This window comes from Parambassis ranga, chromosome 2, assembly GCF_900634625.1.
Source record: "Parambassis ranga chromosome 2, fParRan2.1, whole genome shotgun sequence".
Lineage (NCBI taxonomy): Eukaryota > Metazoa > Chordata > Actinopteri > Ambassidae > Parambassis > Parambassis ranga.
In genome coordinates, this window is record NC_041023.1 from 4,748,472 (window position 1) to 4,820,560 (window position 72,089).

Here is a 72,089-nt window from a genome sequence, read left to right on the forward strand (position 1 = left end):
TGACAAAATCAAATGAGCTGGAAGAAGTTAAAGCCAGTGAATCCAAAATGTGTAACGGATTCGGATTAGTTGCGGTATTTTCTTATTCCGTATAGGTTGCGGCATTTAGGAGATCTCTGCGGTGTGTGTGTGGCACGAATGGAATGTTTGAAAATGTGTTTTCTGTAGGCATGTAGGGATAAAGACAGAATTCTGGGTAACTGCTTTTTTTTTCTGATAACATCAGTGCCATCTTTCTATCTCTTTTGCCTTTGTTTGTCTAATGCATACTGAACATTCTAAGTATTTTAAGTGTTTATCTGGAGATCAGGTGAGACCTCGCCTTGGTTTATGGTAAGCAAGCGATAACATCAACATAGTCAAATGTGTTGAAATAAAAACAGGATTCTGGGGTGTGATCTCACCTCAGTTGGGAATAAAGCATCCCCAGGCAAATAGAAGGTGTTAAAACCACACCACAGCACGCTCATTGTAAACTCACTCATTATTAGCAATGTGTAGGTGTTAGTGCAAGAGGAAATGTACAATAATGCAGCCCAGTGAGCCCACTTAATTCTCCTTTACTTTATGCAGGCACTTTAACCCTCCTGGACACTTTCCCCCCCTCCATCTCTTCATTCCACGCTTTCTTTCAGCCTTTTGTCCCTGACTCTAGTCTTCCTCTGGCCTTTTTAGGAGAGTGTGCTTGTTTCAGGTTCACTGACCAGCAATCATCTGACACAATAGTTTGAGTCTGAGAAATGGCTTTGACTTTCTTCCTGTGCAGAGAAAGCCAGTTCTTTCCAGTCTGACAAAAAAATAAAGCCAGTGTTTTCGTGACAGGGATTTATAATGCTGGTGACAATCCCATTAAGAAGGGAGACGTCTAATTCTATATTGTTTCCTCATAAATTGCATAAAAGACTCAGTCCCACTGTATTTTCAAACCTCTCCGAAAACAACGCCAGTCACTCAGGTGAGGTGAGCGGCTGCCATCCTGCTGCATTCCTTCCAGCAGTCACTTTTGACTGCTGTTTTGAAATTGGTCTTCTGTCTATAAAGGGACATTAGATGTTTCCTCCAATCCTCAGTGGCCCCTGAATGCCTTGTTAAGAATAACAAACAAGCTGCCAAGATAAGTCATGCCATGTTTTTCACTTCCAAGCCGCCATTTCATCATCATGCTGTCATCCTACAGTGCAGTTCCTGAGGCAGATAAAGGGTCAAGAGACTTAAGAGCACGTAGAACGCAACAGTCTGCAGCCTGTGGAATGAAATGTGGAAATTTACATCGATTTGTCCGGATGTCTGCATTGCAGCGGCCAGGACATTGATATGAGGTGTTTTACTAAGGAGATAAAATAGCTGGACCAGGCTGCACAACACAACAAAGGACTTAACACAGAGGATGCCCTCCCCTTAACAGATATGACCAGGGCAATGATAAAGGTATCACAGTTTATCGTTGGGACAGAGCGCACAGTTATTTCTCTGTTTACAATCTATAATGTTTTGTTTAGTCTTAAAGAATGTGCAATACTGCTGTATTCCCCGACACTTCAGAATTTTAGTTTTATTTTGCAGCATATTCTCAAGTTATTTGAAAGATTTACTCTGCTGTGTTGGCAGTAACACTGTCCAAGTCTGATTTTTAAAAAAATGCTAACACCATGTTTACTAGTTCAAATTCACCCTTTTTTTCCCCCACGTTACTCCACACTTTCACATTTACAGAGACAACCTTCATCTGCTAAAGAAGGCACAGCTGACCACTATAAACCCAAACATCTTTGCTGTTACCCTTACTGTAAACGTATTCAGTGCCCGCAAAGTAATAAGCATCCAGATTTGTGTGTGAAAAGCTACATCTTTGGGGACTGTTGTGTGTCACAGGTGGGCACAGTTTAGCTGAAGTTCTCCTTTTTTTCAGTTTGTGTAGACACAAACACAGAAAGGTTGTTCTCCAGGATGTTTGTCTTTTTTGTTTCGGAAGCCATCATCTGCTCATCATCTGCCTGAACAAACTTTTTGATGATAGAGTATCACATAAAAACTGAAACGGGCGATCAGATGTTTTCATCAGCCTCCATAAAAACCGATGTTACATGTCCCAATAAATGAAATGGTTGATGTGAAGCAAACGAACGAAGGTATAATTTACAGCCAGCTCAACAAGCTTGGTAACTTATTTATATGGTATGCATGAGCTTCAATTACCTCAATGATAGGTGAGGCATCTTCCTTCTGCACTAATTATTTAGTGTGTATGTAAAAGTGCTTCTACATAACTTATACAGCCAGTTTTTGTCTCTTGCTGTTGTTGAGTGTTCGGGTTCAGCATTGCTTTCTCATTGCCTTCAGTTTTACTTTCTATAATTTTACATGGCGTACCATGCGTGTGTGTGTACCTGTGAGTGTGTGTGAGAGAGTGTATGTGTGCATGAGACCGAGAGAAGGACACCTCCTCACGTGTGCCCGTGAGTGTGGCAGTTTGTTTTGTTAGTACAGTGCGGAGGAAAAGACAATAAAGCTGCAGCCCTGCAAGGAAGGAGACATGCTCTGATTGTCTCTCAACCTCTACTGTGTGTGACTCTGTTCTCCCTGACTACGGTCCCTCACGGGGTCGCTGTTAGAGCTTTAAAACTTTTCTTATTTAGACTGTGCTCTGCATATTGTACATGGTTTGAGGTGATAGCTGGTTTGACGTAGACAGTCTGTTTGCACTGCAACATACTAAAACTCAGTCACTTGTGTTGTAAAGTTTTAATCAGACAGCGCTGTATTTTGGTACAGTGTGAGTTTGTCAGATAATTACTACCACACAGTGTGATTTTTGTTTCAATACATAACTTTATTACAGCACCCAAACAAGAGTTGTATCTATCTTTCCTCTATTCCAGACCCAAACAGAAACATTCAGAGTGATACATTTCATATCTGTTCTCACTTTTATGTCAGAGTCACAGATAATGTGTCTTCAGGGGTCACATCTGCAGACTCTTACTGTAACCACCTGTGAGTGCACAGATGGTACAGTAGCAGCAGATGGTGATGCACCTGCAAGAGGCAGAGCAAGTTTATATGTGATATATGACGTATGTGTCGGTGTGTAGGTCAGGATTAGGTTGACCCCAGTGGTTTCACTGCCCCACCTTCTCTGCCCCGAGGCCATCTCACCGCAGGAAAGGGTCACCACAGCCTGAATAGTGTCCCAAATCATCTTCTTCTCCTTTTGGCTGCTCCTGTCAGGGGTCACCACAGTAAATTAACTCTTTTCACAGTGTCCCAAATAGCCCTCATAAAGGGCATAGTGGGTCCAGGATCCCTGTGGTGGGGATCAGGTAGTGCATCACATAGACGAGGCGTGAAGGGTTGGGAGGAGAGGAGAGTAACATCTGGCTTCATCAGAACTGACATTTGTGATGTGTCCAAAGTCCAATATACTTTGAATTTAGTGTCATTGACAGGTGGGGGGTATGCCCCACTCCCCAACCCCCCCCCCCCCCCAAACAGACACAAACAAACAAGAAAACCTCTTCTCTGTGTCCACATGTTGGGGTCAGGTCCTCGATAGTCCTACAATCAATGAAGAGAGCAGACAGGGAGCATACACAGCAATGATTTACTTCTTCTTCTTCTTCTTCTTGCTTATCATCGTCATTGTACGTTCTTTTGCATGGCTCACACAATCAAAAGCATCACTTTCAGTCAATACCAATCAATAGTAAGTTATCTCAGCTTCCCCAGATGAACTAGACCTGTTTTGGCTATGAAAAAAAAACATTTATATGTAAGCTATTATTCCAAATTTGAAAAATGTAATTACTGACCTTTCAAAGTCACAAGTTGTGCTTTTATTGCAGGTTATGTGTCAGAGTGTTCTTTGTCTGAATGCTGTGACGTTATTGGTTGTTGACGTGTCAAACAGTTCTTTTACTATATTACCATTGTGGTCAGATATAAGTGTCAATCAAAAGGACATTAGTATAGCCAGAAGATTACTTTGGCCTGTGATAAATCTTCTGTGTTGCTTGGGTTAGGAGCATCTGATGAGCTGACGTACACGCTGTTGACAGAGTTAGAGTTTTGTTTTGGAATGGCTTCCTCAACATGCTGCAGGTGCGCACAATCTTGTTTGTAGTTTTGGAGGAGATAATGCCGAACCAGTGTGTGAGAGGGTGTATTATTCACAGGGGCAAAGCGACATTATCAGAACTTCGCATAGACCGTAAGGATTCTGATTGTAGCGAGGAGTTAGGGGTGATGGAGCGATAGCAGGATATGTAAACACTTTCAGTTTGTTGCCCACTTTGTGTGTGTGTGTGTGTGTGTGTGTGTGTGTGTTGTAATAACAGGCCACAGTTTGCTTGGCAGCTTTCATCTCCAGACACACACAGATATGAACGACCACAGAAAATCTGCTGAATCCTTTAGCCCAGATTGAAGCAGCACAGACAGTCACAAAGTCAAATTAGCTGACCGTAATGGATGTTTACACAAATTTAGCTGAGCAGCTCTATGTAAATACTGACACTTTGTTTGGTCCAACGGTTTTGCCCGCTAAAATCTAGCCAAAACATTCAACATTTTTAGCAAGCTAAGTGGCAGCCGGTTGGTTTTGGATTCTTCCCATGATACACACACAGTGAAGGTAGTTTTCCTTCACAAAGTTGGATGGTTTATGATAAATAACTCTAAAATTGAACTCATCTGTTGACCGACCTTCCAGTGAAAGAAATGTAAGAATATTAATAAGACGGCTATCAACAAAATATAATATCAGTTATACCTCTTATCTCTCACTCTCTCACATGATGGGACCCACAGACCTCTGGTGCAGCTGCACTCTCTGCTCCGGCCACGTTTCCTGCCGGTGCTGTATTCAGTGTTGAGTGTGGGGACATGTGGGGCCTTGGTGAAGACTGACAGACGCTTAGGGAAATGGGACAACGTCTTGGAGAAATATGTCTGGAATGTTCTGGAGCGAGATAAACAAAAAGGAGAGAGACGTGAGATTCAGAACCAACTCAAATGAGGGTTACTGTAATCTTTTAGTCTATCGGTGATGTCAGTGTTTAACACCACAAGCCTGCAGATAATTTTCAAGGGAAATCTGTGGAAATCATTCACACCTACAGTACAGCATGTGCAGTCATTTAATTAAGGCAAAATTACTTAAGCTCGCTGGGGTCAAGTTTAACTTTTTAATATATGAGGTGGGTGCTTATAGCTGTGCATAATGGTTATTTAAGGGAAACATTTAGTACGTAATTATAGCTGTGAACTCCCTACTAAGGAAGCAGAGACGTTGGTGGCAGTAAGTGCCCTGACTCATTCCTGTAAATCCACTCCGCTCAGACCTGTTATCCTCCTCGCTTCTAAGAATTTGCATATTTACATCCTGGGCTGCAACCACCTTGTACCAGTGCACACATGTGTCTTCATTCCATTGAGATCCCGTATTCTGAAGCTCACCCCGTATTGTTGTTACTCCCTTATTTCCCACCTCAGGATTGGATTAAATCTCTGAACTTCAGATGAACTTCATTGATCCAGCATGTTGCAGCAGCCTGCTAATTTGTTCTGTTAAATAGTGGTTTAAACATTACTGCAAACCACATACCAGAGGTAACACACACAAGTGTTGTGACTTGAGAATGTGCGTTATGTAACGTGATAGGTTTACTCAAGGTTTACTGTGGAACAAAGATTTTATACATTTTGATTGGTTACTTTTGAAATGATTATTCCAGTGACAGTATCAATAAAATCATGTAAACAGAGCACTCAGAGCTCAAACATAATGGATAGTGGCGTTTGTTTTGGCTGAGGCCACTGTCAGATCCTGCCACAATTTTTTTGTTGACAATGGATGGGAATGCAGAATTCCAAGTCCCAACATGAACAATATTCTTGGCACGGCCATATGCAATGAAAGTCTAAGCTCAAGAGAATGATGATGGAGTATATAAAAAGACTTGAGACAATGAGTCGAACCCAGAAGTTTATCACTTGGCAGCCGTCCTGTCAAAACAACAGTCCAGACTCTTGGTGGTTGTTGTCCCAAATCAGGCTGGCTGGCTGGCAGTGATGGGCAGTGAGTGGCTCTGAGCACTATAGCTCAAGTCATTCACAAACTGGATTCGTTGTGTTTACGGTCAGTGGTGAGCCACATTAGCAGTGTTTTGTTGAAGGAGCTGGAGTCACAGCTTTTTTTTTTTCCCCTGAAAACAAAACCTTACAATTTTCAAAGTGTAAAAATTACACACAATTTAATGCCATGCTCTGCTGCAGGAAGCAACTTTGCTCACACTTTCTTGCCTAATGTGAGTAAAAAAAAATCTGTTTCATGGGTGAACACTGACATCAGGATGGTTTTAGCTTAGCTTAGCATTGTTGCAGGACATGTGCTCCCACTGGAGCTGTCTTAAGGTAGTAACTTTATATTATATAATTAGAAGTGTAAAAATAACGTTATGTGCCAGATTGTTTCTTGGCCAGAAGTAGTGACTAAGCTAAGCTAATGTTGTTTCAGCTCTAGCTTTGTGTACAGACATGAGTCTACCAATCATCATTATCATCTAGTTCTTGATAAGTGAGCAAATACGTGTTGAAATATAATACACAAAGGGAAAAAAAACATGGATATCTTGCTCCCGCTTATACATGTGGTTCTCATACTACTCATTTAGACGGGAGCGATGGCATTAAATACTGATTTTTAGCCTGTTAACGAGGAAGGAAGGAAAATAGTCCTTTCTTTTACAAAGCTACTGGATAATTTTAGCTTCAGAAGCCCAAAGTATTAATGTTAGTGTTTGCTCAGAATGTTTGCAGAGCGTTATAAAAGAAACGGCTGTTTTTAGCCTTCTTGTTCTAAAGCTTCGGGCAGGGCGTTAATATTTTACACGCATTAGGAACGGAAAAACTGAGATAATGCATTAATCGTTAATGAAATGTGTTTTTCTGTAAGTGACTCGCACACAAAAGAAAAAAGCCTTCGCCGCTTTGTCCACGTCCATCAACATTTACCTTATGCATGCTTCACAGGGATCAATTGCTGACAGAAACGGGAGAAGCAAAAAGAAAGAGACAGAATAAGAGCTTCATCACCACCTGCCTAGCAATGTAAACAAACACAGCAGAACAAACAGCAACACAGATGCCATTAATATCACGTGTTACCAGGTTACTGTGAGTGACTGACCCGGTTTTTCTTTCACTATTTTTCTTTGCAATTATCGGTGGAAACTAAAATCAAATCGATATCTGTCTGTTTGCTGAGCCAGCTTAGTGGAGTGTTTTCTCTGATACCGTAATGTTTATTCTAGAGCCAATGTCTCAGCACTTCTCTGTTGACATTCATAACAGTCAGAAATATGGGTCAAAATACTTAAGGCATGTTGTTATGATAACCCTGGGTGAGATTATTTTAATGCTAAAGAGACAGATAACCTCGAAATACTTTTTTTTTTCTGTGGCCTGCAGTGATATTTATCTTTTTTTGATTAAGATTGGACTTTTCTCGAATATAATGGAATTAAATGTCACACAGGATAAATCCAGCAAGGGTTCTCCTCACCTTTTCTCCTGGTGGATTGCCATTAATCCTTTTAAAGACATTCGTGATCCCCAGAGGGAAAACCTTTTTTTTTTTTTTTCTTTTATTCTTGATCTTTACTCCACCCTGAGGTACACCTCACGTACACCTATTAATAGTATCCAGATGATATTAATAGTATCGGGGTGATCCCCCGATTAGTTTATGGTGCTTTAAGAAAACAAATCTACTGGAATTGCATCTCTTTCCACAAACCAAGACCTGGCTACGTCTTGGAGAATTCACAGATCTTCTTATGATCCAACTGTTGTTCAGCAACAAGTCCGGAGCTTGAACCCTATCTCATGATCTCACATATCATGCAAGTATCCACCTGCCTGAAATAAAAGAGTCTGCAAGTGTTCAGTGTTCATTTACGTTTCACCACAATATTTCAGGTTTAACCCAAAAATGTCTGTCAGCTGGTGATACTGCATGAACGGTGGGGTTTGGCATGTCAACAAGGTGCATCGTCTGGGTACCTCATGCTGTAGTTAAAAAAAAAATATTAGCAGCAAACATTACCCTCTGGGGATCATTAATATCTCAGGGGATTAGTGGTAATACACCAGGAGAAAAGCGAGGAGATCCTTTGATGTATTCATCTGTTCCAAATTTCACGTCAATCAGTGAGAGGTTTTTTTTGTGATATTTATGTTTGGATTGGAGCAGTGTACTAACCGGCTGATGTTGTCATCATAAACCAACATAACTAAAAATGTGTGACCCTTTGAAGTGAACTTTAATTGAGGTTAAACTGTACTTCTCCAGCCTCGGGCTGTTTTCCGTCAGAGGTTGATGAATGTTCGGCTGGGTGAATTATTCTGTCTGGAATGCTCTGAGTATGAATAACACCTGTTAGCCACTTCAACACAAATGCAGTATCAAGTGACAAACATATGTATTTTTAACTGTATGCACTGAATAGTATGTGTGTGTTATATATTTAATATTTATGGAGGGTGTGTTTTTCATCATCCTTTGACTTGGAGTTAATTCTCTGCTTTCTGAAGCTCGGGTGTATAATTCCTTGCATTCTGAACATTCCCTCTAAATGTGTGTATGAGCAGTGTGTGACAGGAACAGTAAGAAGTTAAATGAAGCCAGAGAGGAGCACAAGTACGACCGCAGACACAACTCATCTGCACAATCTTGTCTGTCAGCAGAGAATTTTCTGAATTTCTGAGGGATGTTTCTGTTATGTTTTTCCGTAGATGTGGAGGGAGGGTCAGGTTGTAGGATTACAGGCAAGTAGAGTGCTGAGAGATACCTGCACAGATTCCCATAATCAGCTCTCTGACAAGTATCTTAGTCCCCCTTACCAAGATTTATCCCCGGCGCCCAGCTGACTCCTCATGACCTCTCCAGTCAACTTTGACTTAGGCCGATACGATAATTAATCCCCTCTGGTTGGGCTTTAGCAGGGTTTCGTGAGATGCTTTGGCGCACCTGGGCGTGTTGGTTGGAAACATAGGGCGTGTGGAGGTAGAGCCAGGCGTTGGTCAGACGTCAGAAGCTCACACAGTCCTATTGTTTAGCTTCTGAGCTCAAGAATTCCTGTCGAGTGGAGGAGATTCCTCACTGTGTAATGGGCTATTATGTTGGTGTTCGCTCTATTCAATAGACTAATGAGTAATGCCAAAAGCTAATGTCTCTGGGGAGTTCTTTCGCAGAGAGCTGCATAGCAGAGAGCGAGTGCCATTGTCTTGGGTCCTGGGACCTTCGGCATGCTGTTAACCTCTTTAGTGTGCAGCAGGTACACTGAGAAAAATCCTGAGAGCTGAGAGCTTATTAAAGCCACAGCTGACTCATGATGTAAAGCTGTAGAACTGTGAAGATAAGAGATGGAGAAGATAAGAGCAGACATGCAGTTAAAGGACAAAAGTATTTTGTTAATTAAAGTGTTATGTAATATTTAGACAGTTGCATTTTATGTCACAATGTTTTGCACCTCATTTATTTATGAAAAATAACAATGACTGCTGCATCCTGCTTCATCAAAAGTACTTATTTATTATTTTTTGATATAAAATTCAAATATGCAATTGCAGTTTTCCAGCTTTTTTGTGGACATTTACCTTTAAAATCTGCCTAAAAAACCAAGATAAGAGCAGTTCTACTTGGATTAGCATGAGGTTTGTTGGGCTGCATAGATCACCTGCTGTGTGTGTCTGTCTGTGTGTGTCTGTGTGTGTGTGGGTGTCATCCTAATCCTCCGTGCATTGTCTGTCTCCTCCACTGCTGCAGACATGCCTTCAAATTTCTCTGCAGACAGACACAGTCTTTTCTGTATGGAAAGGATGACATCAGTATTATTATGACTGGACTCTGCACGCAGGAGGACGCAGCGCTGTTCCTTAGCCTGACGCCCCGAGGCACAGAATGCGCCCGCGGATTTGTTTGCTAAATGGGCTGGATAGATAAGACTTTTCAGCCAATTTGCATTGGATTGTTTTCCGCTGCTAGTTGGAGCAGCGCTCCGATGAGTGATGGCGGTGAGATTCAGGCACGCCAGTGTTTGAACTGAGCCCAAGAACAACTTGTATGACAGGCATAATGAGGAGGAGTGGCAGGACTCACGCAGCAGATTCACTCTGCTGCACAAAATGTCATTTTTAGCTTAGTCTGGTGCATAGTTATCATTTCTGTAACACTGTGACACTGTGATTACAGGACGTACAGTGAAGTTCCAGACGTTTGGAGCGGTTGTTGGTAGAAGAACAAGCGAGGAGTGGTGGTGGGTGGTGGCGGTTAGGGGGACAGCAGCTGTCCTTTATCTGCTATAATCATCAGAGGAAAGTGGAGAGGCCTCGGCAGGTTAGGAGAAGAACATTAGTGACTCACTTTAAGTTGCTGAGTCAATTGTCAGCAAAACTTGGAGGGTGTTGGAAGCGTGTTTTGGAACAGAGATCATTACAGGGTTTAAAAAAAAAATTATATACGTTCTTGAAAGAAGCCTTAAATCCACCTCCAGCCCATCTAGAAATTGCAGCGTGTACACCGGGGTTGGCTGTGAGATGAAAGAGCAGGGACAGCAGGATTTATTCGCCGTTTGCCTTGTTGTCTTCCACATCAACACCTTATTCTTATCACATCTGAGCCCGTCTCCCTTTATCCTCTTTGCTCAGTAACAAAAAGCAAAAGTGAAAGTCTGTCTGTTTCTTTGACAGGGCTAGAAAATACAAACGTTAAATATTCGGGTCAAAATTTATTCATGTTTTGGCCACAATTTGGCCCCGTTTACTGACAAACCATTTCACAGAAATGACAAATGAGACGTACAACAGACCGACGAGGCCATCGCATTACAAAAACAGAATAAATAAATAATATGAGTTAAAAAAAACGTTCGGGAAAACATAAATTATGATGAATGTGAAGAGAACTCCCAGCAGCCGACACACAGGAGACGACCTGTTCTGTGCACAGCTTCAGTCAGTGACACAGTGATCCCTTTTACTTTCAAATGAAATACAAGCAGTACAACAGCTTTGTCCATGTGAGGCGGCGAGTTTTTGAAATGGTTTCTGGTGTCCATAGAGTCTGACCGTGACGTCTGACAGGATCAGTGAGTGTCCTCAGATCGGGGCCGAGTCCTCTTCTCAGCTTATCTCCTTTCACCTGAACTCCTTCTATTGTCACAGAGTTTGTTCAGAAGTGCAACCTGGTGGAGTTGTAAATGCTCTGCTTTGCTGGGCTCCCCACAGTGGCCCATCTTGAGGTCGTTGCCGGCTTTTCAGAGAACAGCCGGCGGCCATTGAAAAGCCTCCCACCTCTCTGAATGATGTGCAGAGGTAACAGGAGGTAACTTCTTTAGGAGGCCGCGCTCTCGCCCTCCCAGGCTCCCGCCCTGTGGCGCCGTCTCGCCCTCCACGTCTCCAGCAGTAGGCGCGTTTTCAGTGCCGCCCTGAGTGCCAGAGGTGACACCGTGTTGCTGTTCTTCATCCTGCAGACAAAGCGGCAGAGCAGTCAGACATCTGAGCTACTGGTGATCTCTCAGGTTATGTAAAAGCCCACAGCTGTCATTCAGAGTGGGAATGATACGGAACACTTTAGAGCAGAGAGGAATTTGTGTCCAATTATCAATATGTCAGAAAGTGCAGACGTGCGGCGCCACAAACATGATGCTACATGAAAGTGGCAGAGAAAAGCCCTGAGTTAACTTAAAGGTACATTCCGTACATCTCAGAGCTCCTATGGAATTTAAACTGGCATCACAGGGAATTCCTAGCTTGAGGGTTGATCTTGAAACTTGTGCCTGTAAAACGCACGCCGGCTCAGGATACATTCATGTGTGAATCTGTAGCGCAGGCTAAGGGTGGTTTTACCTCCTGATCCGGCCCGTGTCTGCTGCCAGCCTGTGTTCGCACTGCGCCCCGGTACAGCCGTCGCCCCCGGGCATGGAGCGGGTCGCCTTGCCCGTCGGTGTGTCATACCTGAGGAGAACAGAAACACGCCATCAGAGCAGGATCGCTTTACACTCCACTCAGGGCTGTTTCACAAACTGAAACCTGTCGCCACTTGTGATGGAAAGAAACCACAGAAATAACAGGCTCGACTGGGACACAGGCGGTGACGCTGCTTGTTGTTGTTGTTGTTGTTGTTGCCTGTTTACGTGATGTTTACGGGCAGACTACACACCTGGGCCGGCAGAAGTCTCCACACGTGCTGTCGTTTCCACGCACACACTGGCAGCGAGGTCCGCCGCTGGTTGCCATGGAGCCCAGCACCGCGCGCTTTGCTCGTGGCGCATTGCCCAGTCCGTAAGAGACCACGCGCCTGGATGAAACAGACACACCGTTCACAAACCCGGAAATAAAGATAAACAGTGCGCGTAAACTCTGTTGCACTTGTAAACGTGCGCGTAAAATGCGTAAAGATACACAGAAGGACATTTAAATGCATTGATTTATATTTATAGAGAAACAGAATGTACACAGTGTCACTTACTCAGGTGTGTTGACCCAAATGATGTCAAGGTGGCAGAAATACACGCACTCCTTGTCCAGGAACGTGGCGCAGGAGCAGCGTTTGGTCCTCACATGGCGCCCCTGGGTGACGGTGGAGGCGGCTGGTGTCTCTGCAGCAGGCGCCGATAAGGCTGTAATTAAATAATCGTTATCAAAACACCATCTACACGCAATTAAATTCACGTCAAAGGAGAAATGCGGGCTAATCTGCATAATTGCAGAGCCGAGTTTTTTTGCCTCGCACTCTGCAGAGGTAGTAATTTAAATTTAATGACGTGAACATTTCAGTCATTATTTATGTAATTGTAACAAAATTGTTGTTTATGCTGTGATTGAATTACTTAAATTGGTTGGAAAAGAAATTACGCGAAAAGTTACCTGAGCAGAAAATCCAGGAGTACATCACTGATAACACGGAAATCAAAATGTATAAATCCATTTCCAGGCTCCGCAGAAACAAAGCAAAGCAAAACAAAAAAATAGTGCTCAAGAAAAATGAATAATAATCCTTCAGACGTGGAACAAAAAAAAAATAATCACGTATCTCCGCTTGGCAGAATGTCCACAGTGAGATTCACGCAGTTTCTCTTGTCAGTGTGGCCCCACATGTGCAGCCCTTTGACTTTATACCTCAGCCTCCTCCTCCTCCTCCTCCACCTCCTCCACCCGCAGCGCCGCTCCGCTCCGTCCTCTGGCTTCTACCCAGACAGGGATGTTTGTTGGTGGCTGCGCTCTTGATAAGGCTCGCAGGCCAACCCCAGGACTTTGACATGCCTTAAAAGTTCTGAAGTTTACAGGGAGACGCCGGGTGTTGTTGCACTTCTTAGGCAGCAGATGGCAGCACAGCAGCAGCAACGTATATTTGGTCACAGAAGACTTGTGTGTTAAAACTGGCGCATACATTCTAAGGATTATTTCCTACATAAATCCACTCAAATAACACGAGATTGGTGGACTAATAGTTTGTATTTATTTATGTTGGAAAGCTTCAGAAAAAAAATCAGAACCAACAAATTCATTTTACCAATCTCCTCAGACTAGATGAGGACCTAAAGAAGAAGCCAATAGTTCTTTTTCTCTAGAATGCAAGCTGAAATGAAACATAACTATGATTAAACCTCAAAAATAAGCACGCGTTTTTGTGGGTGCACATTTTTAAAATCTACATAATTTGTATTATAAATAGTTTTATTGATATTCCAGGCTTTTTAGCATGCGTGTCACATCTTGGAATTTGAACCTCGTGTTGCTTCTCCACGTTGTGGGAATGAATGAGTGGTTTGTCTGGTAGGAGGGGATTTTGCCCTTTGCATGAACTGGACTGCAGATCTGAGCTGGAAAAGAAAAATCAATTTTTAAATGCAATTCGTTACTATAGGGATATACGCCCAACGTTACATAAGCAGTGCAAACATCTTTATCTGAAGGTTTCTGGTTCAGAGATTAAAGCTCTCTGCCTCAACAGCAGAGCTGGATGAAATCCACCTTTATATGTTTAAAGTACGCCATGATTTTGATCTTACTATCATTTAATGAATATAAAGTCCTGCTGCCCCCGTACCTTGTGCTTCACTGCATTAACGAATGAATGAAGTGGTGCTGATCACTGAAAGGCTCCAAAGTGGTTGTTAATCTAATGCGTTCCCCTGCACTAGCAGTTGCAATAAACTGTGGAAACTAAGTGGTGCACTAGTTTCCTTTAAATTGCATTTTCAGACACACTGCTGTAGGAACCAGTGGAAAACTGACTGTGTGTGTGTGTGTGTGCAGGCAGGCTTAAAGTGGAAAAATGTTAGGTGAGGGATCCTGACATGCTGCAGCTCTGAGGCCCCTAATCAGAAGCTGCTGTTCAGAGTTTCCATCGGCCTTAGGAATACATAGCTTGTCCAGCTCCAGAAGCAGATTTGTGATGTTTGTGATATATGACGATGCAGGTGCTGAGATGTTGAAGTCTGTTGTGTAAGTTGTATAGAAACAAACCTCTCTCGTCCTGATACTGTGCTTCACTTCACCATCCTGTATTTATTTTTCCCAGCATTGGCAGATATTGACCTCTAGAGGTCTCTGTTTGCGTTGCTAAAGCTTCAGCCACAGGTTTCAGTCAGACCTGAGGGAGGAGGGGATGATGGGTTTACTGTAGATGGATGAGTCACCTTCTGAATGAGGTGGAACAAGGAGGGTTACCACTGTAAAGCCTCTTTAAAGGGAATTTCCTTCATTGAGGCCAGATTGTGATGTTTGGAGAGCTCTTCATCACAGCTCCTCTTTGTGTACGTGTGAAACAGAAATAATTTAGTTTATAAATCAAGTGTGAGGATTAAATTGTGTAGTAGGATGGCATGTTGAAGACCTCCGAATTTGTAATTTGTTTCTCAATTTGGACTCTGCAGAGCACATCAGGCAGTGTTGGTTCAGATGTTGTGCAGCTGCTGTAGGTGATTAAATATTAATGCTGCATCTCTTACTTACTAAGAGTAAAATAGTTTTTAGGTTTAGATGGGTGTACTGTTCTTCTGTCACAAAGTCTTACAGGAAAATGGAGGGAGACTTACTACAAAAAATAAATCAAAAATGTAGTCTTGAAATGTTTTATTTAGAGAGTATTTAATGTATTTCGAGTAATGATTACACTCTCCTAAATGGCTGGTTTGTATATTTAACATAAAATGAAAATGTTGTGATACATAGCTTGGTATTTGGTATACAGTAAAGGCAATATGTGTGTGAGAAATCTATGTAATACTGATATTTCTGACCATTTCTTAAACACTTTATTAGGCTAACAGGTCTACACTATTTTTTATCCTTAATTGTTATTTTGATAAGAGCAGTTATTTCCCTACATTGGCACAAAAATCTATTTAGGGATGCAAAAAATAACCCGTTAATTTATAATTAATTTACCAAGTGTTTTTTAAATGCTTTGTATGTGAAATGCCAGAAAAATGGAAAAACTAAAGAGTTAATATTTAGTGAAAACTGGTTGACTAAAAAAAACACGATACATCTTAAAGGTTTATAAACAAATTTTTACTGATACAGTTAAGAATATTGATACAGCAATGTAAAGCTACCATAATGCACATAACTATGGACTTATAATTCATAATGGGCACTAGATGGATTATAATAAATAGTTGAACACAACATCTGTACACAGTAACATTGCCCTATAATCCATAGAAATGTACATATACCAGTACAACATTTATAATTCCATAAATTTACGAATGACAAATCCTCCAAAATAAAATCCATATCTTCCACTTATGCTTCTCTTTACTTCTATTTTTTTGAAATAAACACAAACAACTACTGAATTCATAAGGAAATATGTACAGGTTCCTAAACAAGAAACTCCATAAAGGCACAATTGTCTATACAACATGTACAAAAAAAAAACAAAAGAAATCATCTGGAGCTGACATAAAGTAAAAATAAAATGATTGGTCATCATCATAATTATCATGTGATTGCACATACAATATGAATGTCAGCATCTGTGCTTTGAAAGGTGATTTGCAAAGAAACAAACCCCTGAAAAGTGTTTTCAGTCTTACAAAGTGACAAGAATTACAAAAAGAGAACAAGAGCTTTCCACATGGCCTATTCAGGTGGCAATGACCAGTCTGTCTTCATCATCACTGGATGCCTCATTATAGTCATCAATTACCTTCTGCCAGCTGGTCACTGGCTGTGGTCTGAGAGGGGCAGCACTGACGCCCTCCACTGTGGACTGTTTAGGACTGTCTGCTTGGCTCTGTGAGGCTGGTGATGGTTGCTGCTGCGTTTTCTCTCGTTCTTCCCTTCCCACAGTCTGTGTGAGCTCTGCTCCACGGCTGTCTCCAGGGTTGGGCCTGCTGCATGAGGTCAGTGCTGGAGAGCTGCTGACCTTCAGTGGGGCAGGTGGTGAAGCAGGAATCCCGCTCTGTGAAGAAGGTCGCTGTGTTCCCAAAGCTTCAGGGCTCCCCTGCCTGTCAGAGGACCCTGGGAGTGGGCTGAGGGTAGACAGAGGACTCAGAGAAGGAATGATGGCCGGCAGGGCGATGTTAACTATTTGCAGGCCCGGGACATGTGTCTGGGGGCCTGTGCTGCTTTGCGAGGTGGGGTTGGTGGCTAAAACCTGCAGCCCAAGGGTGGCATTGAGCGTGAGGCCTTGCTGTGGCAGCAGCTGTGTGGGTGCCAGGCCTGTGTTGGTCAGGCCCATGAGGTTAAGTGTCTCCAGACCCATTGGCTGTATTGTTTGAGCCTGCAGACCAGCAACCTGCCCAAGAGGGAAGCAGGGTAGAACACTACTGATTGGCTCTTGCACCACAACCGGCTGCGTCTGCAAGCTCTCAGGTTGGGAAGGAGTGCTGGGAGCTGGTAACGGGCTTGTGTTTCGGTGAATGACGCTTACAGCTGGGATGGTGAGCTGGACGGGGCCAGCCTGTATTGGTACAAAGGTGGAGTAAGCTGCCAGGCCGGCAGGAACTAGCTGGATTCCCCCCACTGGGACCATGCTGTAAGAGGAGCGAGAGGGCTGCTGGGAGTGCAGAGGCAGGTGACTGAACAGATGGGTCTCTGTTCCTGGTGTTTGGGGTACACCCTGTGTGGGAAAGTGCGTAGGAACGTGGGGCACAAAGCAGGAAGTCTGAGTGCCACGGTCCACTGGTACACTCGATTCATTGGTTGCCACAGCAGGAGGGGCAGATAAGGTGTCCTGTGAAAAAGAAGAAAAAATGTTAGGTCAAAATTCTCTAAGGTTTGAGGAGGCTACTTGGATCAGTCCACCAAGCCGGTGAGACTATTCACCTTTTGTCAGAGAGTTCACAGGAGTTTTGTGGAAGTGCCTCACATGCAGGTCTGAATGTAAGGGTACCGATGGGAAAGAGGGGAGGGAGACAGGGAGGGGTGGAGAGAGACACAGAAAGAGGTGGGTCTCACCTGGCCCAGCCTGAAGCCCTTGCCTGGCACTGGGGGACTAGGGGGCACATCAAAGTCAGGGTAGTCGATAGACATCTGCCTGCAGGGTGACACTGGGCTCATCATGTGCACTGACTCTGTGTCTGAGGTGTAGGACTCTGAGGTGGTGGCAACAGGTGGAGGAGAATTAAGGAAGGACCCTGCGATGGACATCTGCTTGCTCAGGGACACAGGGCTCATCATGGGAACAGATTCTGAGTCTAATGTGTGGGATTCAGGAGCTGGAGGATGGGATGGAGGGAGGGACACTGAGCTGATGGACATCTGGGCAAGGAGTGCACTAGGAGGGATTTCAGTCTCTTTGGAAGGGATATGCTGGGGGCTGGCAGAAACAGACGGGTTGGTGGACAGTCCAGATTCTGCCTGGCTGTCCTCTTCCTCCTCCTCATTGTCATCATTCTCTTCATCATCAGGGCCATCAGAGTCATCGCCATCTGAATCTTGACGGTCAGCACTGCCCATGTGACTACGGTCTCCTGCAGAGGAATGCATATATGTAAGAAAATCTATTCTTGGACTATGGAGTCATCACAGCTAGTTCTTCTGTAGGATTTAACCACTTTATTTCATTAAAAATCTCCCTTTATCATCTAAATTTTCTTTCCAAATCCCTATTCCGAGATGGTTTATGCTGCTGCTGCTGCTGCAGTGTTTGACAAGCTAGACCACCACACTGCCCTGAGATCCATCACAGGGAGGAGGAGGAAAAACAAATATGCTCTCATAGAGACTTGGACCATAGAATGCTTTCAGGCAGCTTCTCTCTCTTGCTCATGCTCTTTTTTTCTAAAATTAGATGCAGCAATTTCCTCTTTCTAAACGCTGTGCATACCGCCCACATGCGCTTTGAGTTAACAGAGGAAGAAGCTGCATTTAGAATTTCTAATTAGACCATGGCAAAGCTATTGATCGAGATGGCAACAGAGCCCAAGCCGGGACAATCCATGTGTTATATCTCCTGCCATTAACAGGAGAACTATTTAAAGAGCTGTTTAAAGGCTGACTGTGTAAACAAATCTGTATTGAGTCACCTCTTCATATGTACTGTAACAATATACCAGAAATGTAAGCTACTGTACCAGAGTCCTCTGCATCCTGATCCTCAATGAGACCCGCAGGCACCCCCATCTCCATGCACTTTTTACTGTGGGCCTTGGATTTCATGTGCTTGGTCAGATTTCCTGTGGAAAAAAATAGAGTGGAGATGGGCAATGAGGTCTTCTGGGTGGGCAGATCCTGAACAATAGCACAGAAGGAGTTTATGTAAGACTATGCGGTCTTTGGGCAAACTGTACGTAAAGGGTGAGTAACTGATAAAGACATTTATAAATGAACGTGGGTTGCTGACACCAAGTACTGCAGTGTCGCGTGGGTAGGAAAGTTCGATAAAGGATGGTGAATCATACTGTCTTGGTGAAACATCTTTAATTTCGCAGCTTGTAAAAGGAAGAGGTAAACTCTTCTTTAACTGTATCTTCAGAGGACTGAATGTATTAACAGTACTCGGTGATTTACAGCAACGTGTTTTAAGTCTCACCTTTTGTCTTGAAGGAAAAGTTGCAGTGGACACAGTGGTATGGTCGGTCGTCAGAGTGGGTGCGGATGTGTTTGCGCAACATGCTCGGCTTCTTGCAGCGAATCCCACACTCCTCACAGATGTATTTACCTCGTCCACGCCCACGTACGTAAACGTACTCCTCATTAGATTTGTACCTGGGGGTTTGCACATAACGTCTAAAAGCAGTAATGGTAAAGCAAAGAGATTGATCATTCTGAATCCTACCCTCCATCAAATATTTTGACCCGCCGTGGTTCTGTTGTAGATGCCGGGTCCTTATCTGAATCGTTGCTGGTCTGAGCTTCCGGTTGCACTTTAGTTCTGGTTTCCACCGACACAGACTTCTGGGTTAGCGGCAGCTGCAAGAGTAGGGTAAGTGATGAATTTTTAGATCTGACTAGAGAAACAAGTTAATTCACTGACTTTTCATCTTACCCTGGCCATGACCTCTTTCAGCTTGCCTGAGTAAGACAAGATGTCAGATTTCCCACTAGTTCTTATGGCAGAGGTGTACTGCATTTTCTTGGAGCTCTGCTTGGAGTCAAACAGAGACATGACCACCTTAGTGGGCAACCCCAGTGGGTTAGGGTTGTTGGGATTGACAGTCCAGGCAGCATATGCTGAAGTCTTATGGTCAGTCTGAGGAACATGAAGCGGTTTCCTCTTCATTAAGAAACACCATGTGAAGGTGGTGGCAGTCTTCAGGCTGGGGAAGGACAGGCGGTGGCTGTCTTTTGTGTTAATCACAGACACACATGTGGTCAGTTTTACCTGACCACCATGGAAGCTGGAGGGTCTAATTGGGGATTTGGAAAGTGTCCATCTCTGTTCCTCTCCTTTTTCCTGGGACTTGGTGCTCTGAGTACTAAGTGTAGTATTCAGGACAGGGCCTGACTCCTCATGAACAACAGTTCTTGTGTCTTTTTCCAGACCCGCACCATCAGGTGACATAGGCTTAACATCATCAGTGGCCTCTGAGTCTTTCTCCCCATCAGCCTTGACCTGTGGCAGAGGTGGGGCTTCAGTTTCAATGGGACTGTCCGCTGGTTCAGTTGTGCAAACCTGCCTCACCAGCGTTAGCTTTCGTTGTCGTGTCACTTCTGACATCTTGGAGTTAAGATAATTGACTGATCTGCCATCAGTCAGACAGGCCACACCGTGCTCATCCTTTGCCCGTTTTTGATGCTTTTCCATGTAGATGTCCAGGCTGTTGGCAGGTGACAGCATCCGTTTACTCGATGCAGTGGGTTCCTGCTGGGGACATAGTGTTACTGAAGCCAGTTTCTGTGTGCAGTGTAAAGACCCCAGAGATGATGCTTGTTCTCCAGTATGATTATGAATGCCTGCTGTTTGAGTCCTGTCCTTCTTTACAGCATGACTGTCACTTTCCAGACTGTGAGAGGATGACAGATTATTTTTGTTGGACATTGATGGATGCATCTGCTCATGTGTGATCAGGATCTGTGGCAGTGGTATAGCACCTGGTTGCGTCTGATTAAATGGGTCTCGCTGCTGTTCACCGGACATAACGACAGTCTGCATCTTCATGTCTGAGGCATGCTGACTGGGTTGAGCAACATATATGTTTTGGATTACATCTGATGATTTTGGAATGCTCAAAATCGGGTTGGCAATAGGTATTGTTAAAACTGGCAAAGCTATCTGAGTTCCCTGTGTGTTGGAGAATGAAAATGTTTGGCTTGGTCTCAGAGCAGGACAATGTAGTTGGTATTTGGGCACAAAACACTTTTTGTCTTCATTGTCAGCTGGTTTGTGTTGGACACTCTCGCGACAAACTAAGATCTGGTTGAGCGGCTGCTGTGACTTTTGGCAAATTTGAACCCTCGAAGTTTGATACCAGGGGTGTGGAAGGCCATGGACTTGAGGCTGCTGGGTTGGGCTACCCAAATGAATGCTCTGCACTATCTGTTCATTCTTTTGCAGTGGCAGTTCTCCTGTGTGCAGGATAAAAGGCTGAGCTACGGCGGGCTTATTGGCAATGTGAATCTGCTGGGATCTACTCTGAGTGAAAGAGCTAACATTTGCAATCATAGGCTTCTCTAGAGGCGCAACAGCTTTCCGTACAGGTTGCTGACTCTCTGGGCCTATCTTTAAAGACATCTGCCGGACTAAAGGTCCCCGCCTTCTTTCAATTAGTGGCACCTGGGCAACCTGTCCACTTTTTGGCTGACCAACAGGTGACAGAGATCTACTGGGCGAGACATTGCCACAGTCAAAGGATTTGCTACGGTAGTCACATGAAATCTCCACTGAGGGCTGAGTACAGGTGATCTGTTCAGATGCTGCACGCCTCATCATTCCAGGCACGCCAAGGGTGTTGAAGGCTGTTGGCAAACATTGAGACTCTGGAACTTTACTGACGCACTCCCCTCTGGAAGGACTATCTGACCTTGAAGGCTCATCCCTGTCAAAAGAGGCAGAGATGCTGGAACACCGAGAAAGGCTACTGTCCCTGCTGAGGCTTCGTGACAAGCTGGACTCAAAGCTGGATTCTCCTGAGGAGTGATCCATCTGAGCCAGACGAATTCTTTTCTTTTTAGGAGGAAGTTTCTCTGCTGGTAACTTCGACAAACTCTCGCTCCTCTGAGGCCAGTTGAACTGATCTGCAGGCTTATCTGCTGACTCATTTGTCTGTGTTTCATGTTCTCTGTCAGGCTCCTCTGTGACCAGAATCTCAGGAACTTGGATATTGTTTTGCCGCACCAGACGGGACTGATGGACAGGAGTAGTGTTTTCACCAACTGCTGCCACTGTGCTGTCCTTGCTCTGTTCCGGCCTTTGGTTTCCATACTCGAGACTGTTGGGTTTGGATGGTTTTTCGTGGTAGCTGTCAGTTGAGTCACTTGGTGTTATATCAGTTTTTGGTTTGTTCAGGACATCCTTCTCCATATTGTCAACTGGAGAAACCCTGTCAATGGACTCTGTTTCAAAAGAATTGGGTCTGCTGAGAGAGTTGGTGTGTCTAATGACAGAAGTACCACTGCCTTGCCTTTGCATTTCTCCTTTTGTAGAGGTGCTGATTTGTGTCTCTCGTATAGGTGACAGTCTGGAATCTGAAGTGCTATTACCTCTTGCTACAAGCTGAATCTGAGGTAGCTTTGACTGGCTGTTTTTGGGCTGTATGTCTACTATTAGAGCAGGCTGGGAAAAAGTCCTGTTTGCCACTGCTGTCGGTAGCTCAAAACTAACAGAGCAAGGTGGAATGGTGTCAGTTGGAGACTGATCATCCTCATCGCCAACACTTTTCATTTTTCTTCTCTTCCGTATTGATGTCTGTTGATCAAGAATTCCTGGGCCACTAGTTGATCTTAAAGGTTGCTGTACATGAAAAACATCTTGATCAGTTTCTTTTACCACCATTGGCTTGTTTTTTGGACCATGAAGCTCAGAGCAATAGAATTTCTTGTGTGTTTCAAAATTCTCTAACTTTCTGTACCGGTTACGACAGGTTTCACACTCATACATCGTGCCTTTATTCTGCTGAGTCTTTCTGTTTCTGTCTTGACCGTGTTCAAATGATCTGCTTCTTTGCATTAGGTCTGCAGAGCTGCTTGAGCCGTGATAACCCTCGTCCATCGAGCGGACAGTAGGAAGCCCGTGCCCCTCGCTTGTGGAAAAGTCCTCGACGGCTGCTTGTCTGACCAAGGTACGAGAATGTATGGCAGAATTTGGGGTTGACGGCGCTGATGAAAATACATCATCATTAAATGAACTAATCTTTTCATCAAATGACTGACAAATTCGCAAAGGGTGAGGGAGAGGAGCAACATTTAGGGGAAGAGCAGAATGTCCAGGTGTAGTAGGCATAGAGTTACTTCTTGTTATTGGCAAACAATCCATTGGTGGATACTGAGTGGGTACAGAGAGAAGAAATACTGGCTTTGTTTTATCTGTGGGAGTGAATGGGGACTTGGGGATGTCGGAGCTGGAACTTGACCTTCTGCCCATTGGTTTAAGATCAAACTGAAAAGAGTCTTTAAATATGTATGACTTAGGGGAGTCTATGCTACCTCTCCTTGAGAGAGAGGTCCTTCTCGGCTTTACACTGTCCAGCTGCTTATTGTCAACCACAGCTTCATTATCAGATATCAACTTTGAAATACGTTCTTCCAAAGAGCGAGCACTGGCTTCTAATGGCGGACGCATCTGTCCTTCTGTGGCTCGTGGCCTATGGTCAGCTGCTACATGCATTACTGTGGCAACCACAGGAGGGACACTAGGAAGACTCTTGGCAATGTCAATGTCTACTGGTGGAGTTATTTTTACAAACGGACTGGGTGGGCTCATGGCCTGATCAGCACTTTCAGAGCGCGAGAAGTAGCCAGAGTCTGTACTTCCCAAACTGCGAGGACTCAACAAACACTTAGGCTGCTGCTGCTGGCAGCAGTCTGTTGCTTGTTGCCGCTGAAGCTGAGCATGTCCACCCAACAGTGGAGACTTGCACTGTTGGTCTTCGTCTTCGCTCACAGCGTCTAGTGAGGGATTTGTACCATCTACCTCTTTTAAAGATGACAGGACTGTGACGCTTGATCTCAGATTGGCAGTCTGGAACTCTCTTTGCCGTTGTGCGGCAGCTTGTTCAGGTGCTGCACCTGTAACCCTTGGACTGTCTGCCCTTAGCGGTGAGACATTAACTGGGTACACAACAACCTTTGGTAGTGCAGCAGTCACTTTAGGCTCATAGGCCCTCTGCCCTGGAGATGGTCTGATGGACTCAAACACACTTGATGTGTCTGTTTCCCCATGGCTTGCTTGTGTTGTACCTGCACTCTGTAAACTATTTTCAGACAAAGCTGCCACACTGCTCTGTGATGAGTCAGGGTCCAGGTCTGCAGTGCTACTTTCTTCATCACTGTCTCCGCTTTCTTCTGCTTCTGAATGCGTTCCAAGGGCTTTGTCGGATTCTTGAGACAGTGATCCACCTCCAGACTCAGAGCGTGCAATGAGACCCAGCTTTATAGCATGAGCGTGTGATTTCTTGTGCTTGTACAAGTTGCTCTTGGTTTTGAACGAGAAGCCACATGTAACGCAGGGGTAAGGCCTTTCTCCTGTGTGGGACCTGATGTGTTTTAGCAGCACGCTGGGTTTTGCGCAAGCCCGGTTGCAGTATTCGCAAACATACTTTCCTGGCTTTTTGGGCTTTTGGTCCTTGGAAGCCTGCTCAGCACCAAAGTTCATCATTGTAGTCATCTGGACTTGGTTGCTGCCAGGTGTGACTGGGACCTGAATGGTGCTGGGAACACTTGCTGAGAGGGACTGGCATGTGTGCACGACAGGTGGTTGGCTTTGTGGTAAAGCAGTGGAGCCAGAGGGAACAGGAGCATGGGTTATAGTGGATGGACCAGTATTAAAGTTCATGTGCAAACTTGGCTTTTCTGGATTTGAGGCAACGGGCATAAAATGTGGCGTAGCAAGCGGAGAAGTACCCTGTGTGGCTGTCTGCATGTTTCCCTGCAGTGGTGCTGCAATGCCAATGAAGTTGCCCTGTTTGTCAATGTAATAGGTCTGCATATGGGAGGGCTGGGTCTGAAGACCAACATTGACCGCTGGCATTGTTGTTAGCTCACCACTGGACTGAGTATGAAGGGTGGCAGTGGGTTTACCGATGGCTGTGACCTGCATAGAGTGTTTCCTCTCAGTCAGTGTGCTGAAGTCAGGCTCCATGGCCTTAAGTAAGACATCCAGTGGAGCACTGCTGGGGTAAGGATCTCCCTCAAAGCCGGGGTCCTGGCTTTTACTGTCTGTAGGCTGAGTCACTTTATCAGTAATCAAAGAGCTCTTCTCACAATCTGTGGTCTCCAGTGATGGTGGTCTAGAAGACGTATTTTCCTGCTTCAACCTTTCAGCATCAGTGGAGAATGACCCCTTTTTGGGGGATGCTGCGACTGGTTGGGCATACTGAGGCTCTCTTTTCCCACTGGGTGAAGTTGAGGGATTGTGGGAGGGACTGTTGGAGGAGGAGGAGGAGGAGGAGGAAGGTGTAGTTTTCTTGGATGGTCCGTGGAGAGGAGTTTCAGATGTTTTCAATTGCAGGGGCTTCTTGACTGGAGATTTTGGAATCTTCTTAAGCTGATTCTCAGCAACAACTTTTTTCCTCTTGAGGCCTTTTATGCTGTCTGCATTTCTTCGACTGCTTTCAGGGATCCCTGTGGAGAAAGAGACGACAAAGAAAAGTTGGCACAGTAACACCATCTTTTTACAAACTTTTCTCTACCAAAGAAGTAAGCATTAAAATCCCACCTGACACAAAAGTCTAGCTGTAATTCTGTCATTTCTGTTTTATAAAACTAATATTAATTTAAGCCTTATTGCACTTCAGATAGGATCAGAATGTTGAGACATTTGGTACATATTATTCTTCAAAACAAGGCCAGTTTTCTCCTTTTTTTATCAATTGTAATTATTACTAAATAACACAATATAGGTAACTGTCTATAAAATTGCATTTTAACATTACTATTATTCTACTCTGTACTTGTGTGTATATTGAGGTTTAACTTGAAGTCGTCTAGAAGACGCCATGGCAGTTTAAAAGGGTGCAGCCATACTGTGGTGCCCTGTAATGTGCCGCATTGAGCCTGCAGTCAAGTGTTTTTAAGGACATGTTGCATAACATTAGCAGTGCCCTGTCACAGTTTCCTGGCTTGTGAAGGTATTTCCCAAGATGAGGTCAGGGTTCCTCCAAAGCCTCTGGCATAATTAGAGGAACGCCTCGTCTTTACATAAGTTAATCCATTCTCCACGCAAACATGCAACCTGAGAGGCTTTAAAATGGATATAACATGGTCTCTGAGTAAAACTAAAAGACGCCTCACAACAAGCGTTTGTATGAAGTGCTGCTGAAAGACGTGGGAAAAGGATCAGTTCTTCCTCCATGCTACAAGTCTGCAGAGGAGATTCCATGACTTCGCCACAAGTTTTCCATCATAAAAAGGCTTTCACAAACAAACAACTAGTGTCTGTCTTCCATTTAGAAAAAAGCTGTTGAAGCTATTTTCAGCTGAGAAAAAAAAACACAATTATCTAATCAGCACATTTTGCGTTACATCTTGTCTCCACTCTCCCACAACTATAAGAACATAAAGGCTATCCCAGTGTGAACCTGCTATTGCCAGAATTAGCTGGTTGTCAAAGGGATTAACCTTTGACTAGCAGGCAGTGACATCAGAGACCAACCTATTGAGATATCCTTAGTTGTCCTCTCTGTTTCGCGTCACCACCCAATCTCATTTACAGTGGATGATTCAATCAAAGCTGACACGACCTGTGGATAAGCCGGCTGTTTCAAAAAGGACAACGCTGCAGTGAGCTCAGCAGGTTAATTTAAGATTAAGATTAAGAAACCTTTATTAGTCCCACAATGGGGAAATTGCATTACATGCAATTTTCATTTGCATTTTCAGGCTTAACTGGACCGGCTTTTTACTTTTACTTTGAGCAGAGTTACGTTTTTCTTTATATTTTTTCCTTTGGCTGACTACAGTTCCCTGGCAATAAAAACCAAAGTGAGCCAATTAATAGCTGATTTAAAGGTCTTATTACAAATATACTAAAATATATTCTCAGGCATTAAAAACAAACTTTGTTGAACAGCAAATATAAGGAGTTATATATAATGTAAACTTATGTTATTGCACCACTTAAATAAAAAAATACTTTTATTTTGTTCTTTAAGTGAAAATTGTATTTTAGGTAAATTATCCCATTTTAACTGTCTAATAAGAAAAAAAAGAGGATCACATTTCATCTTTAAAGTCGTATTAAAGTATCTCTTACCTTTCTGTGAGCCTTTGGGGTCTTTCAGCTCCTTCTGTGCCTCTTCTATTTTATCTGTAACACAAGAACAGACAACGTTTTCAGCTCGGAGAACTGTGCTCCACCGTGAAGGCACTGCAGAACGTAACTAATGATACTGGGGATGCTTCCCACACGGCTGCAGCAGGATGAAGGTCTGTCAAATGAAAAACAGACATTCTTCCATAGCAGAGAGAAAGAGTGAGGCAGAGCACTGTTCCACTATGGAAACTACTGTAATCATAAGGAGGGCGCACATAAAAACACAATCATACCGGCACACCCTCTTTATTCATGAGAACGTTTAATGCACAGGTCAATATTCTTATTACACAAAAAGAGTGAGTGCTAACCCACAGCTCAATGTTTATATTCAGAGACCATTTACACCCCTCACGGACGACAGATTCCTTCCACTCAGGACTCTTTATAAGGTCACAGTCCTCACTAAGCATCCAGCAGGTGAGGGACCTGTTTTATACAAAACATCTGGATGTGAGGGAGGTGACGCAGTGCTGACAGTGTGTTACTGTAATCAATAATAATTATATACACTTGCTCATTGTGGTGTGACATGGTTATTTCGCAGTAGAGTGGAAAAAAGGAAGTAGACTCGCTGTGGGTCAAACTTCACATTAAAACATAAAGTTTTTAGAAAACAAATTAGGAGAAAATGTGTTGCAGCAACTTTTCTCAAGATTTGGCCTAGATGCACATAAATATGGACATGGCTTCTTCTATCAATTACATGACAGGCTGAATTCCCTGACATGTCACTTGTGAGACAGAAAAGTGTGGTGTGCTTTCATTAGCATAGCTCTGCTTATCTTTGGTGCATATTTCTAGTTTAACAGTATTTTATTTTTACTTTGATGTGACATGACGTGCGGCTTTTTGCAGCTTGACTATCATATTATGCAAAACATATTCTGAGCTGTTTACAGTAAACTGCTTCTTTTTTTTGCAGCTTTCGATAAGTTCATATAAAAGCGTGCATGCAACACACACACACACACACACCTCACTGCACTGTAGCATGTTCCTGCCTCCCCCCGATCATGGAAATTGGATGGAAAAAGAAAGCCACAGAGGATTTTTTTGCCCTGCAAATGACATTAGTTTGTAGCTATTCTGCCCTAGATTGCATAAACGTTAATGGAGGGTGAAAGAGGATGTTCTTCCTCTGTGGTTCCCAAAATTCACAGAGCAATGCCGGGAAAACCTGGAGGAGGGGCAGCCACGAACAGGCCACAGAGGAGGTCAGTGGATTATGTCACTCTGTGTGTGTGTGTGTTACTATAGTCACACCCTTCTCCATCTCTCTCGCTCTCTCTCTCTCTCTTTATACCAGGCACACGCCACGGATTACATAATGCGTCCCCACCCCTGTGCTGCCGTGGAACAAAACAAAGGCACCCTGCCAGCAGAAACACAGCAACCGAGGCACATGAGGAGAGGGCAGAGTGTTTCTGTGTATTGACAGAAAAGTAGAGGAGGGAGAGGTATGTGCGTGTGATCTATTTACATATGACCACGTAAACACCCTCGGTTTCCAACAAAAGGAATCACAGTGTTTTCCTGCCAACGAAAGGCAGCACGGTATTCTCTCTGAGCAGAGAGGATCCCGAAGCTTCCTTCAGAGTCATGGCTACCACGGATCCACCTCACAGCTTCCTCAAGTAAATGCCTGCGTTACAGCAAACCAATTTCAGATAATACATGCTTATTTTAGTGGTTAGAAAATCTGGAGGTACATTTTCAGTTGCATATGCTACACTGTTTGCACAGCTTGTTGCATGTCTTGTATTAGACCGCTAGCAAAACCAAGATGTAAGTGATTACTACCCACCAAAAATCTTATTAGTGGTTGTGTAGGGTAGGAGGCCAGATTGTAACCTATTATAGATCAGATTCCTTTTCTTACATAACAAGCCACAAACAAGACCCCTCATGTTGAATGACACCCATGAAAGGGAGCTCTAAAGCATGGAAAAGAGCAAGACATCCCACCAAATGAGTGGAAAGGGACAAGGCAGCATTACCCACAAAAAGGACAAAAAAATATTCCATCCACAGCACAGGAATTATTAAGCCAGCAGGGAATGATTACAGGGTCGTTCATATTTCCTTCATTATGGCCAAGGTGGTCTGGGTGATGGATACATATTTCACCGTGGAGCATGCATTGTGAAATCTGTAATTGTCCTGTAACCACGAGGGAAAACAACAAAGGAATCCACACGACAAATGTTGTCTGTGATGAAAACCAGAGCACATCGTGGGACACAGCCACAAAACTTCAGGGCAAGTGAGAGAAAACACAGTCTAAGGAAGCTAAACTCAGAGTGCCCTACTTATAACCAAACTGTTTACAAGTGTGGTTTCAAACAAAACAGAGAAAACTATTTGTAGGCTTAAACTCCTACTTAAGATACTGAGCTGTACTTACTGCAGACAAGTCACATTGTAATTCTTCCTCCTGCCAGAGTTACAGCTCCTTCCAGCCAATAAATAAAACAAAGAAAATACACTTACTTGCCTTGTGGGCTTTACAGGCTTAAATAAGACTGTGCTGTAAGCAAGCAGCGACTAAGCATCTGACGGGCTTCAATAATTTAGTGGAACATGAATCAATACTCTAAAGTAAAGTAAATCACAGAGGAGAATGATCTGCACCTGATGGACAGTTTGTGGTGTTTAGTCATCTCTCCTGATACAATGCTGCCACACAACAGTCCTACACACATGCAGGACGAGGGTCGCCCTCAGACTTGAGGTGGCCGTCTCATGATCTTTGATCTATTGATAGATATACGAGGGCCTGCGGCTCAGGCAGGGAGGGGCCAGAGTCAGCAGGTGCATGTCAATTAGGCAGGAGTTTGTGGGCGAGGGAGTCAGTCTCTTCACTGGTCGCTGTCATGACAACCACAAATCTTTAATACAGCCCTCCTCCCCACGTCTTCCAGCCCACTCTCTCCTCTCTGTGCCATCTAGAATGTGAGTGGGAAATGTGATTATTTGTGCCCAGAGGGCAAACGTGACGTAAGCGCACAGGAAACGTGAACGCTTTCGAATCCCATCGCCCACCTCATGTGAGCTTACAACCTATCAGCTGCGACCATGGGGGTAACTCAGTGGGAGGGGAAGCCCATCCAAACTCCATTAAGGCATTTGACTGACAATAATCAGTGAAGACAGGGCCATCATGGCTGTACACACAAACACATGTTAATGAGCTGAAGCCCCAATTTAAAAAAAACAATCCAGTGTGAAACTCGACCCCTGCCTGTCTAATGAACAATATAACATTATAGCAAACATCTCACTGGCACCATCTTCCCGCTGAGAGTCCCCTCTGCCTGTTGGCCAACAAATAACCAGCAGGCTCCACACACCCTGTGCCCGTCACTGCCAGCTCATAACACATTCATACTTCACAAAACAGCCTGCCCTGCTGGGCCTCACCATGCCAAATGGTGGCCATCAACGCCATAGTGACAGCTTTTCATGGCGGCCATATGCACAACATTCATGCGCTTCAGATGGCCTCTGTTAGCATGGAGGATATGTGTTTGGGAGGGGTTGTTTTGCAAAAAACAGCATCTGTGAGGGAGTGAAGTGTCATCAGTATGCGTGACATTACTACACCAGCACCAGCAACAAGCCTGAACAAAGCCACTGGACCACAGAGTGGGAGAACCGACACTGTGAGGCGCCATAGATTTTATATTAGCAGAAAGTGTTAAAGGTTCAAGTCATTAGGCCTGGCAGTGAGGAGGAATCTCTGCTCAGACAAACACAGTGAAGCGAGGAGCCAGTCAGTTTGATTCAATTTGATGGTTAGACGATAGTAAAAAAGGAGAGAGGTCAGGAGGAGAGGAGAGGAAAAAAAAGAAAAGAGAAGACAGGGACGTGAAAATGATAAGAGGAGCAGAGGAGGTGAGAAGGAACAGGAGAGGAGAAAATGGAGGAGAGACGCTGGGGTGGGAAAGGGAGAGGACAGCAAGAGGCGACGAAAAGGAGAATGATGATAAAAAAAAATTGGGAAGGAGAAGAAGGAGAGGAAGAGGAGAGGTAGAGAAGAGATGCCTCAGCAGGCTGAAGATGACGAGATAGGAGTCGGCAGCTGCCCTCTTCTTCACTGTCACTGTGCGGGAGGGAGATGGAGATTATGTAACTTGAGCACCTCCACCAGCCTGCTGTACCCACCCGGCTGCACACACACACTAGCATCAAACGCACCCTCACACCGACTGATTCATTCAGTTACCAACGAGGACATTTCTCCAACTTCGTAAAAACAGATACGTCAATTTAGTCTAAGCTCATCAACAGACACTAGATAATAAACTCAAGTTTGTATTATTCTTCAAACAAGACAGCTTTCTGCAACTTTATAGACTAAATATTTGATTATTATTCAGTAGAATATTCATTATTTGCAGCCCTGCTGTACAAAGCCCCTCCTGGCAGCGTTTTAATTTTTTGTTATCTCATATCGGAGGATAAACACAGAGAAAGTGACGTGCTGCCAGTTGCACCAGCTGCAGGAAAGACGGCAGTTTGAAGCCAAACACTGTTCACTTTGATAAACACCCCGTTTGTTCCTTCATGTAATTACAGCTTTATATAACAGATGCAGTAGCAACAGCATTTCCCTTTCTTTGACAGTGAATCCAAATCGCTCACTGAAGCCTTTCTATGACAATGATGCTATTATTAAAGGAGATATCTCCTCCTGTAATAGTCATAACAACAGCTGGCAGATGTACGAGCACTGCAGAAGCCTCCGTCACCTCTGAAGGAGGTCTGTTGATCGTATCTCAGCTTACTTCCTGCAATCTGCAGCTCTCAGCAGCTGACCGAAGCAATAAGCGGCCATAAGGGTTACTGTCAGCGTCTGACACACGGACACACCCGTACAAAGAGCCTGCTGGCGGCCTCAAGGGAGGTGAACCGCACACTGAAAGCAGAGCTCGGACTGTAAGGAAGTGAGCTGTGATTGCGGACAGATGATGATGCAGAGCAAAGGAATCCCCCGCTATACTCAGAGTGTCCCATTAGCCCGCAGTCCATCATCATCAGTCAGCTCAGGGAGGCGCAGAGTGACTTCCTCCTCCTGGCTCTGCTCCTTCGCATTAGCTCTGTCTATCAGATCGAATCTACACGCAAGGTTGGAGATGGAAGGAATGACGGAAAGATGGAGCTGACTGACAGCTAAAGGGTGCAGAGACACACAAAAAAAAAAACTCCAAACAAGTTACAGCTTCTCCTGTGTGAGAAGGCGCTGCTTCTCTGTGCGCTACAACATTTTAAATGAAACGACTTGTCAGACAAATCATGTCATTTCAAGACGTTACTTTAAACTGCCAAAAGTTTAGGAAGTTTTGTGAGATCACACACCAGGGTTCAAGCCATGCACCGGTGTCTAAACAACTCCGGATCAACCTACGTCCTAGTAGCAGTTTGTGGCAGATGAAGCAATCCCATTGGCTGACGTTAGCACATGATAGATGCTCCATCCAATCATCTGAAAGTGCCTTCTGATACTGAGGAGACTTCACAAATCAACCCACAAGGGAACTGACATATAAAGGCAACATCTGACATTTAAGAGCTCTGGCTGATTGGCAAAGTAATGTGAGGCTAGTGTCCATGAATAATTATAATTATCCCATTATTATGTTTTATACGGTAAATTATACCTTTTTCATTTTGGCTTAATTTCAGCATTAATTGTGTTATTTAAGTGATAGAATCTGGTTTGTTTTTGATATCATTGAAATTCTGGTGAAAGTGAATTTAGGAACATATGACAGACAGTGAAGTGGGTGCCATTTTTCTAAAGCAAAGCACTGAAGCATGTCCTGCTCTCTCTGCAGCCAGGAAATCAGCTGCTGACTGCTAAACATCCCACGAGTCGGGGGCGACGCGCTAGAAGGAGAGCTGTGGATGGAGAGAAGCAGGAGCTGAGCTGTTTACCCTCCACAGGCAGCAACTGTTTGCATGAGCAGCGTGTTGAACGGGAGTGATGGCACCGAGTCAGATAAGATTTAAAACAACCAAAGCATCTTTCAATAATGTATCGTCATAAAGAGAGGAGGGAGACGCAGATCCACACACAGCAGCAAACACATGATAAACAAAGCAGGGATGAAGATTTACTGGTCTGAGTTACCATCAATAACAATAACAATAATGATAAGAGGTGAAGTTATTGCTCCATCCTCCCAATAATTCATGATGAAGCTGCAAACGCCCAGTCAACAAATGAAATATTGATCATCCCGCTCGCTCCTGCACACAGACAAAGACAGAGGTTTGGTGCTGTATCTGTACTGTACTGCTGCCCCCGCAGGAAACTGTAGGTGGAAGAAGCAGCAGACTGGAGGCCACTGATTATTGGGACTGCGTGGGCACCCTTGTGAAAAATTGATATAACGAGAAACCTACTGGGTGGGTAGAAGTGTGTGTGTGTGTGTGTGCTCATGTGTAGGGGTTTTAATAGTGCAGGCGGAGATGAACATGAATGTGAATATCATCTCTTCCATCTTTTTCAGACCGCACACACGTTTAACCAAAAAAACCCGCACCAAAACAGACGAGATTCCTAAACACACTCCAGAAGCACAGAGCCAAGACCCGATACATGAGTTCCTTCCGTCCCAGCTGCAGTTTGTGATTAGTAAAATAAATCAGAAGCTGCTCTAAGAAACTATCCCCAATAATAACAATAACTGCTACTTCAGTGCACCATGTTCCTCAAATGTCTCTAGTGTTACTTCTCAACTGCAGGCAAACATTTAAACTTTCCTTAAATGTATCATCCAAGTATAAAGTATCACAAAATGGAAATACCCATCTGTAAAGTCAATTAACATACTGTACTTTAATGAGTGTACTAAATATCTTAGACCTGAGAAAGTGGAACAGGAGTATGTATGACTTAAATGATTATTTCTATAAAGAGTTGTTCCAAAATAATTCATCATTTCAGGCCTAACAGAGCCACTGAAGTCTCAACTTAGAGCTACTTCACTTCTGATCTGTGTCTGGGTTTGAGCCTAACCGCTTCAGATAACACGTGAATCAGTCATTTAAATTCAGCAGCGACTTCTCGACTGTACACAAACACCCACTTCTTTCTCTACAGGCAAAAAAAAAAACAGTAAGGAAGTAAAAAAACAAGCTGCGTGTCAAAGTGCATCCAGTCAGCGGCTCGTGACGGCTGTGGCACAGCGGCGGTTCTACTTCACTGAGCTCAGCGACCGATAGCTGCATGTCGTCAAAAGATGTCTTGACGGGCCTCTTGGGACAGGAAGTACATTTCATCCAGTTCAAAGTGAAAACAAACGCTGCATACATACAGTACACACTGTGAAGGAGGCGGAGCCACGTGCAGGCCGGACTTTTAAACCCCTTAAATGTAATTTAACACGTGACAGTTTGCAATGTGGTTTGATATAATATTAAAACAACTGTCCCACTAAAAGCTCGGTTTATCAGCTGTTAATGGCCACCAACCTTCCCACAGAGCTCTGAGAAGTTCACACACTTAACTAGATTTCCATCTTGTCATTTATTATTACTGATTTTTCAAAGTGAGGTTAAAGAGATATTTGACTTTTTAGTCTTAGCTTAGCATAAACACTGGTCAAACAGCCACCCTGGGCCTGGCCTAAAACAACAACAACAACAACAAAACGCTAATTAAAGTTTTATTATATTTGCTCTGAAGAGTATCTTTTGGCTGGAACCAGTTGCCAGGCAACCACCATCAACTCCAAGAAGTAACTGGTCCAGATCAGAAAACACACTCGTGACCCAAAGCGCTGATCAGCCGTCATTTGTGTGAAAAACACAACAATAGATTCTATGTGCAGTCTTTATGCTCAGCTGTACCACACACACACACACACACACTGTAAACAAGACAGCAAAATGTGTCACTACTATGACTGTGCAGTTTTCATTATGTTATAAATATCACTTAAATAAAAATAAAATAGTTATCTGAGGAAACACTAAAAAAAGTGTTAAATTATTTTCAATTCTTTTTGCAAGAAGTTCTTCAGAAACAAAAGTCGAAGTCAGAATTCATCAGAAGTGTCTCCAGCAGGACTTACAGATTGATCTGTCATCAGGAGAACAGCCTGGAGTCCCACAGGTGTGTCAAAACAAACAAACAAAAACTGAACGGAGCTTTGCTTTCTGTCAAAATTGTTCCTAAGTAAAATTAAAAAAAAAAAAAACACATCTAAACCATGTGAATCCCTCAGGCTCAACTATCCACTGCCCACTTGTTGGTTACCGTGGCACCATGACTGAGTGACAGCAGGGTGACTGCTTCCTGCCTGTGTAATTCAGTCTCATTCAGCCTGACGAGTCGTTTCTGTTGACGCTGGCTCGTCAAATCATTACAGGAGACAAAGAAGCACTTTGTATCTGCGACTTCAGGGTGAAGCACGTTCAGCTTGGGGGCCGACGGAAAACAGCGCAAAGTTCAGTGTGTGCGAGTCGGTGAGTTTTTGTTGCACAGGACAAAATGTTCACTTCTTACTCTGCAGATATTTCATGGAACAAAACCGCAGCAGCTACTTTTGTTGGTGAACAAAAGACTTCTGGACAAAGGACAACAAGTGCATACATACTCTGTGTCAACACACGCAGTCACAGGTCTGAGTTTCTGTCCTATCAGCTGTGGCTCTGCAGCAGTTCAGGGCGTTGCCTGCGGTTTCCTCAGAATAATGTGACGAGGAGGGGAATTCCTGTAAGGCCCGGGGGGGGGGGCCAAACAGAGCAGGCCGGGTGACGTCACTAAAACCGGCTTTGGCACCCTCCAGGGGATCCTTCTCTCAGTCTCCCTCCCTCCCTCTGTTTGTGTGCAGGGGGAGGAATTTAACGTGTCCTGCCAACTGCTGGTTGCCTAACAGCTCACTCACCGAGCGAGGAGGATTCGGAGGTGTTTACCAGAGGAAGACCCTTTTTTTTTTTCTAATTCTACAGCTTCTCTTTCACTTCCTTTTTAACAATGAGGTTGCATGTTAGCAGTTGGACAGTTGGGGTTTGTGTTTTTGTGCCTTTGCCTAATTATTCTGTATGTAGATTGTTCCGAACTCAGATGAAACTTTAATTCTAGGAACGTGTAGGTGACATTTTACATTCATAGATCCTCTTTAGACACATTATACGATAGAAATATTGTCATTTTAGACACAAATGAGCTGGATCCACAAATTAAAAATGAGAAAAAGCTCAAATTAGGCCTTTTTACAGCTAAAACAACATAGTGCTTGAAATACAGCTCTTCATATTTTTACATTTTACTGGTATTAAAGGAGAAACAGGCTAAAAACAAATGTAAAAACAGCACAAAACATCCAACAGAAGCGACAATTATGGAGGAAAAAAGAAAAACTGGTCTAGTTACCTCGAAATCCAAAACGTAAACAGCGGACTGCTGCTGTTCTTTAACGGAAAAACACAGACACCAGCAGCAAAACTGTGTCTTTTCAACTCTGGAAAAAAAAGAGACTTGGCTGTGTGTGGGCGCAAAACCAAAAGTCTGGAAGTGGCTGAGAAAACTGCAGCATCCTGTGAGAAGCTGCATTAAACTGTGCCACTCAGCCAAATCCTAAAGCTGCAGGGTCTCCATCAGAGACCGCCTGCGGGACTTTTAAAAGGGACCAGGGTCGATATTTAAAGAAAGGGATTCACCCGCTCGGGGCCAGGCAGCCTGAAAACAACAAGCCCTGCTGCGCTACATAAACACACAATGAGGCAGGCACTAACCCATAAAAGCAAGCCTGCACGTTTCACCTCACTGTCCTGCAGCCTGGAAATGAGGAAGCTCCCTCAGCTTTATTTTTGGATTAGTCATTACGGGGAATTCTGAGGGTTTTTACAGTTTGGCCGGAAAAAAAAAGAGGTTCAGAAAATCAGATAAATATTTACCCAGGCCAGGAACAACAAACACACTGTGACCGGACACTTTTTGCAGTGTCACTGCTGGGTAAAGAAGACTCCAGCATCAACACGGAGCACTGTAATTAGGTCGGCCAAAGCTGCAGCATAAAGTTGGCGTTGGCAGGTTAGAAACAAAAAATAAGCAGTGACTCACTTTTTGCGGTTTTGCGCTCAATCTGCTCAGAAATGACCTAAAGAGATATCACTCTGCAAACACTGCCCGTTTAGAGTGTGTGTGTGTGTGTGTGTGTGTGTGTGTGTGTGTGTGTGTGGACACCAACGCCTTTTCTCTGTGGGAATATCTGAGTTAATGACAGCTGAGCTGGTGATAATGCAACACAGCCTGAATGAAGTAATCCAGCTAGTAACCTCTAAAACCCTCCTGTGTGTGTGTGAGTGTGTGTGTGTGTGTGTGTGTTGGGAGGTTAAACACAATCGGGGTTACACACACTCGCACATCCTCACTGTCAGTTAACAGAGCTGCTTTTGTTGCCAAAATATCCCGATCCCTGCTGGATACAAGCAGGCGCCCGCGCTGACCCCTTCATGCTCGGAATACCGAACTGAAACCGATCCAAACCACGTGAGGACGCAGAGGTTTTTTTGTTTTTCCCAGAGAGTTCCCATCGTAATGTTCTCCTGCTGGCTTCATCCCATACAGTCGCCAACAGAAAGAATTTCCCCTCTGGGATAAATAAAGGAATTCTGATTCTGAAATTCAGATTTCAGAGCACAAAGGATAAATCATACGGATCAGAAATGATCTCAAATGTTAGTCTAAATACTGTACTTCCATTTTACCATGCTTTATAATGCTGTTTTACTTTTATCTTGGATTTATGTTGTGGCTGTCTGGGATTCCTGGTGGAACGGAAACCTCGTAGAGCCGTTTCCAAACACCAACCAACCTCTCCTGCTGCTCTCAACGTGGCCAGACTTGTTGTAACTTTAATCTCTTTCCCAACAATCTGAACATTCATTCAGTGCGGGGAAACACCGATAAGTCCAGAGCGTCCAGAGCTGCACCACATGTACTTCAGACAGACCATAAATCCTCGAGTTCTTTGGCCTTTCCTTGTCGTATGGCGTGTTTACATTAAGAGTAGATCTGCGCCACTGTTGAGGGGTTTTGGTGAAATTCTTAAGAAGGCTGCACACAGCCACTCACCGCCAGAAACGCATTTATTACTCAGAGACTTTGACGCAATAGCAGCTCCAATCAGAGGAACATAGCACGATTCAGGCCAATAAGTTTCATCCAGCTGGCAGCTGTTGCTCTGTATCTCTGAATCTAATCACAGTGCCATTCTCGCTACAGGAGGAGAGACTATTACTGCCGCCAAGCCATCCTTCTAGGAAAAGAGACGAGTCTTAATTAGATCTGGAGCTTATGAGGCTGAGTACAGTGAGAGGCGGCGAGAGTAACAAAAGGCAGCGAGCAGGAAATACGGATCTGAAGGTGTGCTTCAAAAACAGCGGTGCGATCGTCAGCTTCCTCCTTGCTCAGATTTTTTCCTCCCTTCTGCTGTTTAGATGGAAAAACAAGGCCTGATTATTAAACCATCACACCGCTGCCTCCCACCGCCGCCCTCAGGGGAGGAGCGGAGATGTTAATGAGGGCTGCTGAGATGTGGAAACATGAGACATGTTAATGACATAAAAAGCCATAATGATCTAATTTACACAAATCTCATTCCTTCCTCTTCGTCGCTGCTGAATGAAGATTATTTGTGGTGGTCTGAAATGCATAATCAATTGGTCAGTCTGTAATCATTTAGGTCAAGTAGAAACTGTGTGTTCCACAGATTTTTATCACGGTCAAACAAAAAGCAACATTTATCTTGAACTCTGGGAACTTTTGATGGGACTTGATGTTGTTTTGTGACGGTTCACTGAAGTTTAAACATTTGTTGCTGAAAATATTTAGTGGATTTGAAAAATCAGAATTAAAAAACAACAAATATGTTGATTTAATTCTTTTTTTTTTCTTTTTCCTTTACAGATTTCTATTTTTTTTTTTACAAATATTATTTATAGAGTTATGTGTAGCTGTTTATACATGGACGTATTTAAAAGTTTACACTGAGGGGAGAAGGATTTTCTGTGTGATTATATAACATAAACACAATTTTGTTTTGTGATGCAGATTTTCTAATAATGACCCAAAGCCAACATAACACTGACAACACTATGACACCACGAAGTTACCTGTAGTTACCACCAACACAGTAAAACTGGAGCTTCAACCAGCAGAAACATCCATCAACAAAGCAAGAAGTAACGGACTCCACAGTTTTGAAAATGACAGACGAGCAGAGATAGCCATCAATAAACACACAAGAAGCAGACATGACAACACTGATGCTGGCTGGAGTTTTCTGGGAAAGTTACTCAGTGATAAAATCCAACATGGCTGCACCCTGTTCAAAGGGGTTTTTCATATACAGAGCCGGAGCGTTTGGGATGTTACAGAGCGCCATCGGCTCGCCCGGGGAGCCCGGTGGCCGGCTCCGCAGACTCCCACAGGGCTTTCCTGCAGCTGCTCTGAGGCTCTCTCTGCTGCCAGACAACCATCTGGTTTTATAGCTCATTTAGCACATACAGGTTCTCGCGTATACATGGCTGCTCCTGCATGTAAACACAGAGGGACGTGCCTCGACAGTGGCCAAACTGTGCACAACAGGCAGTAAAGCATCAGTGCCACAGATTAACCTCTTGACAGATTCAACCTGTGGAAAAAAATGAACCACAACAACCACTTATCCCAGAAGGAAGTCACAGATCTGAGGCGCTGTACGGTGGTCACCAAGGTCCAAATAGACTCAATAACACTCTAACTCTTGGTGACACTGAATTACAAGGTCAAAGCAGCTGTTGACCTTTTAGATGGATAACGCCACTGGTTCCTCCAATGTGATGTTGATGTAGCCACCCACCTCCACCTCCACCTCCACCTCATTCCCTGCCGCTGCTCCTCCCATGCTTTCCTCTGCCATCAGCAGTAGGCAGAAGGTAACGTTACATAACCGCACTGAGCGTGAGAGACATGCCGTTCCCTCAGTCTTTTTATCTTCCTCCTCCGTCTCCCAATCCTCGATTTCCCCAACTCATCCTCTCATCTTACCCCTCCTCCCTCCCTTGTTACCAACTCCTCTGTCTTCTGTTTGCTTATTAATTTCATCAAGTTTCAGCTTTGTATTCAGCACGAGATTCCTAACATCAACACCTCCAAAAAATAATGATCAAACCCGATGACACGTTCCCCTCCGCACTCTTTAATTCAAGACTAACAAAAGCAGAAATCTCTCACACAGCAGAGGACAATCAAGAATCATGCTGCAGGTTAGTTTATTGATATTTGAAATCAGACTATTGATTCATTTATTTTTTTATTTTCTGATCTATCTAAATGTGCATAAACAGGTGGATGGAAACAGTGAGGGATCCCTGCCATGCTGCAGGATTAACCATGGAGGACGCTCCCATCAAAGCTAATGAGATGATGCATTCAATAAAATTACAACAGAAGACAAAAAGAAAACAAATGATCAGTCAGCCAGTGCTCCCCAGTGAGCTCACTCTTTTCCTGCTCTGTAACAGGTACTTCTATTCTTGCATTATGTTGCCCAGCAGAGGAGGGAGACAGGGAGGCTCAGCGATGATCTCATGGTGTGTGGAAGAAGAAGCCAGAAGTGTCTAAGTTCAGCTCTGCTCTATCTCTGGACGAGCTGTTGCATAACGCCTCCAGCTCATCCCTGACTGCAGCACACAGGCTTATCCTGTCCTCTCGCTCATGTTAGTGCGTCAGCTGCTGCTGTCCGAGCGGGCGAGGACGAACGCACCGCCACAGGCATGCTCTGGACGAGCTGAGCCGGGTTAACGCTGAGTGACAGGGACGAGGTTAACCGCAGCCGATAACCCCTTGACCGACATTGTTGTTACTCAGAAGAAATAGGAAGGATGAGAATACTTTTTGGAACTTTCTTGACATGTCCAACACATTTCAGGGGTTTCAAATGTAACATTTGCTGTTGTCATTGATCTGCCTCAGAGCACTTGTTGAACCTCTGGACTGCTGTCAGACAAAAGAAAACCACACATCAGGCTTCATGGGGAGTCATAAAGAGAGTTCTTTCTGTTTTCTGGCATTATATTAAGAAAATAAGATTAATGGATAACAGCAGAAGATAAGATCAATTAGGAACTCTTCTGAATTTAAAATTAATTCTCCCAAAACAGCTGCACCAAACTCCCACAAAATATTAAACTTAAAAAAAAGATCAGGCGGGAAAATTCCAGTAAAATAAGAATCAATATGAGCAAAGGAAGAAGAATAAGAGAAAGAAATCAGACAATAAATCTGCCCACACTAACACAAAGCCTGCAGCGAGGAATAACAAACTGATCAGCACGAAGATGAAGACTGCACAGTACCTGATACGAGGGGAGAGGAGTACCACAAAGTCGGCACTTTCTCAGAGAGCAGCTGCAGCTGGTTTTCCCTCCCGGAGTCAGACACGCTTACGGGGAAACACCTGACATTCCCGACCCAGACAGACACTTTCCCAACCAATAACCGCTGACATTCCTGCGCCTCTTTCTGTCTCCGGGAGAGGAGAAGAAGAAAAAAAAAAAGGCTAAAGCTTCAGTGCAGAGCGGAAAGCCGAGCGCCTGGCTGCCGTCTGTCCTCACACACAGCTGTGTGTCTCTGTGCTTTCACTTCTCACTTCTGCCTGGTTCCTTCACTGTCAGCGTAGCAACCACACTTCTTTCTCCTCCCTGCCTGCCTTCGTGTTCCTCCCCCCCCCCCCTCCTCCTCCTATTTTTTTTTTCTAATCCCTACTCTAAATCTGGGAAAGCCCTCCCTGCCGGAGCGCTGACTTCCCCGGGCTGAGTAGCAGAGCTCCTTCCTCCTATTAAAAAAAAAAAAAAAAAAAAAGCAAAACAAAGCTGGATGGAAGCTCTACAAACAGCACCGGCCCCTAATTCCTCTGTGCTCACACACACACACACACACACACACTCACTGTCAACATCAGATTAGCCGCTAACCTACTTGTGGTGTACAACCTCCCACGCCCAGCGAAGGCTATAAATACTCATCTATCCGTTCTGTGCATTGATCCGATCTGTGCAGGGTGAGTGCGGAGACTAATGAAGACGCTAACAGGAGAAGCCACCGGAAGACAAATAAGCTGTAGGTGTGTGATGAACAGGGTTAACCTGGACCTGACGCAGCCTCCACAATAACAACAACAACAGCAACAACACACAGGGAAGCCAGTGGTGTGGATAAAACCGGGCGGAATGTTTATATCCTAAAAAAACCTTTTAACCAGATTAATTATGCAGTGGAAAGAATTACATAACTCAAAGCTTCAGCAACAGATTCGAACAAATAATGTTCAGACACAAAATGATCAGCCCACAACTCCAGACTGTTCTCAAACAAAAAGGATTCACAGCTAGGGCTGATCATTTAAATGTGTTATGTTTAGGTTCTGGGAAAATAATTATTATCAAACAAAAATAATATCAATCTCCACTAAATCTAGACCATTACAACTAGATAAATTAAAAATATTAACTACTAAAAATCCTGTTCCCTTGTTTCCAGTGTTTATGCTGAGAGACTAATACACAGAATGCTATGGACTTCAACCAACGTTGGACTCTATTGAGCAATAATCAAAGTTGTTGTGAATGTGTCTTTCATTGCTCACTTCCTGGACAAAACAGCAACACACACCTGAACCAGCTGCTGAGACTCACCCTTAGTCATGCTGTGCACATGGAAAACAATGCCTGGATTTCATTTTATGAGGCACACCTGAACCTGGGCACTGACGCCCTGCAGCCCTTACACACACACACACACACACACACGCACAACTTGACACTCTTCCTCACACAGTCTCTTACATGTCTCCGTCAGTATCTTCCTCATTTTTATTTTAAAACATTGTTTGGGAGTGGAAGCCGCGCTGCTTAAAGTACTTCCACTAAAATCATTTAGAATGCACGGTCTAAAAATAAAGCAACCAATCAGCCTTCTCCTCTTTACAGAGGAGGGAAGCTGGGAATTGTCACAGCTCAGAATTCCCTGGAGGACTCTCCCACCCGGGCGGAATTGGCAGCCCAGAAACGCCCCCCCCCTCCAACATCTCTCCCCATGGCAACAGCAGCTAAAGGAAGAGATGGCCCGTGTTACGCAAGAGGATGAAGCTTTGCCAGCAGGCAGCTCCTCCTCCTCCTCCTCCTCCTCCTCCTCCTCCTCCTCCTCCTCCTCCTCCTCCTCCTCCTCCTCCTCCTATTTTCACGGGCTCCTTATTAACCCTCTTTACATTTGTCCCTATCCTTCTCCCACTCCTTTACAAACTCTTTCAAACCCTGAACTCCAGCCACAGCTGCTGTTTTGTCCTCTTTTCATTTTTCTTTTTCACCCTCTTGTTTGAGATGTTTATCTTTGTCCAAGGCTGCAGAAACATTGCTGCTGCTGCTGCAGCATGGCTGAGCAGCTTCCATCCCAAAAAAAACAAAAAAAAACAAGCTACAGTCAACCGAGCTTGACACAATCGGTCGAGGTTCAGCAAGACCATGTAATATTTATATGGAGTTTCTGTCAAGACCTTTTGAAATTTAATTATTATAATCAAAGCTCTGTTTAAACCAGAAAAACCCACTAAGACCCACTAACACCTGGCAGGGTATACTCCATGTATATGACATACCTTCCAGAGTGAACCTTTCTGAAGGTCTAACTGTGTGTGTACTGTACATTACTGGCTGTACGTCTGCATGTATGTCTTTAAAATATTGACCTGACCTCGCCGACCCCACTCAGCCTTCTCCTCATGACTCACACACTGTGTTTGGGGGCTTTCAATCTTTCACCATCGACCCACTGGATTCCACTGGGTCTGGCCTGCCAAGGACAAACCCCCCTATCCCCTCTGCAGCCGCTCCCCTCTGACACTGACAGACCCTTCAGGGTACACAACACTTACTTCCTCCCCTCTCCTCCTCCTCCTCCTCCTCCTCCTCCTCGTCATCCTGGCTCTGTCGATACCTTACAAACAGAAAAAACCGCACAGACAAAACAACATACTTCCTGCTGATGGCAACTGGCCTACACAAGCAGAGCGATCAAAACAAAGAGCTGAGTTTATGAATGAGTAGGCAGTGCTTCGCGATATGAGGCTGGGCCCCTTGTTTTTTTAAGAGGCCCTACAGGGTTGCGGGGGGTCGGGGGCATGTCCCACTGATTCCTATAAAACGCCCACAGTCTAGTTATATAGCTTCCAGCTCCACTATTCATCATGCTGCTTTCTGCTGACGGACTTGCAAAACCTTGCACAACCTGTGACGAAGGCGTGCGTGGATGTAAGACTGGACTTACAGCAACATCCAAGACATGTGGTCCAGTTTATAACCTGGTTTACTCACTCTTTAATGATAGTTTAGTTCTGATGTTAAAGTCAAAAATGTTTGATAACCAATTAAAGGGGCTAATCCCTCTCTCTAAACCCTCCAAAACATACTACTGAAGACCATAATAGCAAAATGTCATTCCTCAAACTGTGACCTTAAGAAAATCAACAGGCCGAGAGTGAGAAACATCATGTGGGGAACCCACCCAGCACCTGCATCACTCTGTAGAAAGCAGCATCCACCCACAATGACAGTGTAAATATTAAGGAAAAAATATTAAAATTTGACTTTTGGTTGAACTGTCCCTTTAAGACATCATGCATAAATAGTCATACATTAAACAACATTCAGCTTCTGCTTTTCAAGTCCTGTTTGATCCTGTTGAGTAGTTTTGGACTTTTGAGTGTGTTTTTCTTTGTTTTGCAACAACTTACTAACAATTAACATTAAGAGAAGACCGTTTCTGCAACAGCGCCATGACCATCTATTGTCCCCGCAGCGCCGAATCAACAAACAGGCAGCAGAATATCTTTCACCGCTCTCCACAACAGCCCTGCTGCAATTTTCTTTAATCATTTTAAATTGCTGGTTGTGGTGCTAAATGCACAGCGTTCTTACAATTTCCCTCCTGAATTTCTTCACTCTCCTCCGATCACTAAGTGTTCGGGGAGCAAAAAGAAAAGAAAAGATGATGGCTGTAGGGCCACTGAGGCGGTGGGATGATCTCTAATGGAGCAGAGAACTGTTGTGTGGAGATCTTTAAAAGAGAAAATTGACACGTCGTCTGACGAGGTTTTAATGTGTACTGGTGGTGGTGGTGGTTGTTTGTCGCCTGTAAGCAAAGCAACAGCTTCTGCTCCCACGGGGTCTGATAGTTAGTCATTCCTCTGCCTGATGCATGTGACTCCTGAGAAGCAGAAGCGCACAGCTGCGCTCTGATTGGCCGGTGTGCAGCAGTGATGAAGGCAGCAGACGTCCCACGCAGCAGAGAAACAGCAAGTGTCAGTGTTGATAAATACAGCCCACGGCCTGACATTAAGGAAACCGCACAGTCAGTCACTACCTCCCTCTGCCTTCTCACCCATCTGCCCACCTGCCCTCTCCTCCACCTCAACATCTGGCTCGCACAGCAGCAGCAGCAGCAGCAGGGGGGCCTGTCACTCCCAGGCAAGGACGAGGCCTCCTCAACTTTAATAATAACGATGCTCTTAAATTCAGCATGAGAGTGTGACCACTGGAGGAAACGCACTCATGTCCCTGATGTATGCAGGGCTGACGTGACCGGTGTTAAGACACTGACATTAAACTCATTTAGTAGTGAGCTATTGTGTCGCTGCAGCAAACTGCTCCTATTAATACTAATAGCTGTGCTCATAAACATATACAAGGAGAAAAATCAGTGTCAGCAGCTCTCCCAGCAGCCTCATGAATCAATGCATGAGTGGACTGGAAAAAGCGATGACGAGGAGAGAGGAAGGGGATTCACAGAGGAGCTTGTTTTTGGACTTCAAGCCGACCTCCGGGCTTGTCACTCTCTGGGCAGCAGGGGAAACGGCGGCTTTCCCCACAGATTCAAATTGACATCCACTCACTCAGCCACATTGTTTTGTGAAGCTACCTCCACCCTTTTTCCCACTGCAAAAACCTCAGTGCCCCGCTCTCGGTCACATCATACTCCTGCCATTAGAGCCGCTTCTTTCTTTTTACCTCTAATGACCACTGACAGCGTGGGTGAGGCTTTGGTTACAGTCCCCCTGCTACGAGGCGGGCCTTGGTCCTCAACACAAGTCCTGTTCAGACACTAGATTCATCAACAGTTCACAAACACTGGTGTCTTTTATAATTCCAGTTTATTTTATTCTGTGTACTACTTTTAGCTTCATGCTAAATGGAACCTACAGCCTGACACATGTTAACAAGTCATCCCGGGTGAATGCAGCTAGCAGCAGCTGCTAATTTTGATGTAGGAATCTGTTGTCGTTCACAGTTTCCCTGAACTTCTAAAGTAAAGAGTGCACAGTTAGCACATCCCATAGACCAACTATAGAAACAGTTATAGGAAATGACCCTTTAAAGTCCTTTTTTTTAGACATAAACAAGCAGTGAGAGGCCTAAAGAAGCTCATGATATCATCGTTTATTAGACAGATGTCACTCAACGTACATGAATCCAATTATTTTTCCATATAAAACTGATTAAATCAACTTAAAATAGTCCAAATATGTACTGATACAGGAACGATCTCTTTAACTTTTTGTGCATTTGCTTTGACCTTTGCATCATTTAATTAAAAGCGTGTGTGTTTCAGCGGCTGCAGCTTTAGTGTGATGGCATTTCATTCAGACTTCACCGCCGTGACCTTTAAAGTTAAACAGTTAAATTGCCTATTCACTGATCAGATTAACATGACACCCGGAAGCCTCTTTAGAGTCCTAACTGCTTTTGCTGTCCGCAGTGTGTCCTTCTTTCAGCAGTTTTTTTTTTTTGTCCCCTCCTCTGCGTCTTTTTCGTCCCCCCTGACACACACCAACCCCTCCACCCTCCCTCTACATTCGTAGGAGGCTCCAGCAGTAGGACACAAGAACAGCACCTGCAGACCGAGACTCATGCTGCTCTGTTTCCCTGGCAACCCCTACATTGGGCTTTGCTTGTGTAAACCATTAAGCAATGCCAGCTCTGCATACACACACATGCAGCTGCACACACACACACACACAGCAAAGCGCCCCCACACAATCATCCTTTTAAGGGTTTCCGGCTGGCAGACATTTGCTTCTTTTTTTTTAATAAATATGAGCCGTTTTTTCTCCCAAAGCTTTATTTATTTATCTACTTATTTGTTAAATTATTTTTTTTTTTTAACTTCAACACCTGCAGCCGAACTTGCGTCACTTTTTGTCCACACCACAGTCATAAAAAAAGGACCCCACCAGGGGGCCACGTCTTTAACAGAGGCAGGTTTTGTTGGGGCACTTCTCTGCAGATGACATATATCCTCAGTGTGCGTACAGGAACCTCCTCCTCCTCCTCAATGTGTCTTGAACACATCTCCAAATAATTCCACTATATTCTAGTTCTCTGACGTGAGCAGAGGCAAATCCTGCCGGCCCCCACCCTGTTTTTTCCCCTCATCATTCCCGCTCCGATGCCAACGCTCACCTTTCTCAGTTGCCAACATCAATGCCGCTCAACCAAGTTTCCAGGAAGTGGCTCCACAGGCAGCAAAGAGCTCACCTGTGGAGGGGGGGAAAGAGCCTGTGTGTGCACACGCACACCTTAAAAAGTACCAGGAGGCCACTGTTCGTTAGCTCCAATTTAACACGGCCTGGCTGAGCCTTTCACTACCGCTTCGGTTTGAAGAGTTGAAGCCCAATAATTTGACTGATCAGGCAGCCGCTCCTGTTACAGACACAAGAAGAAGCTGAGGACACACACACACACACGCTGTAAACAGTCAGGTCACCTGGCTTCAGGAGGTTGTACGTAAGTGGCAGAGAGGGCTGCTGGCTTGAGGTGACACACACACACACAAACACACACACAGTCTTAACTGCGACAGGTAAGACAGGCTTTGGCAGCCTGCTAAAGAATAATGCCTTGATCATCTGTTAAACATTTCATCTCACTCTTAATACTCATGACAAGGTGCACAACAACACACATGCATGCGAGCAAGACCTTTGCTGCACAAGCATGCGGGCGGTGTTAGCTGCAGAATTAGTCACCACCATCTGATAAACAGGCAGAGTTTGACAGACATTCAAACTGAGAGTCTCCACAGGGTAAATGTTTTTTAGGTGAGGTGGGAGGGAGAAAAGCTAGGGTGGGACTGAGAGACGGAATTAAAAATTAGCATACAGACCACAACCACAACATTGTAACACCACCAACAACAGAGGAGAAGCAACAGAGTTTGACAAACAGCTAACAAAGAATTATCTTATCAAGCAGATCGAGCACGAGCCAAAACCAGCTTCTTAATCTGAGAATATGCACAAATAATAATCTGCAAAATAATTGATAACACAATAAAATAATACATATTTCTGTAATATCAGGTCTGGAGTTTTTATGCTTTTATTCACACACACCACAGAAACATGTGCAGCTGTATACACACTGATCATTGTAGTTACTGTTATTGATAAATCAAGTGATTATTTTCTCATTAACTGCTAAATTCAAGATAGGAGTAAATATGCACCTTCAACCCTGGTTTAAAAAAAAAAAAAAACTCCTCCCATTTGTAGTCTACATAAATTAACTGACTGACAAATTGGTTTTTCCAGACCAGATGTTGCCAGGTGTTGGGGAGGTTCAGCCTCTTTTCCACCACAGAGCTGTAGCCCTGAAGGCTGACATGTCAAACGAGAAACCACCATCCACTTAGCAAAGGCTCGGGTAATTAGAACCACTGCCATTTGTGAGATACACCTCACAATTACAGTTCACACTAAATGGAAAAAAGGGCGCAAGTTCCTGGTCACTGATATTATCATCATCATCATCATTTTCTATCATCAAAAATGCATTCTGCTCAGCGCCTGAACTCTGCGTGCCTGCCATTAAAGACCGCGCTGGCTTTTATTCCTCTGTTAAAAAACAAGGAATACACATTAACCCACATTTCAAGGCTGGCAAAGAGGCAGCAGCCGCTTTCCTCTTTTGGCCATATTCAATTTCATTCACACAAAATATGGCCATAAAAATTCCTCCCCTGCTCCGTCCCTCCCTGTCCCAGCTCTGTCAAAGTGAAAGCTTCTCTGAGGTTAGCGCCGAGTTAAACAGACATCCCTGATCTAGTTTCAGCCTGTCTGTTGTAGTTACTGTTGCTAAAACCCTGGTTTATTCCTGCCTCTGGGAGAGAAGTTCCCTTTGTGTGAATCTCGCTGCAGTCCCACACTGTAATTTGAAGGGACCGTACGGAAACACTGGTTTGGCTGCCTAAGCATGACACAACATGTAAAAATCCATTCGCTCAGCCCAGGATGTTAACCGTTTCATTACGCTAAGGTCAGACTCATTACTGTGCTGTACATTTAAAGCAGAGGAATTCTTAATTTAAACAATGCTTCCGTGTATTTATAATGAGATTTAAATAAGATATTTGAGGAAACTGCATCTCTGTGGTCATTTCTCGTGACTGACAAACCCACAAATGTTAAATCAAGAATGCTGCTTTGTCCACATACCAATAATAAATACAGTTAGACGCATTATTTTAACATTTAGCCCTGTTGTTAAGTATACGCTCCACTAAAGACCAGAGGAATGAACCTTTCCTGTTGTGTGAGGATGTGGAGTGTCTTGTGGTGATGAAAAATTTGTTTAAAATTATTGCAGAAGAACTTTTGAAACACTTCTGTTACTTCTGTCAGCTCTGAATTTATCAAGAGGGCCAGACATCAGCATGTCCACCCAGGTGTCATCATTATTTCACTGTCGATCGAATCTGCAGCTTTGACACCTCAAGAGTCATTTGACCTGAGAAACACCAGCCGATTTAGTTTTTTCTTTCTTTTTCTTTTTGGTAAAGGGGCTTTCCAGAGTCGTCTTGACAAAATAATAGCTGTTAAATTTCAGTTTTTCACCCTAACGGTGATTTAAAAAAGAGCCTGGGAAAGAAAACACAAGACCGAAGCTAAGGATGCAGCACAAAAAACGTCTGAGGGTTAAAACGAAGCTCTCAAAACAAAAGGCAGCCAAGGTCAGAGCAGCCCCAAACATGTGTTGCAGCTTTAATAGAACAGGCAGCTCTGTGTGTCCGGTGTCCACCATCTCCGGGTTAGAGTGTAACTGTGATTAGTGTGGGCTGCTGGCATGGCTGATTCTGGCCCTGGATATCTAACCACAGTCACTGTAAGGTCAGAACCACGGTTGATTATTAACAGGAAACCGATGTCAGTTTGTTGCAAATTACTGACACGGTGAAAAACAACATGAACCCGAGGACAAATCAAATCCAGAATTTGGCTTGTAAAGACAATTTTGCACCTGTTTAAAGAGCAATAAATCCCCGAACTAAATCCAAATCCACACATTAAACAAACATCAGGTTAATGTAACAAGACACACGAACTTTATTTCAGCGCATAAACATCTGTGTCAGCGCAGTGAGGGATGGAAAACTCCATCTGCGGCTCCTTCATTGCCTCTACAGCGTAAACATTTTCCACCTTATTAAACGCACCTCCCTTCAGCACAGTTGTTCACTATTCATCACGCTAAAGCCGGGTACCAGACCCGTTAAGCTCCAGTGCGAGCGGCCTTTTATAAGACAAGAAGAATGCAAGAGTCCGTTCAATAAATACCAGCGCCGCTAACAAGTCCGGGCACCTTCAGGGGCACACCGACAACAAAAAAAAAAGAAGTCATCACAGACAGATGACAAACACCACGCAGGCCCTGAAGGCATCGTGTGGAGGAGGAGCAGATGTACAGACTGTGAGCACAGCTCAGTGAAGGTTAATGAATTGCACTCATTTCTGAATCAGATGTTTTTAACTCAGGGTCGCTTTCCGCCCCCACACAGCCAACAAGGCCACACATCCTGCTTTTTAACTGCACCTTGGTGTGGAGCTGCAGCTGAGGTGAATGAAAACAAGAATCGGTCGGCAGCATGAGACAATATTATTGAAGAAACTCGGCATACCTAGAAGTATTAAAAATACATCATCTAATCTGTTAACAGTTGCTTATTAAATGCAGAATATTTTCATTTTCATTTTTCGTCCTACTTTAACCCCTCAGTGGTATCAGGTTAAATATCCAGCTAAACTAACCAAACAGAGTAACACACCTAGGACTAAAAGGCCATGACCAAATTAGTGGGAGTGAAAAACACCAGTCCTGACTGCAGCATTAAATATCATCAAACAAATAAAAGGTGGAATTTCACTGTTCAGTTTGAGGAGTAATATTTTAATTAAGGTTTTCTGGACTGTGCGTGTTTTTGCAGAAGTCCACAGAGATGAAGGGGAATCCACAGCAGCAGTGCTGCCTGGAGACCAGCTGTTTGACAAACGTAAACAGACGCTCAGGAGGGAGACTGGAGTTCCTGACTTCCTGCATAGCTGCTGCCCACAAAGTGCGTCATAGGTTCATCCCTCACACACACACACACACACTACACATAGGGTTAGAAAGTGTTTAGACTCTGCTGCCACTTAAACTTATCATTTAGCTTCATGAATGAATCCCACATGGATAATTGATTCATTGACCGCCAGAGACCGGGGTTTTCCTTCTTTATGTCTCACAGGAGAAGAAGCGAGTACGTATGGCCTGCAGCAGCAGCAGCAGCAGCTTCTGTGTTTACAGTCTGTGATGGTTTGTTATGATTGAGATAAAAATACAGGCAGGAATTTTCTCCCGGAGTAGCCCAAAGATTCATCACAAACAAAGCTTCCTCTCTTGTGTTTCTGTTCAGTGCTGCAGTCGAGTCAGGTGTTTCAGGAAGTCTTAATCAGACCGTGCAGAAAGTAATGAATATTTATCATTTTTTCCCTTTTGGTGGTAGTTACTGAAAATACTGAACCTTAAATTATCATATTGAAACTAATTTGTGCTTCCTTTATTATAATTATTATTTGCAGCTGTAAAATAATTAGAATATCTGTAATTCTTCTTTTTATATTTTCTGATAATTCATAGACAAAAATGTCAGACACATACTCATAGCAGCCGTCGGTGTGGATTTGTAGCTGATAAAAAGTCCATGTCTCCTCAAAATATCAGACAAAAACATGCACTCACTGTAAAACAAATATAGATATATATCTTTCAATGTAGGTTTTTGTTAAGCTGCACTGTGTTTCTGGACCATTTGATGGGATACATTCACAAAAGAGGAATAATGAAAAATATTCACTCATCAGAAATAACTCTTTCCTCCTCCTCTGACAAGACAAAGTGTGTCGAGACAGATTTCAGATGACTGCAGGGAAAATGTGTGTTTCTTTTTATATCAAAGTCAGAAGCTGCCAAACCTCGAAGGCAGGAATTAAATACCACCTTAGCATCTGATTAATTACAGCAGTGTTACTATGCACAGAAAATACTGTGTTTAAGGCTCATTTAACTGCAAGCTGAGTGTTTTCTGAAAGCATTAAAGTATCATCATGTGATGGCTCTGGGCCAGTGTGCGGAGGCTTCTTTAAGTTACAGAAGAGTTTCAGCATGTGACAGCACAGCACGCTATTAGCATTTCCTGTCAGATGAAGGAAACGCCTTTAAGAGCAGGCCCGGATAGAGAGAGAGGTGATGAACTGGGTCAAAGGGCACAACGAGGAGCCGAACTGAGGCGTCAGGTCTCAGCTTAAAAAGATGAGGAAGTGAAACTGGTTATCCCCGCGGCGTGTTGAGGATCTCCAGGAGGACATGTCGCATTGAGTCAGAGGTTCCACCCCTTCTAAATCAAAACTTTACACAGGCCGTCTTTAGATGATGATCTGCCTTTAGATGGAAGAATAACATTTTATTCCTTTTCTATATGTGAACAGACGTTTCTCTACACATCCTGGAAAAATAAACTGTCCATCCTAATCAAACTCCTGCCAATTATCATCTACAAAATCCTCATGTTTTACCCTGAAATGACAACATATATAAAATATAAATAAAAATCACTGCAGCAGCTGCGGCACCTTGAGGACCGAGGGACCAGCGTTTCATTAAAAACAGAATCGTTCTTCCTCTTTTGGGCAAATTAACATACTGTTCTAAACCTGAATTATTTATGTTGTTTGATCAAGTAAGCTCGGTAAAAAAAAAAACCTGCACACAGAGAGGATGTGTTTATATGGTAAATAAACAGACATGAGGAAATGTGCCGTGTGGATCGACTGCTGGGGAAATGGCAGTGATGCACATTTTCACACCCAGCATGTAACGCTGCAAATTCCAAAGATCTGTGAACTGCGAACGTCTGTTGACACGTAAATCTGTCAGTTCTCGACATAACACGGAATCCTTCAAGCCAATTGGTGCTCTGTGTTAGCTCCGACTTCAATATGCTCCGACGGGGCCTTTACGGACTTAAATATGCACTTGCTTACATTTATAATTAAATCTAAATGCTGTTTGCTTTCCACGTATAACACCATCAGATGTGAGACGACAACCACTGAGAGCGAGTGAGGAAGATCAAACACAACGCAGACACACACTCGCTGAATGTTAATACAAACAGACCAATAAAATGATTTGATTACAGCCTAAAAAGCCTCACGCTGAACTCAGATTTCCCCCTAATCACACCACAACAACACACCTGCATGCACACTTCATGACAACAGACTAAGAAAGGTGCAGGAATTCATTTTTTTTAAGGCTTACTGACGACATGGTTGGCTTATATAAAGCATGGATTGCTGGATGGGTCAACAGGGCCCTGACACAGAGAACCAGAAGCTCTGGAAGAACCCACAGCTACCGCTTAATTTTTAATAATTTCATGTACATCATGAACAGAGGAGATAAAAGTTTGAAGTCAATTAATTTTGCTGTATTTTTGTTCTGGTTATTTGAAAACTGCAAGTCAGCTCTGTGCAGTGAGTCCACGGTGGTGATGGCTGCCACCCAGGAATGTGGATTTGAATTGCTCCAACAGCTGATTTGTCACCCTCAGACTAAGGCCTCTATACCAAGATGAACAAGGAGCTATGTGATCGCCATTTTGAAGGCGGTGATGATGTCCTGACGTGCCGCAGCTTTCCAACTGCCAATAAGTACCAACATGTGTTCATTCACAACTGAAGCTCAGGCATCAGGGAGTCTAAATAAATGCAGCCTCTGTACAAACTACAATCATGGCTGCACACACGTGGGCATGTTTATCCCCACATGGACATAAGGAAACATCTTGTTCACGCACACTCTGTGGACAGCCTAAGATCACACATAGAGTCTTCGGACCGGCAACAAAACACAACACGACAACCGGAACAGCAAACAGAAGCAACAAAAAGCCAAACACGGGTAATATATTTCAACAATGAAGTCACTGCCATGTCTCAACCATTCTTCTTCTTTCCATGCAGATATTTGAGGGAAATAATGACGCAATTTAGAACTTAACTGCACCAAAATGACAACCGAACCAAAGGAAAGCTTCAGATGAAACCCTGCAGCCAAGCCTTTGAAAAATATTTCAGGAAACTCACCTTTTAAATTCTTCGGGTTGTTCTGCTTGGTGCGCGGCATCTTTCCGCCTCAGTTCACAGGTGCATCTTGGGGGAGTTGGTGAGGGGTGAGGGGAGGAGGGGGGGGGGGGGGTGGATTTTAACCTTGAGGAGAGTCAACTCCTGAACCGCAGCTTGGGTGCATCTACAGAAAAAACACACACACATACACTGTATATATTAAGTCTGAAGCGGCTAAACATGAGCTCCACAGATCAATGAGGCACTGTGCAGGAGTGGAGTCTCTCTGCTCCCACTTGGCAGCTCTCTGGGGGTCCAGGACAGAGCAGCTGATTGAGTTTATTCCTCAAACAGGTGCCCCAGCCGGACTCCTTTTTTTTTTTTTTTTAATTCCTCTGTAACAACGTGCAGCTCGGCCTGCTGTCTGCTGTCAGAGGATGTATGAACATGCTCTCCTCATAACAATATAACCTCTGCAGCAGCTCAAACTAAACACAGACATGCTGCTGTTTACGGAAAATGAATGATTGACATGTCAGCGGCTGATAGAGAGACTCCAACGGACGTCAGCGCAGATGACAAACAATGAGGTCCTCTGTGTGATGATGATGATGATGATGATGACCTGACAGGAATCTGTCCGCTTCATGATGCCCTTTCACTTCATACATGAATGTAGCATGTCATGTAAGTTCTCGTTAGATAAAGGTGGGTGTTCACGTTCAAACATCTACAGCTACCTGATATGCATAAACAACCGCAGAGCAAAAAAAAAGCTCACCTCTGCACAGACAGGAAGTCAGATCATCATGAATAAATATCTTCATCTTAATGACATTGTTCAGCTTTCTCGCCCTTGCATCATCTCCACCGTGTGTCTTACAAAAAAAAAAACGCCTCTGAGAGACACATGCATGTAGCAAGGGAGCAGCTCCGGGACTCAGCCTTTGTTTCCCCCTCTCTCTCTCTCTTCCTCACCAATATTACATAACACTTACTACAACTGGATGATGATTTGTCTCCATACAGTTGCTACATGTGGCGCTAGAGCAATGACATCATCTAACAGTGGGTCTCTGCACAGACTCTGTGCGCCAGGTCGCAGAAAAACACACACACACAAACACACATGCAGCTCACACGACAGACACATGAAGAGCTGCTCACCTGACTGCAGCCGCCACCACCACCGCTGATGATGCTGCTGCTGCTGCTTCAGTGCGGGCTGGACAGCGCGTACGAGAGAGCCGTGCACATCCCTGTCTGTCAGTCCGTCTGCAGGTCGGTGTGTTTGTGCGCGCACAGATATTTGAGGAAACACCCTGATACTGGTACGAGTACAGAGAGAGAGAGAGAGGAAACACACCGGTCTTCAGCAGGTGACTCATGAGTGATGGTTTCCGTTCCACACTTGAGGATCCACCACAGGCATTATGTAAAGACAGCCCTGCGCGCACAGTCACGCACTGACGGCTCCGTTAATGAGCCTGACAAACATCAGCGGATACAAGCAACGGAGCCGGTGCACAGCAGCGGGCTTTCCGTCCACGTTGCAGGGGAGCTGAGCTGAGCTCCGGGTTCAGCGGGTGCAGTATCATCACACACACACACACACACACGCCACAATTAAAGGACAGAATTGGGATTTAACTGCATGCAGTGAAGTCAGCAAAAAACAACGCGTGGGAATACCGTATTCTGTGCCTGTTGCAACACGTGAACGCCCTGTGAAGGAGGGAGGAGCCAGGGAAAACCCCTCACTGTCTCTGCAACTGCGCTCGAATGGGACACTTCCCCTATGTCCAACAAAACGCTCGAAAAGCCCGAGTCCTTTACACACATGCACATTTTCCACAACACACACACGCACACAGGGTGGCAGTTAGCAGGAGGTTGTTGGCTTACCTACCGTGCCAAAACAGAGCAACAAAGAGCAGCCGCGCAGAGGGGTTCAACTTGGCTCCTCGGAGCACGGTTTGCTGCAGGAGTCCAAAAAAAACAACACTGCGCCAAAAAAAAAAAAAAAAAACGCGCACGCCTCTCCCCGAAACCACGACAGCCACGGAGCTCTGAAAGTTCACGGCAGCCTCAAAACGCACCAAACACACACAGTGGTGGAAGCATGTCCGACTCACTCCGGCTGCAGCCCCCCAACCCAACCCCCTCCGAGGTCGACCTATATCACCGGGGCAGAGAGCCGCTCCTTCCGCCGCAAACACACACGCAGGAAACCAGAAGAAGCGGAGCGGGTGCGTTCATACTCACAGGTGCGGGTTTAGAGAGTGTCAGGGTAGTAAACACACCTTTCAGTGTGAGGAGGGGGTCCAGCTCTGTTTTCTCCCTTCACCTTCTCTCTCACTTTCTATTGCAGGAAACAGACAGGCCCACTGACGTCAGCGGGGGTCCCGTCTCCGCCTCCCAGCCACTGGGTGTCCTCCCCTGGCAGCGGGTTATCCCGACGGCCGCGCAGCCGCCGTAGCCTGGGCTGCCTCCGAGGTCCCGAACACCGGAGCCAAAATCTCACCCCGGTTGTTAAACCGCGTTCGTTCTGCTACTCCTCATCCTCAACGCTCTTCTTCCTCTCGCGGTAAAAACCCATACGAACGAGTCGCAGGTCGTGTCGTTTGTCGTAAACCTCCCCCCCCATATGCCGGAGCCCCAGCCAGCCTCTCTCCTGCACATAGTTTAGGACTGACGGTTTTCCCGGAGGTTCCTTGTTGTCAGGTCACGTTGTGCCCCTCCGCCACTACCGACCGGGCTTCCCCGTGCTCAGACCCGCAGCAGGGGCCTCACAGCGACTCTTCTGGATTCAGGACGCCGCCTGCGGCCTCCGTTAATAAAGAGACATACATAAAATGTGGCCTCTGACACTGCAGCTGAACTCCAGCAGAAGAATTATATAATGCACGGCTCCTTTCAACATGTCATAAAATATTAGGTTAATCAATAAAAGCAAAGCTAATAAAGGTCCTATGAGTCATAATCATAAAGACAAATGATTAACTGATGAACTAGGCAATAAAAAAAAATAAAATTGTTTTTTTCTATTTATATTTCTGTGTCTAGTTTGAGTTTTTACAGCCTGACAAAATAAAAGAAGCACAGTACACAGTTCAGCTTAGCCAGATTAACCCCTTGTGGGTCAAATAGGGCAGGAATATGTTGCTGGGCCCCTTTTCTTATACACAATGTCATTTCCTGGAGATTGTGAAGATTTATTTTCTGTTAATCTGTGTTGGTTTGCATGTGTGCCATCTGTTACCTGTAACGGTGTAATGGTTGCTAGGTGACAGCAGCCAGATGCTTGGTTTGACCCTCTGCTACGCCTTCTTAGACGACGTCTGTTGAAGAAGGCCACGCCACAAACATTTGTCTTCTTAAATCTTATCGTGAATAAAAGGCGCATTTTAAGGCTGTGACCTCCGACTCGTTTGATAAATATCAATCAAGTTGTTAAGCATATCAGGCTAACTAGCGGCACTGTAAACACATGAATTCATCAAACAATTTAGATGCAGGAGAATGCTAGACTCACTGTTAGCATGCTGCAAGTAGCATGGTGCTAATAAACGCCATGTTTACTTTTTGTCCATTAAGAGAGAAAGACAGAGCTTCAAAGCAGACGTTATAACTTTAATAACAACACACGCCCTCTAAACCACATTCACATCAGAAATAGATGAAAGGTTAAAGGTGGGTTGGGATTTAAATGACCTTTTCACATGAGTGTTTCCCCGGCTTTAACTCATATTTTCCACATCAGCTTTGCAACGTGTTTTACACTGCAGCCTTAAAAGAAAAGAAACCTGCAGACACAGAGGAAAGTTTTCATTCTTGCTCAGTTTCCTCTTACAACTGTGTGACAGTAGCACGAAACCCTGACGAGCCCACAGTTTGCTTTGGAACAGTTGAATTAAGATGATTAAATTTGCAGTTTATGCTGTAGGTGTCTCCATGTGATCTGAAGCAGGAGGCTCTGCAGCGGTTGCCTAGGTGCACCGGTTGTTGTTATTTTTATCCTGTGTCTGTATTCCTGGATCTATGGCCACGGTATGTGGTGTGTGTGTGTGTATAAATTAGTCCAGTTGAGCTATGACACATCACCGAACAAAAAAGGTCGAGCTATTTTTTACCCCGTAGTCAGAAATAGCTCTCCGATAAATAAATCGAATGATTTCCGCCAGCAACCTGCTGCCTGTAACGTGTCACAGCCAGTTTTCCTTAAAAGAAAGTGCAGCTAATTTGTATTTTCCTTTTATTTCTGTTGCAGGAGCAGATTTTCAAACTGCAGCATGTTTTTTTTTTTCATTCCAATTCAGTCACTGAAAAAAAAAAAAAGTGTCTGAGAGAACACGCTGTCACCCAAAGAAAGTTTGCTGCAGTGAGGCAAATCTACCCATTAATAAGTTATTGTGTGACAGCCGCCCACCACTGTATCACAGGCTTCCTGCAGACTGCAGAGTGGGACTCCAGGCTCAGTTGAGCTTTATGACTCACCTGTTTCAACTGCAACTACTTAAAATGGCACATTTGAATAGTGGAACTTTTTTCATTTTTACTGCAGGAACACTAAGGAGTTGTTGTCCCTTCACAGTCAGATGCTTTTCTATGAATGAATGAATGAGAGCTTCATACATATATATATATATATATATATATATATATATATATATATATATATATATATATATATATATATATATATATATATATATATATATATATATATATGAAGCCCATTCAGCTCCTTTTAAAATACAACAGCTTTTTGTCAATTAACATTACTTAAAGTGGCAGCTGTTGCCACTGAGGCTCCTCATTTTGCTGTCTGTACACCCACATGCAATCTGAGATGCTTCTAGTTTTTCAGTGCAAGAAGGAAAAAAAAAAGTGTGTGTGTGTGTGTGTGTGAGAAGACAGCGTGTTTGCTTTGAGCTAATGCGATGCCAAGAGTAGAACAATTGTTTATTAATTGAACCCTCAGCTGCCCCTCTCTTTGCCAAAGTCAATGCGAGCAGAGATCAAATCAAGAGTTTTTCGCGGCTGAAGCTGGACCTGCTCCATGTGTGTCTTTAAGGATCAGCAGAAATGTGGTATTGCTCTGGAAGGTTTTGTAGATTTATGGTTTTGCAGCCTGTGAGAGGAGAGAGTGGTGAACCCTTTCTCTCTAAATAATTCACCTCTAGGACACATTATTGAACTCATTTGTAGAGCTGGATTTATGATATTCACAGCAGATGATCACACCTGTGGAGGCTTGTGTTAGCTGCTGTGAAAAGTGGTCTCCTAATAGGCCAGGTCAGTTTCACACTCATTTAATGAACACAGATTAGATCTACACCATTTATCAGTTGTGGTTACGAATCTACAGAGGATCTGGGTGTAAGAGACACAAATAATTCACTGTTCTGTTCACCAAAGCAATACTGAACAAGAAGCTGACAGTGAAAGGGTTTATTTCATCCACGGTGAGACAGATCAGCTGCACTGTTCATCATTTAACATGTATTTACTCTATTAAACTATCCTCAAATATCCACCTGGCACTGGTGTTCAGCTACTGTTTAAGTCATATTTAGCCTTGACGATATCATTCATACCTTACTCTTGTGTTAATGTTGTTTTTACGAGAGATTTCCAACCACCTTGTTACCATGGTTACAAAAAGGAGGAACCAAAAAGCGTAAACGAGGCGTTCAGACAAACTTGGATGTGAAAATAAACATCCATTGAAGCACTAACTCTGAAAACAGACATAAAGAAATGCTTATACAATCTAAATATTATACAACCAGGATCCGCAGGGTGCCTCTGATAGCACGGACAAAGGATCCTCTGTGACCACAGAGAAGAAGGTCGCCAGCAGGTCACCTTCTGCATCATCATCATCATCATCTTGGTGTTTACAGTAAAGATATAAGCAGATTTAACGACAAAATTAAAAAAAAAAAAGGTCATCAGCAGCAACACATGGATTATAATTATATGGATGACAAACTTGTCGGCTAATCTAATCTAATTTAATCTGAGACCAGGTATGAAACAACACTTAAGGTTTCAACTGCAGGTAGTGGACACACGTGTACACATCTCACCTCGCCAGAACACAAGCAGTTTCTCTTCTTTCATATATATGCTGCTGAACTACACAAACTCCAGGAGTGAAGCCCGGGTATGTTCACCTCTAGAAGTACCTCATGGGACTGGTGACAGAGCCGCAAAGGTCCATGCAAAGATACAGACTGGAGATGGTCGGGGAACATACAATATGGCAGACTTTAAATAAAAACTACGGGTTAAGGTTAGGCTTTAAACACAGGGGTTAGGTACACATCATTTTCAGACCCTGTCCCCGTGCGCGCACACACACACACACACACACGCTCTGTGTTCAATCTCCGTTGGTGATAAGAGGCCGGACAAACTACAGATCTCTGTTATCATGCAGATAATAGATCTGGGACAGATATTCCCTCGTTCTCTGAAGATTTCTCTTTCAGTTTGAAGTCCCTGACATTCTGAAACTCTGCCAGGTCGATCACGACTTCATTAAAACAAGGGGACTTCCTCAACTGCCCTTACAGCAGTGTTAGTGAATGGCAGCAGGGCTATTAATATCCTGGAGTGGTTACAAAAAAAATAAGCACAGCTGCCCTGCAGAAATGTCCTCCTGAACAATAGAGCCTCTCATGTGAGGGGAAGGCGCTGCTGTTTGTGTCCCACTGTAACCCGACTTCACAGGGTTCCTTGTGCTGTTTATCTATTTTTGTTTCTCTTCAAATCAAAAATAGATATTTATCAAACGCGACCTTCCAAAGAAAGAGCGTATTCATAAGGGAATGCCTGAGTGTCCTATTTCTCTTGGCACACAGCGGGCCGTTTGGATAAAGATTGATGTTGCTGAAGTATTTATAGGATGCCGTCCTTTCATCCCCCTCCTCTGTTCACTTCCTACTGCAGCAGATATGCAACAAACTGGCCATAAACACCTTATATAAATACAGTACAACGGTTTTGGCATCCAAGCTGTCCTGTTGAGATAAGCTCTGCATTACACACATATCACACCGGACAGTTTTCCATTTCAACGCCATTACAGGATCCAGAGGCAAACAGCCGCCCGCCTGCCTAACAAACTGTATTTCAGGATTTTCAATTAGAGCTGCCATGCGTGGTTGTAAAAAAGGTAAATTATGAGGCTACAATGTCAGGAGCTCTCGGCCTAATTTGTATCCGTCCAAACAAACGCCGTGCGCTGGTTCAAGCAGAATGTCTGTTTCCGTACATTCTCTCCATAGCACTGATACTGAGGCGGGGTGCACACATTGCTGGATGCTTTGTTTACACCACACCATATGATGTTACATAACTGAGGCAGTTGCCCTGGTAACGCCAAGACTCCACCCCTCCCCACTACCAGCACAAAATCTCCCTTTTAGACACACACACACACATACATATATAAACACACAGACACACACACACACACTGCTGTTCAAGCAACAGGACATCCTCTGACCACATGACTCGACTGGTTGATTTAATGCCCCCTGATACACACAGTTAATGAGATGGCCTCTCAGAAATGTTGCTCCTAAGAGGCATTTTACAGTCACCAGGAGGGATAAGGCTCTGCAATGATGGCTCACCTTAGTATTGTTTGATAAACAAATTAAAACACTCAACGTATTTTACAACCTGCACAGGAACAATTGTTGTATTTGTAGCTTTCTACTAAAGGCTGGCCCACAAATATGTGATATAAGCACTCACCCAGCACAATGTACGTGTTGTCAGTGACTGAATGGCAGCCAGTGTGAGTCAGTTTTCATTACTTTGTGTGAGCAATCAGCTCCATGAGATGAATTCAAGGTCAGGGAGGCACTCCTGCCTTCACGAGCCATACAATAACACCAGGCGTTCCCCCCACCCCACACACACACTGTGTGAGAGCTGTCTCTTTGTGTTGAGAGGTACAGAGCTGAGTGCTCTCTAAGCTCTCGACGCCGTCTCAAAGCTCCATTCACACGCCACCTGACAGTCCATCCAACAAGGCCTCTAGACCTGGAGACAGAAATAGATGCTCCAGGTCACCAGACTGATCAATAACCTGATTATCTTTAAACTCTACCATTAACTCTAATGTCATGGCACAGGTTACAGTTTGTTTTTGTACTAATAACACTGTGTGGTGAGGTGAGGCCTTTAAAGAGTGTTTTTACAAAGTATAAAGAATGAAGTTGACCTTTGACCCTTTGTTTCTAAGCTGCACTTCACTTTTTATATATTTTATTTTCTTGTAAAAATGCAATTTCGTCATAATTAGCGCACAATTTCAAGCTAGTCCTCAGCTGGAAATGTAACACGAGGTCAGTTTTTTAGTGAAATAACTCCCTCCAAGCCTTCTAGAGAAATCCCGAGAATGGGACAGACAGACATATGAATCCACACCTGTCCAAACACAACACACAACACCACTGGCCACATCTGTATCCGAAGCATTTGACCAACTGTCACACTAGCTTATATACCAAGCTGCAACTTCCAAGCTTGAACGCTGGCATGCTAAACACTGCAGTGCAACTAGAGGCTGGCCCCAAAAGTGAATCAATCCCCACAGACCTCCAGCTTTGCAGCAGAAATAAACATGAAGCCTGCGTCGATAAATAAACTGGACAGCAGCAGCACCTTGTAAACTATATTAAGCTTTAATGGGATCTAAATATTGGTAAACGTCATGGCAATCCATTTTTGATTTATCGAGAATCCTTAGTTAAAGTCATAAAAATCCACCTGCTGCTGATCATTCTCCGGTATGTGCCATCAAACAAAGCAGTGGAGTGAGGGTACACATACAGAAATAATAATATTGTTACACTAAAACTACAGCCTAGTTAAAATTAAACTGCCCCAGAGCCTGGAGACCGCAGTGAAGGACAGTGTGTATTCTGTGTGTGTGTCTGTGAGCTGGTGTGATTGTTGGGCTTTTTACAGAGAACATTTGACGGCATCCTCATGTCATCCATCATGGCTGTGCAGAGCTGTGCACTGAATACATGATGTCAGCCCTTTGTTTCACCTCTACATGCAGCACAGAGTGTGTGCGCGCAGCGTGGCAGCAAATAAAGACGATTTTTAGGCGTTTTTTTTTTAAAGGTTTGTGTAAATCGTCGTGGTTAAATCTGGATTCCGCTTTAAAGGCCGACTTTTAAGTGTGTGTGGATTTGATGTTTAATCAGCGGAGAAGAAGTGGAAAGATGTTGCTGACTGAGCGGTAAGCACCACACTAATCCATGGTAAAAAGAAATCACTTTAAATGCAGCCCTTCCTGGAAAAACTGTAGCCGAGCTAAGTGTTGTATTTGTGCCCCGTTCAACCCTGGTGGCTCCATCTAACCCTCGGTGCCCTGCAACACGAGCCTGTAGGAAAAATAAATTCCCTTTTTTCACCGTTCCCTTGTGACCCACATACAATCCAAAGCAAAAAAAAAAAAAAAAACTAATGTTTTTAAAGCCTGTCGTTAAAGCACGGCCAGCATCCTTCCAGTGCATCAGTGCAGTCCTGCAGAGTTTCCATTCTGCTGCAGGACACCCGAGCCGAGGTTGTGACGACATCTTGACAGCATCTCAGAGTGGGAAGTGGAATGAAGGAGGCCAGACTGGAATCCTGGATCCTCAAGCAGGAGAAGCCTGGTGTTGTGTCAACGTTTCCAGTGACGTTACCACAGAGGGAAAATTCCCCCCTGTTGGAATGGGAGGCTGTGCTAATAAGGGAAAATGCTTTGAGCGTCTGCTTATATGACACTGTATGTGCAGTATTATGAAGAGAAAGTCAATAATTCCATTCAAATGGAAAAGAAAAGAAATATTAAAGAGAGCAGCTGCACTAAATTCAGCATCTGTGGCCTATTGTGGCAGCAATGGTTGTAAAGAAAACCACAGCAAACACTGAGGACAAACAGCTAAATTACAAAACAATATCTGACTTAAAGCTGCACAATAAAATGTGAAAACTTTAGCAAACAAGCTGAAGAATATTTTTTCCCACTGTTATTCTCTTTTGAGTTAGCCTAGCATTATTAGTGTGTGAGATCAACTCAAAATAAACATGTTATTAATATGACTGAATATCAGGTGTCAGGTGGTAGCAAGGTATCAGTCTTTAGTTAAAGGTAGGGTAGGAGATTTTGAAAACTCAGTGAGAGTCAGCCAGATTTTGAAAGTAAACACACGCCCCTTTCTCTCAGAGCTCACCCCGAAGCCACGCCTCCCAACCAGTCTGGGACTTCGGCCATCATGCACGTACCTCTCTGGTACAACCAGCCAACTAAACGCGCAGGGGCGCCTCGTAGGATTGGCTGATGTTTTTAGCGTTTTATAGCTTCCACAGATTATTCATATTCTTCGTTTTAAAGCGAAACTTTTGGTTGGAAACTCGGATTGTAAAGAGAAGTTACACTAATTTAATAAAAAAAGTGCATCAGAATGAAATCTCATACCCTACCTTTAACAGGTTGTATTTTAAGATACCTTCTTCAGCTAAAAATGTATGTAATTTGAAATAAAAAAACTAAAAATATTTTTTTGTGGTGCAGCTTACTGATTCTTAAAATGCATTAAGTGAAAGTAAAACATTCTGTAAGAGACACCACCAGAAATTATTTTGATTTTTTTGGAATTACATCTTTTAGTCGCTACAGATTCTAACGCCATTATTATTGCGTGCATTGTGTGCACTGGCTGCTTCCTGGAAAACATTTACCGGAATAAATAAATAACAAAAATCATGTTGCCTGTGCTGCTGCTGCTGCTGCTGCTTTTAGAGCTTCCCCTGGAACAGAAAGGAGGGCAGGAAACAAAGAAACTCTGCAGAGCTCTTTGGAAAATGCTGCAATAGTCGAGGAGGAGCCGGATGCAGCTCCCCTGGTACTTCATACTTGAGCTGATTTATGGGTTACGCACCGCACTTAATGACCCTCTGCTGTTCCTGTGAGCGTGGGCCCAGTGGGAACATCAAGCGCCTACAGCAGAGACCCGGAGGTCAGTGTATTAGGGAAACCCTCCTCAGTGCAGTTCATTAATTGTTCTCTGCCTCTAAGGTTCAACAGAAGAGCAGACATCTAGATGGAAATCTGGTCCCCTGTCTTGGATGAACTGGTTGGTTTTGTTTTGTTCATCCTTTCATCACTCCGTCATCTCGTACTCATGAGGAAATGAAAAAGTATTTTCCCACATATACGTGTCTGTCTGTATCACAGCTTTCATCTGCTAATAAATCTTATCTTAATCTTTAAGCATATTAGCTGTAATTACAATCAAACACAGGCTTTCCCCAGCGCTGCTCTCCCACCCCCGTCTTTACTGCTCTCCTGATATGACTTCTGACAGCAACTTTCCCTTCAGGTGTTTTTTTTTTTCAACTTTCTAACAGACACGATTTTATCACCACCGAGCCGATCAACAGCTGTTACAGGAAGGTGTTATATGCAGCCATAAATCTTCATCATCATGTAAACAGTGCTGTAAGTGGGCATTAGATCAGTGTTAAGGAGTACGCTGCAGAGGACACACACACACACACAGTGGTGTTTAAAGCTCTCTACTGCCCCCTGTGGACAAAACACACACTTCATCCAGCACCTTGTACACCTACAGCTACTCTGACAGCATGCATTAATATTCATTATGAATCATAGCACATCTGAACCACACACTGGAGACACGAGTCGACCCTCAGTCCTTAATGTAGTAAAAACAAGAAATCATTTTTAAAAATGTTTTTTAATTTCATTGCTTTCCTTTGTATCTCTCATGTTTTTGATGTATTTTTCCAAACTAAATTTGACAAACATATTGTCAATATGACTCAATTAAAGCTTGTTTATATAATATAACTCTAACAGCTTTAAGGTTAAAATGAATGCATTAAATTAAAAGACACCAGTGTGTGAATATTCTCCTTGTTTATTTGAGGTGTAACATGATCTAAACAGGTCAAAATATATTTTTACAATAATTGTATTTTTTAAATCTTACAGTCTAAACTATAATAATTTTTAGTGTTTTTGTATTGATCTTGTTGTGATAATCATAGCCTTCCTCTGCAGTTAGCATAGCATAGTATGCTGAGTGCAGGTATATTGGTTAGTAACTTATGAATAAAGTACTTCTATTCAGTTTTTCACAGCTTAGCTCTTTTAGCTTCTTTTAGCTCATTGTTTTTGCTTCAGTCTAACAGAGGCCCATAAAGATCACACTGCTCAGCTCCCATGACTGAAATGTTTGTGAACATATTCAGCAGATAAACAATGGCTCCATTACGATTTGTTGGAGACCAAACCAGAGCTAAAAGAGACTAAAATGGGGCCAAATTAACCTGTGAATGGGAATTCTGATAGTTCTTAAAGTGAAGTGAGTCAGGTATATCAGTATAAAGTACCACCACCCTCCTCCCGCTGCAGGATTTTTAGCACATCCTCCTCTAACCTCTCTCCTCACTTTCAGTCATTTTTGATAACAGCGCCTGAAGTCGCTCGGTCGTCGCTAGTTGTTTGGAATTTGAGTTTGATTCTCAGGTTCACCCACTCATAATCCAACGTCAACTTCCAACCAGCGGTGATGTGGTCGGTGGAGGGGGGGCTCGCCTGGCTGTAAGAGCTGAACCCCTCAGTTCAGTCCCACATTGATGAATTATACATGCCTCGAATCACACCTCCTACGCCGCTGCTTATGTAATGTCAGCCACGCGTGGAGAAGCGTATGCATTTGCGCGTGTCTGCGTGGATGTATTTATATCCAGACTGGGATTGAGGGAACGGTGACTCATTCTCTTTGCTCTTTATTTTTACCCCACAATCTGCCCACCCACCCACCGCCTATTTCTAAGAAGAACAAGAGGAGATAGAGAGAGAGAGAAGAGTATTAGTTTAGACATTTCCCAACTGTACGCCGCATCTTCCTCTGACTGAGAGCAGGGACATCCCTGTATGAGGCTAAAAATAAACACACCATCAATCAGCCTCCTATGGGATCACACAAACAGCACTGCAGTGTGTAGGAATAATAATAATACATGTAAACATGTTGCTTTACACAGAAAACATGTCATCTATATATTTAATTATTAAGACGATTAAGCACAATTAAAGAGGGGGGAATGTTTTAAAAATTTTAAAAACCTCTAATACATTCCAGGTCCAGGTTTTCTGAGTTGAGAACAACAACATGACTAAAGAATCATATAAATATATGAACATAAACTCTGCAACCCTCAAAGTTATTCATTGACCTTGTAGGTCTGTAATTAAAATTTCTTTACTGATAATATCGATAAAACAATTATAAATCTATTCAACTCAACAAAAACATCACAACATTATAAATCTACAGAATGTAAAAATTAACTTTAAGGGGAGATGGAGCATTTAGGTACGCCTATAGCCTATAGTGCAGTGGAAATGCCTTTGATTCCAAACAGGAGATTATTTTGTTTAAAGGTAGGGTAGGAGATTTTGAAAACACAGTGAGAGTCAGATTTCGAAAGTAAACACACGGCCCTTTCTCTCGGAGCTCACCCCGAAGCCACACCTCCCAACCACATGGACGCGCATCACCTGAAGATGAGCTGCGGTCTGTGACTTCGGCCATCATGCACGAAGAGAGTGACAACCAGCCAATACTCCACGCAGGGTCCACCCGGAGGATTGGCTGATGTTTTTAGCGTTTTATAGCTTCCACAGATGATCAATATTCTTCGTTTTCATGAGAAACTGCCGAACTAATCGGTTGCTATCGGATTGTAAAGAGATGTTACACTAATTTGACAAAAAGTGCATCAGAATGAAATCTCCTACCCTACCTTTAAATGTCCACAATAAATGCCAATATGCATTATTTATACTGATAATATAGGTACAGCATTTTAAAACTGCAGTTCCTGTTATGGCCACTTGAGGGTGTCTTCAAAATGGAGACCATCCCCACAGACTTTCATGTTAAAAACCACACAGTACAAACTCCTGTAATAAAGTTTCTCTATTCCTTCCACATTCTGTCTCTGACAGATCAGATGTGGTGCAGAGTCACTATTATAGGAGTCTCCAGTCAGCACAAATCCTGCATTATTTTTCATTATGTAATGCTACACCTGCCTGAATCTCTCTCTCTCTCATCTGGTGCTCAGCTCACACCTGCCAGCACATCGCTGTCACATTCCCGCTCAGAACAACCGCGCTAATCGGCATTTACTTCCAACCCAACACTAGCAGAAAGGTCAGCGTCCCGGCCAGTAGACTGAGAGTAATGACCAGAATGAAAGGTTTCTCCCTCCCTTACCCTGGCCGAGCCAACGGCGCAGGGTGGCGGACAAAGCCCAAATCAGCTGTGACATCTCAGCAGCAGCTTGTTACCGCCACAGACCCCATGTGCTCAATCAAAATGTCAGGGCCTGGGCCTGGCAGGAAGACGGTGCCCAGGCAGGCGGGTCTGAAGCGGTACTGATAAAGGTCCACCATTGTCCTCACAGCCATCTTGAAGACAGGACTGGTCTGTCTGTGGCATTTTAGTCATCAGACACACAGATGTGGAGACAGAAAGTGAGCCACAAAACACAAGACACACGAAATGTTCACAAACGGACCGAAACAAGATGCAAAAGGGCAACAAAGAATGGATAAAAACCACAATGACACAAAACTGCAAAGAGAAAGACACACAAAATGATCACAAAGTCGCAAAGGTAAAGTGTCACAAATAACCACAATAAGACAAAAAAGGGCCAAAAAAGAGTCAAACAATGACCACGGTGCCATATAGGAGATCACAAATAGGGTCACAAACCAACTACGACCTCAACAACCACTAGAGATACAGACACAAAACCCCTCCACAAAGACACATGTCAACAACAAAAAACACAACATGACCTCAAACAGTCATGTGGTGAGGTGATGTGCTTTTTATGTGATGTGCTGCAGATCTAGAAATGTGTTGATTTATTGATGTTATTTTAGGACAAGTTGTATGTTTGAGTGTGAATACACCCCCGATAGAAGTTCTCAAACCCGCCCCTGGTGTTACATAACTGTTCTTGTGGGTGTCGTGTTAGACGACGTCCTGAAGAGCAGCGTCGACAAACCTTTTTTTTTTTTTTACAGTGTGAATCCATTATTGATGAAGATGAAGCTTGTTTAAAACACAACCCATTTGGATCAAGAAGCCAGCCAACACACACTTTTACTCTCTAACACATTACATAACGGAGCAGCAGGGAGGAGGGAGGAGGAAATCCTTCAGTGTTCATATCTGAAGAGCATCCGACAGGCTCGCTCGGTGTGCAGCGCGATGCTATCTGAGCCGTGAGACATGCCCTGTCTTATCGTCGCAGCGTGTAAAACGTGTCACCCTCAAAGACACACATCGCATCTGATAAGAGAGTTTGATCACGACTCTCCAGATCACTGCTGTCCATCTGAGAGAGACACAAAAACAGAAACAACAGGGGACATTCAGGGCAGATTTAATGATAAAGATGGAACACCCACCTCAAAGACAATTATTTACCAGAAATGTTCTAAAGAGCTCATCTGATTTCCTCGAGGGCAGATTTGTGACTTGGAGCTCTTAGATTTTTAACATCTTAGTATGTGTGTATGTTATATCTAAAGGGTCAAAGGTCAGGGTAAACTTTTAGGACTAGGTCAGCAGCAGAAAGTTTGACTCATTATGTGATTTTACTTAATTTTGTTATGTATGTTTTTGTTTATTGTCCTTCTGTCAGTCCCACTGAGCCATCAGGTGACTATAATGCTACAGCCTTGATTTACAGGGGATCATGGCTGCTTGGATCGGGGATTGACTGGCTGAACGAGCGATGGGCTCCCTGACTCCAATCCCAGCAGCTCAGAGGATGAATCACTGCGGGGGATCCCAGCCGGCAGCCTCACAGAAAGTCGTGTGAGGCTGCCCTCTGTTGGATTTTATGGAGAACAACAGCATATTTAAACTAAATGTCTTCTATTCAGCTTGTTCCTAATCAATAATCACATGATTATTACCTTTTAAACTTAAAGGCTCAAAGGTCAGAGATGAACTGAGGAATCTGGGCACATGAAGCCCCTGCCCTACTTTTCACAGCCGACACAGAACATCCTCACATTTAGGATTTTCCTGGATTCCAGGCCATCCATGAAAGTCCAGAGCCCTTCCTGTCTCTGCTGCTGGAGACAGGGCCAGAGGCACAGGGGTGTTATTGTATATTTGTCACAGTGTCCCTCTCACACGCGACCACTGTTGGTCTGGACAATGGTGCCTCATCAGAAACTAATCATCGTAAGGAGGAGGAGTGCCTCATTGTTCGTACAGCGAAGGAGAGGCGGGGGGAGTGAGGAGAACAATGAAGGCAAAGAAAACGAAGCTGTTCCTCCTCATCATCATCATTTAATATAAAATCAGAAGACAGGAAGCAGAACTGACGTCCAAATTTAATGACGCGATGATGATCATTTATTCTAATTTATTATCAATAACTACAAAAATCAAACACATGTAAACTCAGACCGACCAGAGCTGTATCACTGTCAGTTCCTCTGCTTTCACTTCGCAGAAACACTCACATTAACACTTCTCTTACTTCCAACGACTTTCAGCTGACATTTCCTCTGCTTTCAGTTATCGCACTTCAAAAACTATGCAATGCACTTCAGCTGCTTTCAGTGTGACATAATGTTTGAATACACAAAACTGAGCAAGTCAAAAAATTCCACTTTTAAATTCAATTAATCAAAGACACACTGTGAGGCACTAACTCCTTTCACTCCATTCCCCTTTGATTAGACGCTTCACACACTTTCATGCCTTTGGTAATTTCAATCACAGACTATATAAATTCTGAGATTTTTCACTTAATACACCACTTCCACTGACACCTTAGTGGACATTTCACCTCCTTTCAGTATTTTAAAAGTGGATGAATCTTCACATAATCTGACTTCATTGTCATGTTATTCCATTTTAAACAGCACTTCGACTCATTTTATCAAGTAAAAGTATGATCTCTCTCTTTTTTCAGCTTCAACTCCTTTCAGTTCAGCATCTTTGACCTGGCACCACGTTCTTCTCACTTCAGCTCCTTTCAGTTTTTAACCTTTGACTCTGGCTCTAATTTAAATCACCTAGATCAACACTTTGACCTCACTTTCTTTTCTTTCTTTCCACATTTGTCGCTTCAACTACTTTCAGCTGTCTCCTGTTTTTTCATTATTGTTAATGATGTCATGCTTTGCTTTGATAAATCCATTAAAAGGATCATTATCGGGCCTTTTTAAACTACACAAACAGACTTAAATAACTATAAAGCGCATTTTTGTCATTCTTCTGACTGTAAACACTTCACGTCCTGACTCAAGATTTCATTGTGTTGACCCTGTAGGTGAACATGTTCCATGTTTGGGATATTACAGTGCAGGGCGATCGGCCTTGAAGTAAACCCAGACAGAGATCACAGCTTCGTCCAGACGGCCGGCGCTGCTCTGACAGCGGGTCGGGCCTCTGAAGGAGACGGGTGCCTAGTGGGCTGTTTGCCTGTTGTCTGCGCTTTATATACTGTATGTTACGAGGGAATGGAGTCAAGTCAGCGAGCACAAAGGCAAGGTCAATAATGTGAAG

The 72,089-nt window shown here is 43.8% G+C and overlaps 2 protein-coding genes and 1 long non-coding RNA gene across 8 annotated transcripts; all 3 read right to left on the reverse strand.

Annotated features, from left to right (window-relative positions):
• Positions 1-10,774: 10,774 nt before the first annotated feature.
• On the reverse strand, positions 10,775-13,132 carry edn1 (endothelin 1). The gene is made up of 5 exons (XM_028399327.1): positions 12,928-13,132; positions 12,530-12,680; positions 12,221-12,358; positions 11,908-12,015; positions 10,775-11,525 (listed from the first exon to the last, which is right to left on the reverse strand). The coding sequence occupies exons 1-5, from the start codon at positions 12,986-12,988 to the stop codon at positions 11,393-11,395; spliced, it is 591 nt and encodes a 196-aa protein (XP_028255128.1). The 5' UTR covers positions 12,989-13,132; the 3' UTR covers positions 10,775-11,392.
• A 2,512-nt stretch (positions 13,133-15,644) lies between these two features.
• hivep1 (HIVEP zinc finger 1) lies at positions 15,645-56,848 on the reverse strand. 6 transcript variants are annotated; one of them, XM_028423282.1, is made up of 10 exons: positions 56,730-56,823; positions 55,594-55,754; positions 54,448-54,610; positions 26,870-26,923; positions 19,508-25,239; positions 19,298-19,431; positions 19,052-19,227; positions 18,594-18,695; positions 17,476-17,990; positions 15,645-17,251 (listed from the first exon to the last, which is right to left on the reverse strand). In XM_028423282.1, exons 3-10 carry the CDS (start codon positions 54,485-54,487, stop codon positions 16,160-16,162), a joined length of 7,845 nt encoding a protein of 2,614 aa, XP_028279083.1. In that variant the 5' UTR covers positions 54,488-54,610; positions 55,594-55,754; positions 56,730-56,823; the 3' UTR covers positions 15,645-16,159. The 6 variants fall into 6 exon arrangements, with proteins under 6 accessions (XP_028279083.1, XP_028279075.1, XP_028279099.1 ...); XM_028423274.1 differs by having other exon boundaries at positions 56,692-56,811; XM_028423316.1 differs by having other exon boundaries at positions 17,114-17,251; positions 17,344-17,990; positions 56,692-56,811.
• Positions 40,108-41,615, reverse strand: LOC114447194 (uncharacterized). Its single transcript, XR_003671817.1, has 2 exons — positions 41,288-41,615; positions 40,108-40,928 (listed from the first exon to the last, which is right to left on the reverse strand). It is a non-coding gene; the product is annotated as an uncharacterized LOC114447194 (long non-coding RNA).
• Positions 56,849-72,089: the final 15,241 nt, after the last annotated feature.

Excerpts from the sequence above, each read along its gene's own strand:
- hivep1 (XM_028423298.1), bottom strand. The coding sequence starts at position 54,487 with ATGCCGCGCACCAAGCAGAACAACCCGAAGAATTTAAAAG. Across the intron at positions 19,432-19,507 it reads TGAAAGAGGTCATGGCCAGG|CTGCCGCTAACCCAGAAGTC; the intron begins GTAAGATGAAAA and ends CTACTCTTGCAG. Across the intron at positions 18,696-19,051 it reads CTTTTCCTTCAAGACAAAAG|GAAATCTGACCAAGCACATG; the intron begins GTGAGACTTAAA and ends TTTTTTCCACAG.
- edn1 (XM_028399327.1), bottom strand. The coding sequence starts at position 12,988 with ATGGATTTATACATTTTGATTTCCGTGTTATCAGTGATGTACTCCTGG. Across the intron at positions 12,359-12,529 it reads ATTTGGGTCAACACACCTGA|GCGCGTGGTCTCTTACGGAC; the intron begins GTAAGTGACACT and ends TGTTTCATCCAG. Across the intron at positions 11,526-11,907 it reads GACACGGGCCGGATCAGGAG|GATGAAGAACAGCAACACGG; the intron begins GTAAAACCACCC and ends CTTTGTCTGCAG.